Source organism: Coptis chinensis, chromosome 6 (genome assembly GCF_015680905.1).
Source record: "Coptis chinensis isolate HL-2020 chromosome 6, ASM1568090v1, whole genome shotgun sequence".
Taxonomy (NCBI): Eukaryota; Viridiplantae; Streptophyta; class Magnoliopsida; order Ranunculales; family Ranunculaceae; genus Coptis; species Coptis chinensis.
Window position 1 is genome coordinate 99,486,604 of NC_141461.1, and position 60,948 is coordinate 99,547,551.

General features: G+C 35.8%; 6 protein-coding genes and 2 pseudogenes across 11 annotated transcripts; 7 read left to right on the forward strand and 1 right to left on the reverse strand.

The window, feature by feature from the left end:
- The first annotated feature begins 13,133 nt into the window (after nucleotides 1-13,133).
- LOC147496081 (ribokinase-like) lies at nucleotides 13,134-14,057 on the forward strand. Its single transcript, XM_086569434.1, has 3 exons — nucleotides 13,134-13,546; nucleotides 13,670-13,868; nucleotides 13,954-14,057. Exons 1-3 carry the CDS (start codon nucleotides 13,406-13,408, stop codon nucleotides 14,043-14,045), a joined length of 432 nt encoding a protein of 143 aa, XP_086425560.1. The 5' UTR covers nucleotides 13,134-13,405; the 3' UTR covers nucleotides 14,046-14,057.
- Nucleotides 14,058-14,727: 670 nt separating this feature from the next.
- LOC147496082 (putative inactive purple acid phosphatase 29) lies at nucleotides 14,728-16,320 on the forward strand. Its single transcript, XM_086568166.1, has 3 exons — nucleotides 14,728-14,956; nucleotides 15,048-15,489; nucleotides 15,972-16,320. Exons 2-3 carry the CDS (start codon nucleotides 15,057-15,059, stop codon nucleotides 16,004-16,006), a joined length of 468 nt encoding a protein of 155 aa, XP_086424292.1. The 5' UTR covers nucleotides 14,728-14,956; nucleotides 15,048-15,056; the 3' UTR covers nucleotides 16,007-16,320.
- A 1,605-nt stretch (nucleotides 16,321-17,925) lies between these two features.
- Nucleotides 17,926-18,807, forward strand: LOC147496083 (midasin-like). Its single transcript, XM_086564860.1, has 4 exons — nucleotides 17,926-18,076; nucleotides 18,161-18,295; nucleotides 18,388-18,444; nucleotides 18,538-18,807. Exons 1-4 carry the CDS (start codon nucleotides 17,999-18,001, stop codon nucleotides 18,718-18,720), a joined length of 453 nt encoding a protein of 150 aa, XP_086420986.1. The 5' UTR covers nucleotides 17,926-17,998; the 3' UTR covers nucleotides 18,721-18,807.
- Nucleotides 18,767-24,956, forward strand: LOC147496084 (protein phosphatase 2C 57-like). The gene is made up of 13 exons (XM_086568525.1): nucleotides 18,767-19,081; nucleotides 19,180-19,416; nucleotides 20,780-20,928; nucleotides 21,287-21,415; nucleotides 21,589-21,691; nucleotides 21,808-21,918; nucleotides 22,787-22,866; nucleotides 23,002-23,055; nucleotides 23,167-23,283; nucleotides 23,435-23,489; nucleotides 23,634-23,666; nucleotides 23,761-23,807; nucleotides 24,703-24,956. The coding sequence occupies exons 1-13, from the start codon at nucleotides 18,767-18,769 to the stop codon at nucleotides 24,824-24,826; spliced, it is 1,554 nt and encodes a 517-aa protein (XP_086424651.1). The 3' UTR covers nucleotides 24,827-24,956.
- A 1,118-nt stretch (nucleotides 24,957-26,074) lies between these two features.
- LOC147496085 (putative disease resistance protein At5g43740) lies at nucleotides 26,075-31,564 on the forward strand. 4 transcript variants are annotated; one of them, XR_015197954.1, is made up of 5 exons: nucleotides 26,075-26,354; nucleotides 26,582-29,760; nucleotides 30,011-30,043; nucleotides 30,585-30,771; nucleotides 31,455-31,564. XR_015197954.1 is itself a non-coding variant. In XM_086564859.1 (2 exons), exon 2 carries the CDS (start codon nucleotides 26,584-26,586, stop codon nucleotides 27,553-27,555), a length of 972 nt encoding a protein of 323 aa, XP_086420985.1. In that variant the 5' UTR covers nucleotides 26,083-26,354; nucleotides 26,582-26,583; the 3' UTR covers nucleotides 27,556-28,945. The 4 variants fall into 4 exon arrangements, 1 of the variants encoding a protein (XP_086420985.1); XR_015197953.1 differs by having other exon boundaries at nucleotides 30,011-30,156; nucleotides 30,585-30,781; nucleotides 31,455-31,548; XR_015197955.1 differs by lacking the exons at nucleotides 26,075-26,354; nucleotides 26,582-29,760 and having other exon boundaries at nucleotides 29,784-30,156.
- Nucleotides 31,565-31,821: 257 nt separating this feature from the next.
- On the reverse strand, nucleotides 31,822-36,208 carry LOC147496086 (putative sugar phosphate/phosphate translocator At3g14410; annotated as a pseudogene).
- Nucleotides 36,209-36,397: 189 nt separating this feature from the next.
- LOC147496087 (ABC transporter C family member 1-like) lies at nucleotides 36,398-38,418 on the forward strand (annotated as a pseudogene). The gene is made up of 5 exons (XR_015199579.1): nucleotides 36,398-36,839; nucleotides 37,159-37,337; nucleotides 37,742-37,781; nucleotides 38,168-38,324; nucleotides 38,392-38,418. The product of XR_015199579.1 is annotated as an ABC transporter C family member 1-like (transcript).
- Nucleotides 38,283-55,874, forward strand: LOC147496088 (ABC transporter C family member 2-like). 2 transcript variants are annotated; one of them, XM_086564861.1, is made up of 24 exons: nucleotides 38,283-38,324; nucleotides 38,853-38,966; nucleotides 39,038-39,118; nucleotides 39,556-39,579; nucleotides 41,014-41,070; nucleotides 43,323-43,388; nucleotides 44,142-44,216; nucleotides 44,371-44,478; nucleotides 45,262-45,396; nucleotides 45,895-46,001; nucleotides 46,092-46,185; nucleotides 46,572-46,739; nucleotides 47,627-47,767; nucleotides 48,767-48,967; nucleotides 49,379-49,477; nucleotides 49,579-49,731; nucleotides 50,765-51,150; nucleotides 51,660-51,840; nucleotides 52,192-52,515; nucleotides 52,905-53,661; nucleotides 53,841-53,962; nucleotides 54,236-54,481; nucleotides 54,952-55,375; nucleotides 55,523-55,874. In XM_086564861.1, exons 3-24 carry the CDS (start codon nucleotides 39,080-39,082, stop codon nucleotides 55,618-55,620), a joined length of 4,005 nt encoding a protein of 1,334 aa, XP_086420987.1. In that variant the 5' UTR covers nucleotides 38,283-38,324; nucleotides 38,853-38,966; nucleotides 39,038-39,079; the 3' UTR covers nucleotides 55,621-55,874. The 2 variants fall into 2 exon arrangements, with proteins under 2 accessions (XP_086420987.1, XP_086420988.1); XM_086564862.1 differs by lacking the exons at nucleotides 38,283-38,324; nucleotides 39,556-39,579 and having other exon boundaries at nucleotides 38,854-38,966.
- The last annotated feature ends 5,074 nt before the right edge of the window (nucleotides 55,875-60,948 follow it).

Sequence of the window (60,948 nt, forward strand, 5' to 3'; positions counted from 1 at the left end):
AGTTATCTCAATCGACTATGTAAGGTCAAAAGATAACATTGCGGATCCGCTTATAAAAGATTTGTTTGTTTGTTGATATTAAAGGTTTGTTCATCTCAATTTGATTTTCTTATTTACTTAACAATAAGTATATTTTTGGAATAAGTTTCCTACAAACTTAAGATAGATTTTCCCCCTCACGGTGCTTGAAGGTTGATGAGAAACTATCTCCCAAGATAGAACGGATTTCCTTCTATAGAAAGCTAGCACTTCAATTCTATAGACTCAGCGAACACAACATAGTATTTGACTAAGAACAGGGGGAGAAGAGAAAGATTAGAACTCTGTGTGATCTGGTGTATCTTTCTCTCCAAATTTATCCACTATTTATAGGTGAGTGGTGCCTCTTTGAAACAACACAGTGACTCTTGGGAAAAAGTAAGCAACTCTTTGAAAAGTCACATGTTTCGAAAGGACACACCATTTCGGTATATAGCACTGTTTCGAACCAGTGCCTATTTCGAAAGGTTACACCTTTTTGGCATGATGCACTGTTTCGAACCAGTGCACATTTCAAAAGGTCGCACCTTTTCGGCATAATGCACTGTTTTGAACCAGTGCACCATTTCGAAAAGGTTTTTCTCACTTTACGTACTGTTTCAAGATAAACCCATTTCATCTCAAGTGGGGTAACTTGGGAGACAAATAACTCATCAACCTTCAAGCACCGTGAGGGGGAAAACCTGTCTTAAGGACATAGTGAATCTTCTATAGACTTTCCATTGGTTCATTAGTTAAAAAGACTTTCCATTGGTTAAAAAAAAAAAAAAAAAAAAAAAAAAAAATCTTTACTAGTTGCATGTTAACCGTAGTTTTTGAAAAAGAGTCACAGGCTCACAGCAAAAGGTTAAACAAGAGAGCAAGTTGAAAGATTATCAAGAGGAATGGGCTTAAATCCTTTGAGATAATCAACCAAGAGTCCTCATAATGGAAAAACCAACCTAGTTGACTGGAGATCCCAAGATCTAGGTTCAATGGACCAACTGAATTATGTTTGTGACTCAGTTAGCACTAGAGAGTAATATTATACTTTAACCCATTCCTATATAAGATAGTGCATATCTGCCGTGAGAACCATGATAAGTCAAGCTTTTAATGATTTACTATATCTTAGAAAGTTATGTTATCCAAGTGGAGTATTGCAAGATACTCTTTATAGAAATCACCTATGTGAGTGTGAAGTGGGGCCGCTTCTATGAGAATTTTAAGGCAAATGTCTCAAAACACTCTTTGAAACCAAGAAGTGTTCAAGGCCAAAATGAACACAAACGTGAGAACCAACAGTATTCGAGAAGGTACTGCGTGAAGATGATTGTCTAGGTTTATACAAACGGCTGACAGTTCAAGGACATTAATTGAAGTCTACTGATCATCCAATTAAATCCGATCGTCTTTCACTAAGGCAAGTTCAAGGCCTCACATGCTACTTGACCTGATGCGGTATCTTTTCATTTGTAAAAGAACAGAAATCCGATGTTTATGATAGACGAAAGCCAAATTTTCATTCATGTGGGGGATTGTTAGAAAAATGATTTGCTCAAATCCATTAAAATATGAATGAGTAGTTTGTCTCCCAAGTTACCCCACTTGAGATGAAATGGTTTTCTTTTGAAACAGTACGTAAAGTGAGAAAAACCTTTTCAAAATGGCGCACTGGTTCAAAACAGTGCATTATGCCAAAAAGGTGCGACCTTTCGAAATGTGCACTGGTTCGAAACAATGCGTCATGCCGAAAAGGTGTAACCTTTCAAAATAGGCACTGGTTCGAAACAGTGTTATATGCCGAAATGGTGTGTCCTTTCGAAACATGTGACTTTTCAAAGAGTTGCTTACTTTTTTTCAAGAGTCACTGTGTTGTTTCGAAGAGGCACCACTCACCTATAAATAGTGGATGAATTTGGAGAGAAAGACACACCAGATCACACAGAGTTCTGATCTTTCTCTTCTCCCCCTGTTCTTAGTCAAATATTATGTTGTGTTCGCTGAGTTTATAGAATTGAAGTGCTAGCTTTCTATAGAAAGAAATCCGTTCTATCTTGAGAGACAGTTTCCCATCAACCTTCAAGCACCGAGAGGGGGAAAACCTGTCTTAAGGACATAGTGAATCTTCACTAGGCTCGGATTTAATAATTGGTAAATTAAGTTCATTAGTTGAACTAAAAAGTTTGTTTGTTTGTTGATATCAAAGGTTTGTTCATATCAATTTGATTTTCTTATTTACTTAACAATAAGTATATTTTTGGAATAAGTTTCCTACAGAATTTAGTTTGTCTGATGGTAAGAAGTCAAAACTGGAAGCATCTGAAACAAAATAGATGATGCACCAGCTTTAATTTGTGTCTTAAACAAATAATGCAAAAAAAAAAGAGAAAGCAGAATTCAACTGTTAAGTTTACAGGTTAATTCAACAAAGGTTTACAAGCTCCATTGTTTGTATAGTCCGAAACTATACTAGGAATGAAACTTTAAACTTATACGTACACTCCTGACTTTGCAATACTATGCCCACACATGTATTCAAACAAAGTGTTGTTCATTATATTTTGGAATCAACCCATAGCACTATAACACCCGGCTATTTCTATTTATTATTTTTATAATACATGATTAATATTAGTAATAAGAACAAATAAAATAAAATAAAAAGGATAAAGATTAGAAAGAGATAGGGTAAAGAGAATAAACCCCATTCCCTATTTTCTGGGGGTTTTGAAAAAAAAAATGAGTTTACACGGAGAGTTTTAAGAGGGAGAGGGAGTTTTACACAAAGTGAAAAAAGAGAGAAAGGCGAAGATTATTGGGATTGCTTTCTGACGATTGTTGCGTGGCCTTTTTCGTCCTCAAGTTTATATTCATTCACGTCGCTCGTAAATACAACAGAGGTGAGTAGATATTTTCTGGATTTGATAAATTTCACATTGCTGTAGATTTCAAGATCTTGTGGAAAATTATTTTTACTTGATATTTAAACTGTCCACATATTGTTATTGATTTATTACTTGGTTTTGGTACTGTTGACTATTTAGTGTTAACTGTGTTTAAATAAAGGTTATCATCATAATTGAATTGAAGAATAGATTTGGTCTCAAGAAAACTCGGCAAGATTTATTGATAAAGTGCGAGTAATTAATTGATTAAGGGTTATTGTTATTTACTTGGTCGATCTATATATTATGCGATATTTCTTGATTTGAATTGATTGTGGATCGTTGGTTTATTGGTGATGTCGGGTTTAGAATCGGTTGTTTAACTGTCGGTTTGTATAGGTAAATTGTGTTGTTGGGTGAATTATGGTTGTTGAATGTTAATTTGGCTGTTTAATGGTATGGGTGCTGTTGAAGCTCCGAAGGGAGCATTAATGGCGTCGAGAGATCGATTTTTGAGGAGTGATGGAATTGAGTTTTGGTTATGTCAAAAGTTTGGGTTTTTTAGGGAGAGTAAAACGGAATGGTTTTAGTTTCTTTCAGTTGGGCTTGGGCCGAATTTGAATGGTGGGCTTGAGTTGTTTTTATAAACATTTGGGCTTAAGTAGTTTATGGTTTTGGGCCTTGAGTTGTTGGGCTGGTTTCTATTATTTTTGTGGGCCGGGTCATTTTTAATTTAAGTGGACCGGATTCTATTAATTTAGATGGGCTTTGGGTTAGAGTGTGTTTTTGGGCCAAATCTGTGCCTGGTTTGGAATCGAGTTTTCACCTAGTTAGGGTCAGATTCAAACTCTCGCCAAAACATGAAAAAGCGAGTTTTATGAGTCTTCTTTCTAACCCAATTGACCTTGTCACATTCCAAAGTCTGTGGTGGTAGATATGATGTCTGGAAGTTTGGTTGACAGAAAACAGTGCGTCAGAAATCAGTTTCTGCGCACTGTGTTCAAGTCCAGTTTTAATTTAGTTAGAGTTTGAACTAGATTTTTATGAAAACATAAGAAAGTAAGATTTGGAAGTCTGCTTTCTATTCCAATTGGCCTCATCGTAATCCGAGGCCTGTAGAATTAATTATGGTGTCTGGAAGTTTGACTGGCAGAAAACAATGTGTCAGAAATCAGTCTGTGTGCACTGTGTTCATGCCTAGTTTTAGAACATTTAGAATGAAATTGAGTTTTTTTGTAAAACATAAGAAAGTAAGTTCTGTGTGTCAGCATTTCAACGCAAAAAGCCTCGACGCATTTGGACACCTATGGAAAGCGTTGTGTCATTGAGAAGATAGTTTATCAGAAATCTAGTTTGCTAAAAATTAGGATTTTTACCCTTTTACCAACTTTGAACTATTTTTACTCTAAAATATAATGACTTTGGGACTTTGAGTTCTACATGAAAAAGTAAGTATATCTATCTTAGTTTTCAAATAATCAAGTGGGGTATCATTTGGATGGCTATAGGAAACGTTATTGTTTTGGCAAGTTAACTAGATAACCTACCATGTTTTCTTTTTAGGGGAGCTCTGGTTAATTTTTCTTATTGTAATGAGATAAATGATTTTACTTAAACATATGAGTGTCTTGAATCTTGATTACTTAATTTCATATTTGTATTATATTACAAGTACAATTGTTGCATATACACTAAATGTTAATATAGATTTATATTATCTCACGTGACATGTTACATTAAAGTTTGTGTTTAATATATATATATAATTGAGGAATGAAAGGGAAATGAAGTGTGCAACCTTAAAAAATGAATTTTTATTGTTCTTTGACTTTGACTATGTGGCTGATAAGAACTACGAAGGCTTGATTCCAATCTTGAAAGATTCGGATACGCAGGCAGCTTTGAGCAAAAGTGTTGCCACTATATTATATATTAGTTATTAGTTATTAGTTATTAGTTATTGTGATAACTATATGTGAACAATGTTAGTACTTAATTGTGTACGTGATTGTGGTTGTTTAAAATATATTCACGAAACATTTAACTAATGTGTTATTCCTGATTGAACATTTTGATATCTATGATTGATATAATTGATAATGAGGTGAGTTTATTAGTTATTGTGTTTGGAATCTTTAGTAATGAATTATTGTTTAAGACGATGTTTGTTTTGTAATGAAAATATTATAATAAATGAGAACTCCTGAGTGTTAAAATCCGGTATAATTAAAAGTGTCATGTGAAAATTTAATGTGTCGCCCACATCTTTAGATCTCTCTACGCCTCTTTGATGAAAAGAAATGTTTATGACTAATGATGTCATGTGAAAAGCCGCCTTAGCTTCTTTAGAGAGGAACTAAGGCATTCGCCTTGCGGGTGGGCTGTATTCCTTGAGTGTATGGGAATGTAGGTCTGAATTCCTTGAATGTGGCGGGAATGACCTAAGGTATTCATTGAATGTGTCATGAATGACCTGTTAGTGTTATAATGGATATTCCTTGAATGTGAAGGGAATGACCTAAGGTATTCATTGAATGTGCCATGAATGACCTGATATTTTGTTATGCCCAAATGTATGTGTATGGAAAGCCCAAAGATGGCTGTGACTCACAAGTTACGAGTTTATAAGATGAAAATATGTTTCCTGGATGCGATATCCCTGCTTGGGAGATATGTCTTATAGTGGTACTCGGTGTGAGTGAGGCACACGGATATGTGTGATTTGGCAAATGTGTGAAGTGCAAATCGTAGAGTAGGAACTAAAGGTTGGGCTGTGTCTTTTAATAAATGAGTCGACGAGATAATTAATAAGCAAAGTAAAATATTGATTTTACATGTGATGGAGTTATTGCATTTGGTGTATATGATTTCTTATGATAAATGTTTATGTGGTTTGTGTAAGTTGATACTCACGAGGGATGAATGTACTCCCTGGTTGATATTTTTTCCTCGTTCTCATAAGTAGATGAGTGATATTAAAGTAAAATATTGATTTTTACATGTGACTGAGTTACGCGTGCATATGAATATTTATGTATTATGATGTACATGATTTCTTACAAGGAAATATATATGTGGTTTGTGTAAGTTGATACTCACGAGGGATAAATGTATTCCCTAGTTGTGATATTTTTCCTCGTTCTCATAAGTAGACGAGTGGTTTTTAAGAAAAGTATTGGCTTTAAGTATAAGCGAGTTGTTGGATATGATTGGCGATATATTATTATATGATGCATATAATTTCTTACGAATGAATGTGAATATGGTTACCGTGATATGATAGATATGGTGGTGTGATATGAATATTAGTTAATATTGGTGATATAATGGATATGGTGGTGTGACATGAATGTTAATATTGGCGATATATTATGCCATATTATATATACCCATGATGGTTGCAGTGAGAGTGAAATAGATCGATGTATACTATAAATGATTACGTTTAGAAAATCTAACTTTGTTTTGTAGGAGGGTAGGACTTATTAACTTTTTATGCATAGACGTTGTCCTACCCTAAGACGACGTGCTGACTTAAAACTTCACCTACAAAATGAATTTAAACATATTTTTTTGTAGATATAATATACTCAATATTAAGATCATCTCTACAAAATTTCAGCTCATTTGGAAACCTCTAACATTGGCAAAAAAACGATTACAAAAATTCAACATTTCAAGACTGTTAGATTTTTAAAAAGAAATGACAACCATTTTTATCTATGTTAGATGTTTCCAAATGAGCTGAAATTTTGGGAATATAATCATTATAGTGAGTGCTTCATAACCACAAAAAATTAGATTTGAATTCATTTTGTAGGTGAAATTTTACTTATGTACTTATTTTAAAATTAACTTAAGTAGCTACTTTTTTTTTAGAGAATGACTGTATATATATATATATATATATATATATATATATATATATATATATATATATATATATATATATATATATATATATATATTGTAGAAATTATTATTATTTTTTAAATTAATGAACCAAAACACGGTCATTTCTAAAAAAAAAAAATTAACCAAATATAATGAACCAAAATTAATAAACCAAATACGGTCATTTCTATGTGTGTGTGTGTATCGTAGAAGTTTTTTTTAAAAAAAAATTATATATCGTAAAAAAAATTAAAAAAAACAATATATATATCGTGAGAAAATTTTTAATTTTTTTTTTTTTTTAGAAATGAACCAAACACGGGTCATTTCTTAAAAAATATATATATATATATATATATATATATATATATATATATATATATATATATATATATATATATATATATATATAAGTAGCTACTTAAGTTAACTTAAAATAAGTACGTAAGTAAAACTTTATCTAGAAAATGAATTATATATATATATATATATATATATATATATATATATATATATATATATATATATATATATACTTAAGTTAAGTTAAAATAAAATAAGTAAGTAAAACTTTATCTAGAAAAATGAATTCAACCATAATTTTTGTGATATGATTGTTTTCCCCCCACCTACGTGGCAAACGCCCATTAGTAGGGTCTCTATTTTATTCATTTAATCAACAGGGCTAAAGCCCAATTCGCAATATCATGGATCAATGTATGGGGCCCTTAACTCATGTGTCTAAGGCTGAACCTTAGCCACATGGCTTTGCCACTAATATACGTTGATTTATGTCCAGATTCATTTCTTATCAAAGAGATAGTTATCAGTTGACAGTTATACTCTATCACAATTACTTAAGATACAAGATTACTTGAGCTACAAGGACTCTCTACTCTACTTATATAAATACCACATTATTTTTCATAAGGAACTACGTGGAAACTTGATCCCTAGAGAATAGATCTTGGGTACGTAGGCAGCCATTATTTGGTTCAGTTTCATCTCCCCCAACATCAAAATCCTCTATTTCTTAGTGCGTTCGTCACCATTGCTCTCGTTGTGTTGAAGCAGTTTATTGCCGAAACAATGATATACTCAACATTAATATCATCTCTACAAAATTGCAGCTCATTTAGAAACCTCTAACATTGACAAACTTTTATTGCAAAAACTCGACATTTCTGAACCGTTAGATTTCTTTTTAAAGATGACAACAATTTTAATCTATGTTAGAGGTTTCCAACTGAGTTGAAATTTTGTGGAGATGATATTTATGGTGAGTGCTTCATAACCACCAAACATTAGATTTTAATTTATTTTCTAGGTGAAGTTTTACTTACGTACTTATTTTAAGTTAACTTAAGTAGCTACTTTTTAGAGAAGGACTATATATCGAGCAGGTTCCGTTTACCATACTTTTTATACCATAGTTTATACCACACTCCCTTACAAGATGAATTAAGTGCTAATAATTTGTGGATATGATCTACTAACCATAAATAACATCTCCACAAAATATCATCTCATTTGGAAATCTCTAACCTAGTTAAAAGTTGTTGTAAACTTTGAATTTTTTTTAATGGTTCAGATTTTTCGATTTTGTAAACATCTTTTGACATAGCTAAACATTATCAAATAAGGTGAAATTTTATAGAGGTGGTCTTCATGGTTAGTTGAACACCTACGAGCAGGTTTCGTTTACCACACTTTTTATACCATAATTTATACCATGTCTCTTAACTTTGCTTACAACGTGAATTATAACCTAATTTTTTATAGATGTGTTCAACTAACCATGAAGACCACCTCTATCAAATTTCACCTTATTTGATAATATATATATATATATATATATATATATCGTAGAAATGAACCAAATATATAGAAATTAATTTTTTTAATTTTTTTTTATAAATTTTTAATTTATTTTTTAATTTCTTATAATGGATTGGTTCATTTCTAAAAAAAAACTTGAGTTTTTATTTATTTATATATATATAATTTTTTTAGAAATGAACCAATCCATTATAAGAAATTTAAAAAAAAATTAAAAATTAAAAAAAATTAAAAAAAATTTATATATATATGACTATATATATATATATATATAGTCATCTAAAAAGTAGTTACTTAAGTTAATTTAAAATAAGTACGTAAGTAAAACTTCACCTAGAAAATGAATTCAACCCTAATTTTTTGTGGTTATGAAGCACTCACCATAAAAATCATCTCCACAAAATTTCATCTCATTTGAAAACTTCTAACATATATAAAAATTGTTGTCAAATTTAAAAAGAAATCTAACAGTCCAGAAATGTCGAGTTTTTGCAATAATTTTTTGCCAATGTTGGAGGTTTCCCAAATGAGCTGAAATTTTATGAAGATGGTCTTTATAGTGAGTATATCATATCTACAAAGCATTGGGGTTGAATTCATTTTCTATGTGAAGTTTTACCTACGTACTTATTTTAAGTTAACTTAGGTAGCTACTTTTTAGAGAATGACTATATACGGTCCACGTGGCCACTAAGAACACGTGATTCTGTTATTCGTTCTAACAACATTTCCCGCGCTCCTCTTTCTTCTTACACCACCATTATAAAATGTTGTCCACTCCAGAGAAAAATAATTCTTCAAGAAATTTTCTTTCACTTCACAGAGCTCCGAGACTAGTCATTTTTTTGCGATTCACATCAGTTCTAGGTATTATATACTAAGCTTTTCTTTGTTTTTGTTCATAGTAGTCTAGCTTAATTATTAGCTTGTTGAACAATTAGTATTTGAGTTGAGAATCGTTTTCAGATAAAAAAATGAGTTGAATGATAACCTAGCAAGATTCAGCTTAACTGAGTTTAGAAATTTATTATTCATCTTCTTCTTTAATAATTTTGAGTTGTTGTATCTTGAAATTACTCAATAACTAGTTTAGTTGATTGAAAAAAATGCATTCATCAAAATTTATATAAGTTTGTGTTTAGTTTATCATAATATTATTGTCGAATTTAGATTTAGATGCGTGTTGTTGTTCTTGCCTAATTTCCACTGCAAATGTTGTTGAATCTTCGCAGTTGAAACAAACTTTTTTTGAAAATAATGTTTAGAAATTTGTCGTGTTATTCATGTTTCAGCTGGGACTAAAAAATGTCAAACCCAAGCTTAACTCCATTAAGAGGTTCTGGTTCAGAAATTATTGAAATGTCGACGCCTAGAAGTCCCACTCCCACTGCTGCTACACCGCTAGCAAATTAGACATCATAAGGTAATTAGCATATATTAAGATATATTAAGTAGATGTGTTTTATTTATGTTTCCAATATATTTTATTCTTTTTTAGATGTAGATTATGGAAAGGAAGCAATTGTACGGTGGGTATGGTTTTTGGCTGGGTTGATAAGTTGTATGTTCTTTTCTTCAAACATCTTTCTCACGGTATGGGACTTGGTGATCAAGTGGGTATTCTCTAAAGAATCCGTGGGCTTCAACTACTCAAATTTAGAAACTGCATTGTTTGTATGTATTTATGCACTTTGTGGGGCTGGATCAAAATGGGCGATTGATGTCTATTTTAGGAAGTGGAGTATGGGTAAGAAGATGGAGAGTTATAAGGAGCTATTCTTAATGGCCAAACATATATTGGATTATGGACTAAACTTTGGTGTAGCAATCCTCTACACCCAAGTATCCAAAAGTTCTAAAAGGAGGATGGCATGCTAGAATTGTTGGGATGGCGATTGGAACTCTTTCGATGCTGGCAACACTAATAGGATCAAGTCTAGTGCAGAGTATTGTCGAAGGTTTTGGATTCATTGCGACTGCTATGACGGCAATATCTGTCTTGCGGCTGCTATGACCGCAACATCTGTGTTGTTTGCATTTGAAGAAAGATTTAAGCCAATGTGAATTTCTGTCGAAGCATTTGTTATTATTGTTGTTGTTCTCCCCTATATTGCTTTATGTTGAGAAGAATTGCACAGCAATCCCAACCCGTTAATGTGGCTCATCAGCACTAATGATATGAAAATCTTTTATTTCCTTTGCTACTAAGGACAACCCCCCAAAAAATAATAATAATAATAATTTTCCACTTCAAAAAAAAACTAAAAACAAAAAAAACTAAACTAAACTAAACTTGAAAGGATTTCAACAATGATCTCTTTTGGGAATGAGGCATTTTAATATGACACTCTCTTTCAAAGAAAAAAATCTTTTGGCTACACCAGAGTTTCTTCTTTTTCGTATCATAAAAAAACAAAGCCCCCCCCCCCACACACACACACAAAAACAATAAAAAAAAATAAAGACTTTTTCTTCATCTTTAAAAAACAAAAAACAAAGAAAAAAAGATTTCGGATGATACTCTTGGTTTAACATACGCTTGCTGTGAATGTGGGATTTTTTTCTATAATTTCGAGTATGCACAAAAACATCTAAGGAATGATCATCCTGTCTTATGGGATATTTATGTTGTTAATTCTTTGTGTGTGCACCCAAGTGGGCTATGTTCATGAGTTTCTCATGATTGTAAGGCTAAGAGCTAAGTATTGTGAAGGTATGTAACTCTTTGAAGTTTAATTAATAGGTAGGGGTCTACCTTAACCCCATAATCTTTTCAAAAAAAAAAAACAAAAAACAAAAAAACAAAAAACAAAAAACCAAAATAATTAATAAAACGGGACCTTAAAAGTAAAGGAAGTTGTGTGCTTTAGATATCTACACTTAATTTTAATATCAATTAGTTAAAGATTTTATTAGTTACGTACTCCGATAGAAAGTTCAACTGATCTCCCAACTAAAATTTTAAGCAACAAAAATATTTTTGTTCTTTTTTTCTATAATAGAAAGGTAATTATGGAGCACGCCATAAAGTTCAAAACTATGTTACTCGATCAATGTATTATTGCAAAATTTATTAATGAAATATGTGAATGAGTATTGTTTTTTGGGTTTATTACTGTTTTTTTTATTTTTGTGACGAAGAAGAATTAGTTAGTCAAATTAAATGTACGTGGCTTTGCTTATTCTGGCAACCCTGGGAATTCTCACATTAACTGATTTTCGTGGGTATTACATTCTCATAGTCTGTTTAGTAAAAATAGCGGCGTGAATTAGAATTTTCGTCAGAATAGGACTACCATGTTCGGCGGTACTCGGTGTCACACCAAAAATTTGATTGAAACGTTCTTTTGAAGAAACTGAATGTAAACACAGTAATGTAATTTACCCATGTCTGTGGGACACCAATTTCAGCCCATTTCAAATGATGTTGAGTTATTTCACCACTTTGCCAGATTACGAGAAAGATGTTTATTCTTATCTTGTATTTTTGCTATAAATCCTCCGACTAAGCTTTGATGCCATGCAAAAGTTAAACCTAGAGGTTTTTTTACTTCTTTTGGTTTTTAGCTTCTGATTTGGTTATAACTGATGACTGTGGTATGTCTTTCCAATTGGATAGAACTAACCCACATGGCCCAGCACAGAAAAAACCTCCGAAGTCAATTCTGATTGGTGTATTGTAGTAAAATAATGTGTTAAATTCTCTCTCTTCTCTCTCCTCTCTCCTCACCAGCCAATCACAGCTGACTTCTGAAGTCTTTTTCTGTGCTGGGCCATGTGTGACAGTCGCGCCCTTTCCAATTAGTTCCCTTATGTAGATTCAAAAATTCTATGATTGCTAGCCATGTTTTGACATCTTGTCATCATATCATAAACATATCCACAGCTGATAGTCTATCTTTGATCTTATTATGGTTAAGTTTATCACTACTTGACCGGAAGAACATTTATTTTTTTATCAGAACCAGAAGAACATCTCTTTTATTCTTACGAAGTTTTTAGTGAATATAGGAAAAATTTCATGAATTCAGGCCCAACAGTTCTAATTTGTCTGCTACATAAGTGCATATGGTTGAATTCAAGCAAGTGGGTCTATTACATTATTATCTTCAAGAATATGACATGTTTGTTTATTTGTATTACAGCTAAACCTTCTGTCAGCTATGTGGCATGAGAATTTGGTTCCGCTTATTGGATACTGTTCTGAAAGTGATCAACAGATACTTGTCTACCCCTTCATGTCGAATGGATCTCTTCAAGATCGCCTCTATGGTACCTTTCAATCTAAATTCCTGAAAAGCTAGACACTGATTTGCCTAAGAACTAAAGTAATCAAAAGGTCGTAGAATCTTTGACAGTAACTTGATTATTAATTTCTACTTTCTGCATTGTCACCACGTTTTATTTACAGGTGAAGCTGCGAAAAGAAAAGTTCTTGACTGGCCAACTAGACTCTCCACTGCACTTGGTGCTGCATTTTTTCACTTTCTATTATTTTCTCGTTTTCTGACCACTGCGTAATCTTAAACAAAACAATGAAGGAACTCATTTTAAGAATGAATATATATAATGGTAAATGCTCAGTTGGTGTTTGCGTGTTTTGTGAAGAAGGTTATACTTCTATTAAAAGAAGCAGTTCTTCCGTTTATCTTCATGAACCGAGGGCAAGTCGTCATAAGTGCACAGATTTCTGATTTAGTACTTAATCGTGTGTACCTGCAGGCTGCACGGGATGCAGGTGTTCAAGTAATTATGGATGCTGGGGAATGGAGGGCGAAATCCCAGTACAATTACTTTGTTTTGTCGATATACTTAGCCCAAATGAAACTGAACGGGAACATTTGACCAGAATGCCAACACGAAGCTTCAGTGAAATAAGTCAAGCTGTGTTAAAGTGCCATGAAATGGTCAGTTTTCTATATGAACATCTAAACTTTTGTACATTCTCTACATTCTCCCGGTGATCCACACTTCAGATCAATAAATTGTTTTATTCTAACTACTTCTCATTTGAACATCTTTATTCTTAGGGTGTCAAGCAGGTCCTGGTGAAACTCGGTGAGAAAGGGCCAGCCTTATTCATAGAAGGCGGAGAGGAAGCAATCAGGCAACCCATCATTGCTGCCGCAGAAGTTATTGATACAACTGGTGCTGGTGATACTTTTACTGCTGCTTTTGCTGTTGCACTAGTAGAGGGCAAGTCCAAAGAGGAATGCATGAGATTTGCTGGTATTGCACTGCTTTTCTGTTCTGTTTCATTCTTTTGTTTTGATCTTATTCGTGTTTTCACAAAATTACTGTGCTGTTATTGCAGCTGCTGCAGCATCTCTTTGTGTTCAAGTTAAGGGAGCAATTCCAAGCATGCCTGAAAGAAAAACAGTACTAGATGCTCTCCAGTCTCTTTGAGAGCAATTCCTAAGAGAAATAATGTGCTTGGTTTCTCTAGGCAGCTTCCCCTACATTCTAACAATCTTTGAGCAATCTACCTTTCTCAAAGCATTAATATGTTACACTGCATTTGTTGAAAGACTTTTTCCTTCAAACCACCCACTTTCATCATGTATATCAGGCTTTGGTGCACCCTGGGGAATGTTCTCTTCAATATTTCTTGTCTTTTCATATTTCGTATCAAACGTGTAATGATTCTCATGCTTATTATAAAAGGTCTAGACAATTTTTTTGATCAAAATTTATAACTGAAGAAACTCTGACATAGTAGTACACATCATTACAATCAACTTTTATATTTTGGTGAATGTGTCAATGACTACTGGTCATTCTTGGGAATTAGGTGAATCAGTGGTATTGGGATCAATTACCAGTGGGGAAATGGGGGATATAGGGGTTTAGGGAAATAAAGTTGTAAGTATAGGAAAATTAATTGGGTTAACTAGTATTAACACCCCACCCCTACCCCACCCCACCCACACGCACACACACTAGAGATGATGACCCAATTAAAATTTCTCCCCACCAGATGGGAAATTAGAGTCCCCCAAACACACGGTAAACTTAACTTTCAGGTCAAGCAACTGAAAATGACACAAATTAATCATAGGAGACATGCATACAAATAATTGGAACGGTATTAGTAGTGGACTTTCTCTCCAGTATATCGTGTTCAATGGGAACCCTGGCAAAAGTTTAATTGTTTAAAGCAATTTCCCTGTTGACTCATGAAGAAATTTCCCTGTTGATTCGTGTCCAAAGGTTTAAATCAAGTTCACTGTTCACTCTTAAAGCAAAGCTGTCTACTGCAGTAAGCAGGCGCCGCCTAGCTTGGTGAAGTCAGTGGGAGTTGTTGTCAACTTGCCTAGGTTTTTCCATACGCGCCAGCACAGTAACCCAGATCTAAAAAATGGTTTTAGGAATCTGGACTGAATCATTTTATTTTTATGTTTTCTACAGAAATCGTACATGACGAAACCAGAAGCTCAAACAGGATCTGCACCAGGGCTTGTTTACTTCCACATCCCACTGCCAGAATTTGCTAGCTTTGACTCAACAAACTTCACTGGTGTGAAACAAGAGGGCATTAGTTTGCCTTCAATCAACTCGGGCTTCTTTACAACCATGTTAGAAGCAGGGGATACAAAGGCTGTTTTCATTGGCCATGATCACGTTAATGACATCTGTGGCAAGATACCATCTTTGCTATGCTGGGGGTTCGGGTACCATGCTTATGGTCAGGCTGGGTGGGATAGAAGGGCTAGAGTAGTCCTTGCGACACTGGAAAAGACAGAGACAAAGGGTTGGGGAACAGTGAAGTCCATCAGAACGTGGAAGCGCCTTGATGACGAACACCTCACGACAATCGATCCTCAAGTCCTTTGGACCAAGAGCTCTGCTGGTAAGCTTCTCTCTATCATTTTTCTTTCAGTTGACCATCTAAAAGACTAAAAAGAATTGTAACAGCTAAATTCTGCTCCACTTGTCAGAATAAAGTGATAAACGGAACTAATTCTAGTTGTCCAACATGTAAATGTCATGATCATGTAGTTAAAACTGAAAAAGCTCCTTAGGCATAGGTTTGAGAGGTAATGCTATGGTACTGAGGCATATTATTATGTGAGAGATGACCATAGAGGAGAATTGTGGAAGGTGCAGAAAAGCATGTTAATAAGTTGCATCAATGCACTTTAGAACATTATTGTTGAACAAAGGAAACACTTGCATTACGTCAAGTCATTTTAGCAAGATGCTAGAGGCTGTCTACAACTCCCAGCTTCATGTACACACAGTAGCCGGCCTCATAAGCATATTATTATATGTACCTGGATTACGAATTTCATGTACAATCAACCTTACATCTGAATATTTTACATTGAACAGGGAGGCGTAGACGGAGCATTCCCAGTCACTTCTGAGTAGTCAACATGGAAGGAGTTCAAAATATCAGGCGCAAGAAGTACATTAGACACCAACAACCTGGTTGTGTGGAAGAATTAGCTCCTTTTTTGTATTAACATTTTGACTGTTTGCTGCTGCTTCATACATGGATTAGGTAGAATCCTATACCAGTGAACACGAAACTCATTTATTAGTGGTGATATTCTGTTACACATACTAGGAAATTGATATCAAAAGAGCTTAATTTCCATCGGAATATATGTGCAACAATTGTATTGACATTGTATCCTCAATGTTTCTCTCTTTATATTTGGATAAATTGTTCTCAAAATTCAGCTTCGTTCCCAGCAGGGAAATTATAATCAGTCTTGATAAGTTCTTTCAAGCATTACTACTCTGATGGCAGCGTAACCAAGTATAAGGTAGCTCCAGTGCCACCTAATTAAGTGTCAGGCACGTAATCGAACCAATTTGCTGTCTGCTTTTAGCCTTTGTGTTTTGTATCCACTAGACCAACAGTAAAATGGCAGACAAAGTCCAACCATTATAAAACAAATTGGAATTAGTAACTGCCAGCATGCAATACATAGGAAGAATAATAAAAAAGCAGTTGAACGAATCCACCACCGAACAAACATTGTTTCACACAGGGTTTGAAAGCAAGCTTTGATTCTTTGATTCTTTTCAAAGCTTGCTTGCCAAAACTCTCTCTTCACACTTGACACTTGACACAAAAAAAAAAAAAATGCACACTTTAACCCTTCTCTTCATATTTTTATTCATCTTAAGTCTCTCCAATGTTAAATTACCAACCAGCGGCGATGATCTCTGCCCATCGGGTTTAGAAAAGGCCCACGACCAATCTTGTCCGGTGAATTGTTTTACAACTGACCCGGTTTGTGGAATCGATGGGGTGACATATTGGTGTGGATGTCCTGAGCAGTAGTTGCCTCTGTATCTTTCTCTTCTCCATCCCTCTTCCCAATGTTGATTGATCCCCTGCTATGAGGCTTGCTCTATTATTATTATTACTAAAACTTTTCATCCCCAAGGTCCGTGATAAAAATGATGTAAGGATTATGGAAGCTCTGTTACTACTTGGGCTTCATCATCCCGGGTTTATCTCTTTTTCCACTGATTCTTTTTTTCTCATCGCTAAAATATATGGACCGGACCGCATCCTTTATTTTCGGTCCTTTTTTTCTTTCCAAATTTGCCCCGTTTAAGATAACAAAACGGTCTATACCAAACACATCAAGTAAGGACACCAGCGTAGTTTTAAAGATATAAGGTTTGCGTTTTTCTTTTTTCTTTTTCTTTTCCCTTTCTCTAATCATTTTTTACAAACATGGCGATGGCGACCTGAACCTTAACAATGATCTCTTAGTTTTTCAAGTCTACCAAGTCTGGTTTCGCTATTTTTTCTTCCCGCCACTGATGAGTTTCCTAGATCTTCTTCAACAACAACAACTAGTCCAACAAGCCAAAATGGAAGTGTAGTCCACTTCCAGAACGAAATTGAGGTAATCGTATGAAACCACTTGAAAGCGATCCTGCAGAAGATGAAATCCTTGAATATTATGTCAGTCCTCGGAAGGTTAATAATTATGTTATGATTATAATCATTTATTTCTAAATGGAATTGTTCTAATTACGAAGAAATGAATAATTTTACTTACTGATTAATTATCTTTGGCTTTGATTGCATCTACCGTCCCAACAAGTTTATGCTGATGAGGAAGAAGCAAGAAAACGGATGATTATGGCTTTTACTAGGCAAGGTTTCTATGGTTGATGTACTACTAATATGCCAAGTGCTGTAGACCAACTTGGGAACGTTTTTCCTTTAGCTTTTGCATCAGCTTGCTTTCTTAGGCTTTGTCTTATGGAATTCAACTAAACACATTGAGGTAGCTACTCAGTTACCGTTGTTCTAGAAAGCATCATGTAGAGTCTATCAATTGACGACAAAGATCATGGTTTAGCCGTGTTCTTCTTGTCATATTTATATGTTTTTGGAAAATGTAAATCGTGGATTTCTGGGACATAGTTTGTCTGGCCACGAACGTAAAATCATTTATGTTGAGGTGGGATACTTGTGGCTCATTTTGCGACAAAGAACTACTTATATTTGCTATTTTGTCCCTAATGAGTAGGTTTTTGTTGTCCAGGCTGTAGATATATTTGCAGCTTCCTCGGCTTCTTGTGTAAATCGGTTGATCATAATGAAAGAAATTGCGAAAATCTGGGGAGTATCGGCCTTAGAAATAGAAACTTTACATCCCCGTCATAAGCCTTCAGTTCAGGTCTATACTCTATATCGTGATTATCTGTTTTTGAGTTTATTGCTTCATCTTTCTGCTTCATTACTTTAGGTTTTACCTCTTTAAATCTGTAGGAGTTGCCATCTGGATTTCAGATTGGTCGAATTACCCTGAATTGGAGTAGAAATGTGGTATGTGTTATATTTAAGCTTTGAATTTGAACATGATTCCTTGGATTATTCTTATTCTTTTTCTGTTTGAATATCTTTATATGTTTCCCTCAGGTACATAACCAAACAAGACCTTTTGTAGATATTCCTAGTTCATTACATATTCTTGAGAAGATTGCATGTTCTGTTAAGCACAATGAGCCTGTTCTTTTGGTTGGTGAAACTGGTACTGGGAAGACTACCCTTGTACAGAATTTGGCGAGAAGGCTTGGTCAACCACTTACTGTCTTGGTATAATCTCTCTCGACTCACTTCAGTAGCTTTGAGATGCCTTCTTCATTACATGACGTGTCGAACATCAATCTATAGTGTTACTGATGCTACCGGGAAGCTTGTGTTTCAGGAAGGTGTACTGGTTAAGGCTGTTCAGAGTGGATGCTGGATAGTCTTGGATGAGCTCAATCTCGCACCATCAGATGTTTTGGAAGCACTAAACCGCTTGTTGGACGACAACAGAGAGCTCTTTGTACCTGAGCTGCAGGAGACAATCAAGGCTCATCCAGATTTTATGCTTTTTGCCACCCAAAATCCCCCTACATTCTACGCGGGACGTAAAATTCTTTCCCGAGCTTTCCGCAATCGTTTTGTGGAGATCCATGTCGATGAAATTCCAGAAGATGAGTTATGCACAATTTTGGAAAAGAGATGTAAAATTCCGGCGAAATATGCAAAAAAAAATGGTTGATGTAATGAAAGATTTACAGTTGCATAGGCAGAGCAGCTTTTGCTGGAAAACATGGTTTTATAACTCCGCGGGACTTATTTCGATGGGCTAATCGTTTCCAGGAACTTGGAATATCAAAAGAAGATCTGGCAAAAGATGGTTATTTTCTCTTAGCTGAAAGGTTAAGAGATGATAACGAAAAGGCAGTTGTTCGAGATATTTTGGAGAAACACTTGAATCCACTTGTCGAGGCTGATCTGTACAAGCAGGTCTGTTTCTTACTCAATTCTGGCTGGTTAGTTAGCTGTCCAGTGTTCATTTTCTTAGGCTATATAATGATCTGTCTAATCAAGTATAACTCGATGACTGCTAAAAGCCTAAAATTCTACCGCATAAATGCTGTTTTTAGAACCTCATGGTGATATGATCTATCTATTTCTAATTGGTTTTGTTATACTAAAACAATTATCCTCTTGCCTTTCTTGTTTGTATTGATCCAATTGATTGCATTTAATCTGTTCCTATGGGTTTCATTAGGGTCTACTGGTATCCAAGGAAACTAATTGGAAGTTGTTGATCGGTTTGATTTGTTTGTTTTAGATTTTTTAAACTTTGGAGCATCCAACTCAAGACCAATTGGTGACAAGGATTACATCTTTTTGTTATCAATTAGTAAGAAGTGGAATGTTTGTTTATTTTGGGGAAACAAGATAATAATATAATTTTTTTTATAGCAATGGCTGAGATTTTTAAAAATGTCTCAATTTGTTGTGTATAGTAGTATTTTTGAATCTATAAGAGCATCCTTAGAACAAAAAATTACTGATTTTATGTCAATCCAAATGTCTCAGCCTCTCAGGCGATAGAAGGTACAACATAAAGAAAAATGATAAGGTTATGTTTGGTGTTCAATTTTCAGTCAAGCTTTTGACAAGAAACACACTAGACATGCCTATAGTAGGAAGACTGTCGGTGGCTTCCACAGTTCTATAGCAAGAGTTAATTTTATGAATGATGTCGACTTGCCATACTGAAGTCCAATTGGGAGAAGGCTGGATGAAAATCTCCCTTAATATGGATATAAGGTCCCATCAAGATTTAATAGACAAGGGTTGAAGCCCATCTGACCAGGGGATTTAAAGGGATCCATAGAGAAAAATGCATCTTAATTCTCATTCTCAACTATGGTAAGTTTCTTTGTGACAATCAAGTTGCTGTCTCAGTAATAGTGGAACACTGGTAGGGGTGTCTTAAGTGGAGTGTAGTGAAAAAGTTGGTAGGGATCTGTTTGATTTTCAATCAGAATCTGTGTTGGATTCTAATTGGAAAACATATTATGACGGGGTATAAAAGTCCTTGTGATCAGGAGTGTTAATAGATGGGTATGAATTGGCATTCGATGTTTCTATTTTCTTAGTCGGGTATGAGTTCACACTTGAGATTTCTATTGTGGTGCTAGCAAGCCTAGCAGGTTTTTAACCTGGGTCTGTTGCCACAAGTCTCAAAAACTTTACCAACCAAATGTTGGTCTAAATGTCTAATCGTATTCGATCCCTGATTTATTGTAGTGGTGGCCTATGCTCAAGAATATTAGTAACATGAGGTACCAAATTTGTAGCTGTGTGTCTGTAGGCGAAACTCAAGAATATTTTTCGGTTACAAGGTGCAAGGGAAGAAAAGGAAGACGATGTTGTTGTTCGATCGGATGGTGATATTGGTGGCTTCTCTTTTGCTGCTGTTTTTGATGGCCATACTGGTTTTTCATCTGTCGAGTTTCTCAGGTTACATAGATTCTTTCTTAAGCTGTATATGCTTTTGAGATTATAGATAACATATTAGTGAAACTGCATAATTCTGTTTGTTAAGCAATCTTGGGAAGAAAAAAGTTGATTGGAAAAAGAAATACTAATTATTTGTTTTAAGCCTATTTATGATTTTTGTGATTTTAGCGAGATTTTACCAGTAAATATAAGCCAAATTAATTTATAAGCAGTTTCTTGATAGAATGATAGTCCCATGTTGAATTGTGGGATTTTAATTTATATCCCTCTGCTTCTTCTTTTTTCATGAAGGAAAGATCAAAATCATATAAGCCGCTTTAGATTTTATTTGCATCTTCTGATTCTATATATGCATTAGGGAGGAGCTGTATAAAGAATGTGTTGCAACATTACAAGATGGGATGTTGCTAAGTAGCAAAGATTCAAGTGTAGTAAAGAAGGCATTGGAGGAGGCTTGTATAAATGCCGATACGAAGTTATTGAACTGGTATGAGCATTAGTTCTCGATAGTTGCCAATGTTTTTTAAAAGACCAATTCGAGAGCATTGCTATTTATTTTCCCAAGCACGGCCTTAATCACACCAGGGTACGCACACTTATTTGCCAAATATATGTTATTGTGTTAAATTTATTGTTATTTGGTCTCTCTTTTTTGCTAAGGCTTGAAGAGACAGGGAAGCAAACTGAATCTGGTTCTACAGCAACAGCTATATTTCTTAGAAATGTTATGCTAATTGTTTCTCATGTTGGTGACTCAAGTGTGGTACAAATCTTACTTTCTCAATACTTAACAGACATATATGACTTCCTTAAAAACTGATGAAGTTTAAAAAGTACCTTCAATAAATTCCTTCATGCTTAATTGACTCGATAATGTAGGTTCTCTCCCATTCTGGCAAAGCAGAAGTACTGACCAACCCTCATCGCCCTTATGGAAACAACAAGGTTTCTCTTCAAGAGATCAGGAGAATCAGAGAAGCAGGTGGATGGGTGTGTTTTTACATTCCTATTTCATTTTACCTTTTATATGTATATGTTTCCATTGGTGATTCTGACGCCTCCATAAATGTGATTAGACATCTCAATTGACTCCCATACTTTGAAGCACCTTATTTATTTTTGATGCTTAATTGCTTAAGGCACCTATCCGCTTGAAATCTACTTAGATGATGAATGATGCTCATTTTCATAGAGCTTATTGTATCACACTATCATGTACTTTCAAGTCGGAAATACATATTACTAAAAAAAAGATGGGTTATTCAAGCGTCTACTTTGCAGATCTTATTCATATATTGGGGAATTATCTGCTTAATTAAAATAAGATCAATACAAGTAATGCACTATATACAGAGGACACATCCAGTCAGTGGCATGCACCAAATGATATTTCGTGTCTCTTACCCTTTCTAATATTTTAAGGGGATCCTTCTTACACTTCCCATAAAAAAAATTCTGATGCTGTAGGGCAATGGAAGCTCTCTCATCCTGTATTGGAGTTCAAACCAGACATTTTACTTCCCTATGATGTTCTTTCGGTAGAAAGCTAATAGTGAATCACTACATGTAACAAAGGATATAAACAGAATGAGTAACCGTTTCATAATTCAAACTTTCTACTCTGAAAACAGTAATATGCTTTGAAGTTTTACCTGAATGAGTTGTTCTCTTTGTAGAAAGAACTTCACTAAACATCCTGTTCAGTTTGAATAGTTCATGGTTTGACAGCAATAGCTACTAGCTTATGCTTTTTAATTTCAGCTGATTAGATTCATTAATAGTCTGAGATTTGTTATCTGTTGTTCAGTGATTTATCCCAATTATCACTCCTTGTAATGGTACTTATCTACTGAAATAGATTGTGAATGGAAGAGTATGTGGAGATATCTCTGTTTCCCGTGCTTTCGGTGACTTGCGGTTCAAGACAAAGAAGAATGAGTTCGTGTCTTGTACTTTCCTTTCTTCCCTTTTCATCTTAGTGATTACACATGATTTTTTTAAGTTTTTGGATTATCTTTGATCGTTAAATTTTTTTGAATTCTGATGGGCCTCATGTGTTCTCTTTCTAAAAAGAATGCTGGTGCAAGGAGTTGAGGTGGGAAGATGGACCTCAAAATTTGTTTCTCGGTATTGTTAATAACTGAGGCTACGTTTTAATTTAATTGTTTACAGTTACATACATAACTTCCTGATTAGAATTTTCTCCATTGATTGTTAATTCATTTTGTATTGTAATAGAGTTCAGTTCAAAGGAGATCTTGTTACAGCATCTCCAGACATTTATCAAGTAGCTCTTGCATCTGATGCTGAATTTTTATTGTTAGCATCTGATGGCCTATGGGATTATGTGAACAGGTTAGCTGGGTGGCTTCATTCTTATTTTATCTTTTCGGCATAGTAACCCAACCTAAAACATAATGGATTCCTCGTCTATCATTTGTTAATGGTTCGAAGCTCCAACTAACAAATACTAACCAACTTTTTCTTTCCTGTTTTGATGTTTCAGCTTGGATGCAGTAACATTTGTCAGGAATCAACTTCGAGAACATGGAAATGTTCAGGTACATTCTAAAATAGTGGTCCAATTGGATCCAGATATGCATAATACATGCTCCAAATCTCAAATTCTTATATCAGATTCAAGATCCTGCTGAATCTTACTCAATTTCCATTCTTCTGGTTATTTTCCTTTCTTCTGTTTTCAGCGTGCTTGTGAAGCTCTGGCACATGCAGCTCTGGTACTTTTTATCCCTGATGATTAGTTGTCTTTTGTACATATCAAGTGATATTTCTACTTAGACGGTTTCACTACAACATCATAAAACTCTGCAGGATCAACGGTCACAAGATAATGTTAGCATCATCATAGCCGATTTGGGGTATGTCCTCATTTCTCAATTGCATTTATAGAATTTCACTCGCTTGTTATGGTCACCTTATTTATAATTCGTTTTACAACGAATTAAGGCATCCTTTTCTGAAATGGAGAAGTAACAGAGAAGGACAGGATTTACATTATTTTACTGAGTAATTAAACCGAGGTCACCACAACTCAATTGTTGTTCTTGTGGAACATATTCAACTGTGATAGCTTAAGAGGTAAATAACCCTCTCAGGTTTGTAAACCTAGCTGCCTGCAACTGCAACACGGGACATGGCAAAATGTTTCCCGGTTTGCAGAAGTATCCTCCCCCTCGTCTTCACCTACTGGTTTGAGTTCAGCGGTACCCATGCACTCATGCAGGGTCAACTTTTAATGAGATCTAATGCAATGCTAGGCTGGAGCCAGTAAAGAAAGTAAAGGATACCCGTATTTGTTGTAATCAGTATCAATGGCTATAGGTTTACTAATGGTGAAGTTCTTTGCCATGTTTACCTGAGGGGCTTTGCTAGTTCCCTTTTAACTCTTAGAGATAGATTACGACTGACAAGAAGTGAGCTACTTCAGGTGAGATTCCAGCACTGATTCACAAACCAATCACTGTCGACAAGTAGGTGGCATGCTACTTTAACCTTGAACTTGAACTTAAGTTGGGCAAAATAATGCTGTTTCCTTACAAGCCATAGGTTAATTCTGTTTTCTGCTGCTTTAATAGTAAGGTATGTGTCCTTCTTGACATATCATATCAAATTTGACCTATAAGATTTGGAATCAACATGTGATACATATATGCTATGTTTTATTTGTTTGATATGCTCTTTTATTATCCTTTCTGTCATTGTGTTTGATATGCTCTTTTGCTTCCTTAAATCTGCAAATACTGGTGCATATAGGAGGACAGACTGGGAGAATTTGGTACCTCAGCAACAAAATTTTGTATGGGAACTAAGCCAAGCTTTTGCAACTATTTCTATTGTTTCACTAGGAATATGGGTGACATATTTTCTTTCTTTATAAGTTTCAACAGTTATCAGCAATCTGTGTATATATATGAGTATCACATTCATAACTTGTAAATACATGTGGGCCTCAAAACTTATTGTCGTTGAAGATGATACGCCAAAAATAAACTCAACGATTAGTTATACATCTCTTTCTCATATTCTTGTGAGACCACAAACGGTTGTTCATCAACTATGTTTCTCAAACTCTTCATTACACCTTGTTCTTTATGCTAGTTGTTAAATCATTTTGTTGAAGAAAGGATTAAGAACCGCTGATACGTTAGCTTAAAGTTTCAAAAGTGGAGCATGTATGTTAATAACATGCAAATTATATTCACAAAATTCAGTGCTCAATATAAGCCTAGGGATCTAGCTTTTTGAAAGGTGCCTGCGCCCTTACAGAGAGCCTATTAGTAGAAAATTATCAATCCTTTTCTGTGGTGATAAACTCTGTATTAGAACAAGGGTACAACAGTACAACCAATCTCTGCAGCTGTGTGACTTCTTAATGAATTTTTTCATTAATCAGATAAGATACGAGTGATGTTGCATTTTCAATTTGTTCTCTCTTATACGGTTATTATACCTATGCGCTTGATACCTAATGGCTAACAGAACAACAGAAGCACAAAAAACTCGATTTTCTGGGCAAAGTTGTGAGGCAAAAGGAATCAAAGAGTGTATAAATTGGTTCCTTCCACAAGATTTGGCATCCCCTGGGAATAAATTGTTCAACATGATCAGAAAACAAAGTTCTCTTAACTATTTTAACTAACAAAATGCAAATAACAATCATAGCTAAGTCAAATATTTTGCAAAATGGAAGAAACCGAAAAAATAGTCAACCTGTGGAGTAGCTTATATTCTCCTGGTAAAGAAGTAGCAGAAAGGGAAGTGTGTTTAGCTTTAGCTTTAGTTAGTGGTAAGGGAATATGGGACAAAGCTTTACTTAGTGGTAGTAAACCTTTTTTGACGTGGAAGCACATCATGCTGCGTGCAAGCTAAGCAAACTACTCTCTTTTCTCTAGTGTGAAGAAACAGAGTTGGCTTCTTTATTTTTTTACTACTTAGTTTACCATTAAACCGATGTTAATTCCGGACCAGACTTTGTACAATATTTACACCATTCATAATGAATTCGCACTAATCACATTTGTAATGAAATTTGCATTTTTTATGTCGGCAAAAACAGAAAATCGGATGATCAAAAATTCAAATGAAGTTACGTAGGAAGCAAGTCAACAACAGAAGTGGTCTTACCAAAGTATCAAACATAGCATTCAATAATGGAAGACCCACCAGTCCCACCACCACGCGCAAAGGAAGAAGACTTGAAAGAAAAGTAGAGACCTGATAATACACTATGTAAGATAAGATATTTGTGGTTCACACATTCTCTCTTTATTGACTGTAGGAAGAAACAGAGTTGTTGGTTTTTTTCATTTCATCACAAACAGTAGAGAGAGTTTTCCATAACTTCTTTGTCGATCTCGGACTAGTGCTCAGCTTAACATCACTCGATCAATTATATTATATATAAGGTCAGTTTCTTACAAATTTTCTTCTTCATTGTTAGTTGCTATTATACACTTGATTATTACTCTTGTTTTTTAATTGTCATTCATTGTTAAAGGTTAACAACATAACCATGTTTTGCAAACTTAAACTCTTGATCCATCACTTATTTGAAATCTGAGCTAACCAATTCTACTGATAAAATCCAATGATGACTATCTCTTAACAAGTAATTAATGCGTTGTAATGACAGGAATGGAGATCCTTGTAGCAGCTATTGGAACCATATTGAGTTGTGGGTGTAACAGCATGAACGCGTCACTGGAAGAGAAGTGTAAGTATATTAAAAGTTCGAAAGAAGAAGTTCAGTCGTTGAGAGACAGAAAACAAGAATTGATTGCCCAAGTAAACGATGTAAAAGCGAAACTGTTGATTGCGGAGGGGGAAGGAAAGGCGCGCACAAGTATTGTAGAAAACTGGTTGAATACAGCCAATGGTGTTATATCCGAGGTAGATGTGGTGCAAACCCAAGCCCAAGTACCGAACAGTTGCCTAAGTGGAGTTTTACCTAATTGTTCTTCAAGAGCGAAATTGGGAAAACAAATGCTCAAGTTGATTGACGAGATGACTAATCTCTTAAATGCTGGTCGGTTCTCAGATGAGGGCATTAGCGTTTTTGTTCAAGAGATAGGAATGGAGATGGCAACAACAAGACTGATTGGTAAAACTACTGCTGAGAAGAACTTGGAGATGGTTTGGGAATGTTTACTAGGTGATGAATTTCAGAAAATTGGTGTCTATGGGATGGGTGGCGTGGGCAAAACCACTTTAATGAAGAACATCAATAATCGACTCTTGCAACAACAAAGCCGCTTCGAAAGGGTTCTGTGGGTCACTGTATCCAAAGATGTTAATGCTCAAAAACTTCAAAGCGAGATTGCAAAGAAAGTCACATTGGATCTTTCTGCTGAACAAGATGAAGCTACACGGTCATCAATGTTGCTAAATGCATTGCGTAGAAAGGGAAAGTTTGTGCTTATCCTAGACGACATGTGGGAGGCATTTGATTTACTAGATCTTGGAGTTCCCGAACCTACAACATACAATGGGTGCAAGATAGTATTAACTACTAGATCATTGGAAGTGTGCAGAGGGATGTTGTGCCAGAAAGATGTCAAAGTTGAACAGCTTTCTCTAAGGGCTAAACATGGGAACTGTGTTCGGTAAATGTCGGTGAAGAGCTTGTTCCCGACGTGGAAGAGATTGCAAAAGAAGTTGTTGCAGAGTGTTGTGGTTTGCCGCTTGCAATCATCACAATTGGGCGAGCTATGAGAAGCAAAGATGTTGGTGATATTGATGAGTGGCGAGTTGCATTATCAGATCTGCGAGAATCTACAAGTTTGAACATGGCCATGGAGGAGAAAGTCATTCAGCGTCTGAAATTCAGTTACGATCAACTAAAGGAAAACCACCAGAAGTGTTTCTTATATTGTGCATTGTATCCTGAAGATTATATAATCGACACTAGTAAGTTGATTGAGTATTGGGTTATGGAAGGGTTAGTCGAGGGATCGAGCAAAGAAGATGAAATGCGTCGTGGCCGTGTTATACTGAATAAACTAAAGGGTTGTTGCATGCTAGAAGAAGTTTCTTTAAAAGGTAGTCTTCATTTTAAAGTTGATAGGGACCTTGTTAAAATGCATGATTTGATTAGGGATATGGCTCTTTACATCACGAAAACAAAACCTAAATTCATGGTCAGAACTGGGCTTTCATCAACAAAAGTACCGCATGAAGATGATTGGTCGGAAGATCTTGAGAGGGTTTCGTTTATGGAAAGTGGAATAGAAAATATTTTAATTATTCAAATGCCCAAAACTCTTGACATTGATCTTTGCTTTCGGAAAGAACTATTCATCTAGATCAAAAAGCTTTTGTGCCCGATTTTTTTATGAATTCACGACTGAAACAGGTTGTGCCCTGATTTTTTATGGACATGATTAGTCGGACGGTTCTCGATTTATCCGGGACTCTTATTGAGTGAATTGCAGATTCACTTTCTCGATTTGGTGAATCTTCGTGGTTTACTCTTAATTGAATGTTGGAAATTAGTTAGAGTGCCTTCTCTATCAAAAGCTTCATCCATCGAGAGTGTTGAAGCTCACAAGTTCTGCCATAGAAGAACTGCCTCATGGGATGGAAATGTTGGTCAACCTCAGAAGCCTTAATCTCAGTGACAATAGTAAATTGAAAGAAATGATCCCTCCAGGATTGATATCCAAGTTGTCCTTACTTGAAGAGTTGTCCTTGGTGAGAATAGAACCGAAATATGTGTATGCGCGAGAAAGAGTGGGAGATTTCGTGCAGGAACTCTCAAGCCTGACACACTTGGAGAATCTTACAATCAAATTTCACGAGCTGTCGGACTTTATTTCCTACGGTGAATTTACAAACTTTGAAAAGTTAAAAAAGTATTTTATTGATATGGAAATAGAAACAGGTTATTACGAAAGTCAGCCCCAGGAGAGAAGTCTATGTTTGTCCAACTCAAAGGGTATTCCTTGCAATGCCCTCCGACTTCCGAAAAGCATTCAATATCTTAAAGTTGAACATTTCAATGAAATCTCAAGGTTATCAGAGTTGCCCTTCCAACACGGAGCTTTTCCTTGTTTGAAGAGGTTAGATATCAGGAATTGTGATAATATCAAAGTTTTATGCTCGTCTAGGTTGCTTCAACAGCTTCATAACCTTGAAGAGATCACCGTGGGGGATTGTGAACAATTGGAGGAGCTAGTGGTAGCGGATGGAGATGAGAGTGGTGCCATTCCAGTACTCCCGAGGTTACATAATCTGAACTTAATAGGATTACCAAAACTGAAGAGCAATTGGAGTCAGCTATTCATGTACAGCAACTCTTGGCAGGATGTTTATATTGACAGTGTCAAACTGGACCGCCTGTTTTCAACTAGGTTATTACAACACTTTCAATACCTGGAAGAGATCTGCGTAGTGAATTGTGCAGAATTGGAGGAACTAATTGTAGAAGAAGAAGAACCATCTGAAATTGATGATACTGTCGCACTCCCAAGGTTGAAGGCATTGAATTTCTTGAATCTACGGAAACTGAATAGCATTTGGAAGGGCGTGATGGTTTGTGACTCTCTTCAGGCAGTTCAAGTAGAAAATTGTCCTGAATTGAAAAGGCTCCCTCTGTTCAACCGAGAACATCAGTCAGCCCCACCTTCTCTCAAATCAATCTATGGAAGCAGAAAATGGTGGGATTCACTCGAGTGGGGAGATTACCCACGTCCTGAACATCTCTTTCGAAGGGTGGGTTGAAATGATCTTTTTCTCGAAAATCTTCGCTTCTTGGCTTGGTTTTCCTTTCTGCTTCGATAACCTGCTTCTACACTGAAAACCCTTTCGATCAAGGTATGTGTCATGTTCATCCGTAGTTTCAAGCTTTTCAACAGAAACTTTTTTTCTTTTTAGGATTTTGTTTGATTTGTTGCCGTTTTTAAAGATTTTCAAATAATTTGATAGATAATAGGTCATGCTGATGTTGTTGTTTAATTTATCAACCGATAAATTCAAATTGATTTAGTGGAGAATCAGAAATTCTAGTCTTGTTTTGGTTTCAATTGATTGAAATATTGAATTTGTTTGTTTTCGTTTTTTGCAGGGATTGTCACAAATAGTATTGGAACTTCTTTTGGTAAGGGTAAAACTCAGCGGTGGGAGTCTAATGTGTCAACAATGTCAGCGTAACCGACAACACCCGTGCTGTCGTCTTTTGTTCCAATTGCACAAAAACGTCACCAACAACTGGTATTTAGAACTGTAAATAATTAATGATATCTATTAACTAGAAATCTATTTTTAATATACAGTAGTTGAAATTTTCGTAATTGGATGTGTTGTTTTGATGAATTGATAACAATTGTGCTCTCGATCGTTACTCTTTTCAGTTTCAGTTGTAACTCCCTAAATGTAATTTGTTAGGACCTAGAAGATCAAGAGTTTTGAAATGGGAATTTCGACAGTTCAAAAAGTGTATATAAAGATTGTCACTTTTTCTGAATTTTATTGCTAAATAATAATTTTGTGTACAACTATATAATGAGTTTATTTGAAAATTCTGGTTTCTGTATGGAATATAACAGGTGGTATGGCATTTGCCTTTTTGTTTCGATCTGTTACTTTTTACTTTCTTGTATTTTTTTTTTGTAGAATACCAACATAATATTTGTGTACAGTCTGCGAGGAACCCAATCCAAATGACAAACTTCAGCAGCTCCTCTACTTGCTACACGGAGTGTTTCCTCTCCTCCGACAAGTTGTTTCGGAGCAGGATTCTGAGATAGAAGTGAAAGCCAAATCACAGGGTTGAGCATGCGGAAATGAACATCAGAATCAAAAGAATTAAACTTGATGAAGATGGAGGTCAGTATTGGTATGCTCAAATACCCTCATGTTTGTATTGGCTTCTTCTTTTTCTTTTTTTTAGAAGTTTTTTTTGTTACTTCCAAATATTGTAGTTGCAACTGAAATTGCTTTTATTTTTATCTTTACTTTTTGTTTTTCGATTTGTTTGTGGTTGTGGGAGGGGGATCATGTCTTTTTACTTGTTCCCTTCTTTGCATGTGACCATACAACTTTTTTTTATGGTGATATAACTCGAAGTCATTTACATCTTAGTTGGAGATAGATTAGATGTATTGTTGTGGTTTGATCAGTAGCAAGTCCTGTATACATGTGTTTTGTTGTTCACTTACCAAAGGGGAAAAAAAACATGAAGTTCGGGCCATTTTGTAATAAGCAGATTCATTTTATTAGACAGAAGATCAATACAAGAAACCGGTAGGAAGGACATCTATATATTCTAGTACTCATTATACAACTAATGCATCTTATGTTCCTCACTAGTAGCGCTTTTTAAAGATTTTAAATAATTTGTTGTTCAATTTATCCACGTGATAAATTGAATTTGTGTTGATTTTTTCGTGGAGATTCAGAAATTTAGTCTTGTTTTGGTTTCAATTGATTGGAATTTTGAATTTGGTTGTTTTGTTTTTTTCAGTTGATTTGGATTTTATTTGCATCTTCTGATTCTATATATGCATTAGGGAGGAGCTGTATAAAGAATGTGTTGCAACATTACAAGATGGGATGTTGCTAAGTAGCAAAGATTCAAGTGTAGTAAAGAAGGCATTGAGGAGGCTTTTATAAATGCCGATCTGTGGGTTATTGAACTGGTATGAGCATTAGTTTCGATAGTTGCCAATGTTTTTAAAAGACCAATTCGAAAGCATTGCCATTTTTTCTCCAAGCACGGCCTTAATCACACCAGGGTACGCACACTTATTTGCAAAATATATGTTATTGTGTTAAATTTATTGTTATTTGGTCTCTTTTTGCTAAGGCTTGAAGAGACAGGGAAGCAAACTGAATCTGGTTCTACAGCAACAGCTATATTTCTTAGAAATGATATGGTTACTTACCAATTCCATAACCAAATAGGTTTATAACAGTTAGCTTTGTGTCCAGCAAACAGAAGGGCTGACAGTAGGACAACCGCAATCCTTGACAACTCCCGCGACACGAATAAATCAATGCACTTGTGTGTGAGATGACAAGGAACACCGATAGATTCAGTGTGGGGAATTGAGGGCGGGTCAGCACAAGGAGGTTGAAAACTCCATGGCCCATTAAAAGCATTCATCTTTGGCAGCTCTAGAAATATCCATGGGATGAAGAGAGGCATAGAGCACTGCAGAAAACAATATTTTGTCATGGAGGCAGCTTTTCACGTAAGGAGCTGGAAATCAAACTTATGAAAGAAAGTTCTACACATACCTGCACGGACTGACATAGTACATTACAGATATAGGATTTAGTTTGAGACCCTTCCTTTTCACAAATATCTCCATGAAAATTAGCCTCAACGCTTCTCCAACAACACCTCCCATTTGGTAAACCACTCCCCGATCCAGTTAACATTTACTTCTCCATATGAAGCAACAAGAACGCCAAAACTGATCAACGACATTATGAAAAACATTCTGCAGCTCATAAGTTCCAAAAGTCCTGCTGCTACTCAAGAATAAAGACCGCTACAGGCACTGCACATTTGAAAGCTTACATTATGAACATTTGCCCCAAGAAATGGCTGTATACAGGTAAGAAGAACACTTCAGACTGTGTGAAGGTTGGGATACTTCAATCTCTAGCCATGTAACAATTACCCCAGCTGACGCAGGGGCACTTGGACATACTTACATGGACAGATTTGACTCGCGTACATACTTACATTAAAAAGGTAATAACATAGGCACATAGCTATACAGGGGTAGTTGAGTTTGGAGAAAACATACTGATAGCTTTTCAACATTTGTGCGAATGCAACAGAAATATACATATATGCAGTGCTCCCCAGCCACAGCGTCATCACAAACATTGCACCAATTGGGATAACTGAAGTAGTGTATCTGAACACCAAAATTAGAATTCAATTCATGAAACTACCCTTTCATATCAATTATCAGATAATAAAAATCTTATTCTATATAATCGGTCCATTATATGCAATTAATCCCCGACCGATTTCCCGTGCTTATTATCTTAAACTACATTCTAATAATGAAGAAGGATTTGTTTGATGCTTACATATCTAAAGTCATTCCCTCTTCAACCTTCATAATCTGCAAACGCACAATCAAGTTAAGCAGAATCCTATAAACAAAACTAGTATGTTCAACAATATATAAAAAATGTACCTTGAAAACTTTAGATGATGATTAATTTGTAATTCTGAACCTATACTAGACCTAATGATTAATTTGTAATTCTAGAGATGATGATTGAAATTCAAATTACTATTCATGACCTGCAAATCCGGTAAAAATAATTTTGAAATGCGATATATAATTTCTCGAAGAACTTGGAATAATCTCTGCAATATATAGTCCGACCCCTTTCAACCAAAAAATAGAGCCCCTCTTTGAACAATTGCATCACTACTCTATGTGACATTAGTAAAACCTAATCATATCTAGAACACCTAAGATAATTAGAAAATAAGAAATGTAGATGCACAAAATTGTTGAAATTATTCATAAAAATCTGGACATTAGTACATAACAACACTAATGGGTCTAAGTTGCACTAGGGCATTCAATTTTGATTATTTTCATTTTTGTGTGACAAATAATAATTTCAAATAAGAGTTGTGAATAATTAGTTAAAAAAAATGAGTTTTGTTTTTATGCTTGGCTGGGTTGGGATTGGCTCATCCTCACTCAATTTCCTGGCTCCGCCACTGCCCACTGCATGCATCCACGTAACAAAAATGTCAATCAAATTAATCATACATATAAATATGTATATGAAATAGATTTGTATCAGCTGTGACTGACCTTATTAAAGAAAATCTGACCCCTGGATAGAAAGATGTATAAAAAGAATGTAAATGTAAGTGAGAGCTCCTTCTCTGATTGTTTTGCCAGATATTTCAACGACTGTAAAGCCCAGCTCGAAGTTTTGGTCCATGGTGAAGCCCACGGGTTGAAATTTTTTGAGTGATGAGCTGATGAAAAATGTTGAAAATTTCAGCTGACAAAACTGGGCATAGCAGAGGAAGTGAGCAGAGTATAAAATTGCTGTATGGTCATTGGCACTAAATAAAATCACGACAATTGCAAAAGTGCCAATCACAAATCATAACTCTTGTGGGTGAGGTTCAAGTGAGAAGCCTTATTGGCTTTAGGTTCCTGAAATCTTACTGAAAGCCTGCACGATAGGGTTGGAATCAGATTCAATACATAGCTAGCATATTTGCTCCACCTAGTAACAAAATGTTTGTCTGTGGCGGGATGTCACTAATTATGTACCAAGATGGACATATGTGTATGGATGCCCATATACTATCACATAGACAAGTCACACTCAAATCAAATGCATCTATAATTCCATATTTTTAAATTATTTTTTTCAAAGTGAGGTATTCAAAAGAAAGTAACTAAAATTTATTATAGTTAAAAATCCAAACCCCTTCCTCAAGAAACTTGAAAAGTCCACTGAAAAACCAAAGAAATCATATATATATATATATATCATTAACCAGTATAATAATCCAAGTAGTTGGAAATTCGCAGCCAGCATTGATCACAAATCCATTATCACAAACAGTACCATAACATACTTTTGGAAAAGCAAGTTGGGTGTCACAGTATAAATGGAGCTATGAAAATAACTAAAATTGATTATCTATCTAATAAAATGGGAAGTGTGGGGTTCAAAAAGTCTTATCTAAAGATAGGTAATCATTTTCACTAAAAATATGACTTAAGATATCTAAGTGTTTGGAGGATTTGTCTGATTTTGTTAAATCACAATCAATAACATGGGATCGACCCAAAATCAATAATTGTGGCTGAGAGCTTATCAGCTGTTGAGCCTCCGAATTTGATATGGTATTGCACAATTAGTCAATTAGGTATGACTGCCCGATAATGCTATTGGACTTATGTATAATAGGCAATTAGGGCGCTTGCTTTATCTTTTAAGGCAATGAGTTGTTTGTTGTTGGAGTTGTCGAGATAAGCGGCCATGGCGTCGGTCTCGTAATTGGTGAGGCATACCTTAGTAGGTAAAAATCGTGAAAAAATAATTATCTTCAAAAATCAAAGGTATTTGTTATTGACGGACCCGATTTGTATTGGGCCCGGATCTTCATTAAAAAACAATTATTACAAAGTGTGCCATTGGTTTCAAAAAATATAAAAAAAATTATTACAATTATGTCATTTAATCAAAAAATTGAATTGAAACCCCAAACTTAAATGACCCCTTCGTCGTTTGAATTTAAATCACAAACAAACAGCGCTTTATTTGGGACTTAGTCAACGACCGTGGGGTTGTTTTAAGTCCCAAAAACTTGGTTTAATTTAAGACGTAGTCAAGCGACCATGCATGCCAATCGAAGAGCTCGAAAAACAGAACTTTTAAATTTTTTTGAAAGTTCAAATCTCAAACGACATGCCCACACCGTGCGGGGTGAGTCCCAAGCGATGTGGCCGTAATCGTTTTGGGGAACTTAAAAAAAAAATAACAAATTTGGATTTAGAAAAATCCCAAACGATATGGCCACGTTTGAACTAAGTCTCCGGCGATGTGGCAATGCGTTTAATTTTTTTTGAAAAAATATAAAGTTATGTTTTTGGTCCAAACGGTGTGGCGAGTCGTTTGAGATTTGGACTTTGAAAATATAAAGTTACGTTTTTGGGCTTTTGAGCGGTTGTGGAATATCGTTTAGACTAAGTCCTAAACCGTGTGGCGAAATCGTTTGGGGACTTAATCCAAACGACTTAGCGGTGTCGTTTAAGTTTGGGTTTTCGAATCTTTTTTTTTTTGGACCAATGGCAAAACTATAATAATTGTTTTTTAGATTTTTGAAACCAATAAAGACACTAATAATAATTTTTTAGGACTTGATATACTATCTCTACACTATATGATAGCGGGTTTGTAGGAACCACACTTCTCAACAGAACAGTATATTTCTAATCTCTCAATTTTAAGATTTTAGAACCACCTCCCTACGTTTATTTAAATTACATCTCTCATATTTATTAATAATTACAATTGGCTCCTGATCTCTATTAAAATTGAACCACCTGCTTCTTCAATAATTGTAGGATAGTCTTCTTAATTTAAAAAGCTAAAAATTTATGTATAGGAATTGTATATCTTCTCCATTTTTAGAAAATTGTTTCTCTTTTCTTAGTGAGGATTAACAAAAATTGTTTCTCTTTAGTTTTTTTAACAATTTTCATTTTAGTTATTTACAACTTGGCGAACTGATGCTTACCACAGTACACATGCTAGTAGTACTCAAATCAAAACACCACAAAAATAGAAAAACAAAAAAACAAAATCGTAACTCGTGAGTGATGACTCCCCAAAGAATTTGTCTTACTAATGCGATGTTTCCCACAACTCAAGGAAGACGTCACTATTGACCTTTTAATCAAACTCTTTTTTCCTCGAGATTCTCTTTAAATATACATACATATGTCCGACACACTGACACAACATGTTCTCAACATTATTACACACACGAACATACATATACTCATTTTTCCACAACAAAAGGAAAAAACAGAAGAAGAAAAGAGATGGGCGGGTTTAAGCCATTGGTATGGTATTGCAAACCAGTGGAAAACGGGGCATGGACACAAGTAGTGAAGAATGCATTTGGTGCATATACACCATGTGGTGTAGACACTTTGGTTATATGTATATCTCATTTGGTGCTGTTGGGATTGTGTTTTTATCGGATATGGAGGATTAAGAAGGATTTTAAAGTGAAGAGGTTTCATTTGAAGTCGAATATTTATAATTATGTGTTGGGGTTGCTTGCTTTTTATTCTACTGTTGAACCTTTGTTTAGGTTGGTCATGAAATATTCAATCTTGAATCTTGATGGTCAGACCACTCTTGCCCCCTTTGAGGTACACTTTTTCATATGTATGCGTGTATATTTCATATTTTTATGTATGTATTGTTTGCGATGCCATGTTATTATTTGATGTAGAACACTTTGAATGAATCCAGTAATAGGCTACATGTATGAGACGAACATGTGTACGAAAGTGTATAACGCTTAAGACAGTGAATTTGAGTATATGGGAATGTATAGAATTTGTCATTTTTTACTGGCTTCATTGAGTATATGGGAATGCATTGCTCTTACCTTTTGGTTTGCTTTTAAGTGAGTGAGAAAAGAATGTTAGGAGCTGAGGGTAAAATGTGATGGTGTTTGTTTTACAGATTGTTTCTCTGCTTATCGAAGCTATTGCTTGGTGTTCTATGCTGGTCATGCTTGTTGTAGAAACAAAAGTCTACATCCATGAGTTCCGATGGTATGTGCGGTTTGGAGTCATTTATGTTCTTGTTGGGGAAGCGGTTATATTCAATCTCATTATCTCAGTGCAAGACTACTTTAATAGGTTAGTACTCTAATTCTCGAACTAAAGCTAACTGTCTTCATCCATTTCGGAGATGTAGTATGTGTCCTTGCCATGTTCTATTATTGCACCACTGCAATAAAATAGATGCTTTTTTGAGTATCTTTCATTGCATCAAGAATGTTGTCTTTCCTACTCATTTTTCGTATCAATGCATGGGTCAATGAACAACAACAGCTATATACAAACATCGTGCCTTAATAGTTGTTGTTGGTTGGAGACTTGAAAACCAGAATCCATTATTTTATATGTAAAGTTATTTTTTGGTACTGGATGATTAGAGTTTTGATTAAAAGCCTTTTTCAATTATGTGTATCTATATGCCTGTCTGGCTGATTACGAATGCGGAGGGTGGTATGTAATCATACTTGTATTTCTCCTTGCAGATTTACACTCTATTTGTACGTCAGTGAAGTTTTGTGCCAGGTTTGTGTCTTTGACTCCGGATGCTTCTGATATTCGGTTTGATAATAAAAGCGAGCTCGACCAATTGACAATTACCTTAGTTAGATTCTTCACTTCACATTACTTTTGTACAATATTGTGACTTGATCTTGGACTCAAGTCAAGGCAGGCCTGGGATCAATTCGAAGAAGGCTGATACTTACCTTAGATGTTGTAAAATGTTAATGTAATTGGTCAGTTAAGTAATTTTGAATGGAAGTGATCTCAGCTAAGTTGAGCTTTGCATGTCATTCTTAAGTAAGTTTGGTGGTCTGTTAGTCGACATAGCTGTCATACCATGACATCCTTTTTTGTCAGTAGAAAATAGAAAGAGGAAAAACAATGAAAGATGCTAATTACTTGTGCAGGTTTTATTTGGAATTCTCTTGCTCTTTTTATGTTCCTAGTGTGGAGCCTTACTCGGGATACACTCCAATAAGGGATGAGTTCATTGGCGATGCAGAGTATGAAGTGCTTCCTGCAGGAGAACAGATTTGTCGGAGAGGCATGCAAACATACTTTCCAGTAAGTAAATGATAGCTTGATCTTATTTCACTTACATTAAATCATTTAATGTTTGTACTGATTGAAGGCGGAGACCGTAGTTTACATTTTATAAGGTGCAGATAATTTTACTCAATAAAGATAATGGTTGTGCACAAAATTGTCTACAGAGTTAAATACATGAACTAGGTTTCTGCATAGTAAAAAAAGGAACTTGCTACCCGAGCACTCTTGGCAAATGCATTGGTGTTGTGAATAATGAAAAATCACTTGACACTTGTCATTCAGGAGACATCAAAATCGAATATTTTCTTTAATGATTGTTGCTACCCGTTCTATCAGATTTTTATAAGCCTAAAGCGTCCCATTTGCTACTTTTGTTGGTTCATATTAGATGGGCGATTAATTGGTTTCAACACCTTTGTTTGCTCCTGGGATTGTTACTCCTACACTGTTCTTAGCTGAGTCTTATGAGTACCTTAAACTGATAGAAGATGAACTTTGGTTGCTTCACCTTAGCTGATGTTGTACTGGGGTTTTCTCTGGTAGGGATATACTTGGATGGATGACTCCTATCATGCAACAAGGGTATAAACATCCCATCACCGAGAAGGATGTCTGGAAACTAGATACCTGGGATCAGACTGAGACCCTCAATAACAAGTATGCATGTTGTAGTTGTGCTTTATATAATTATTTATGGGTTCCATCCTGTTAACAATCTGTGTTCATAGGTTCCAGAGGTGCTGGGTTGACGAATCTCGAAAGCAGAAGCCATGGCTGCTAAGAGCTCTTCATCGCAGTGTTGGAGGAAGGTGTGGACTGAATCAATGTTTATACTTTATATTGTTTGCTTAGTTACTTGTTCCCAGTTCCCACCCATAACTTTCCATGTCGCTAGATTTTTCAGCCAAATCACCATAAAATATTTGCCCGTTCTTATCTGAATGAACGTCTGTGTTTTCATCCAAAAGTATGTATACTAGTTATAATGTAAAAGGTATATTGTACATGGGATGTCTTTTCATCTAGTGTCCTCCCTTGGGTAGTATGGATAAGGCAATTTAATTGAATTTGTAGCTTTTTAAAACTTTGGGCAAGTTGTTAGAGAACTTCTCTGCATTGAAATTTTTGTGAAAGTGATCCAGATTTCTGAAAGATAAGCTCTTGCATTTGGTTGTAATAATTTTCCTTATATACCATAATATTTGATAGCATTATATCAAATTACCCACTTTTTTTTTCTTTCCAGATTCTGGTGGGGAGGCGCTTTAAGGTACTGACTTCATCTTCCCAATAGAATTTTGGTATCTTACATACTATTGTCACAAGATCAATGGTAGAACTCAAATCACTTTCATAAGAGTTCTTCACAAACTTTGCACGCGGTATTATCTTCAAGCTTAGATACAAGTGTCTCTATTCAAGATTTTTAACAAATCTAATTTGGATTTGGAAAGTCTTTTATATCTTTAGATAATTCATGCAAACTAGTCTGAGGTATTTAAGTATTTTACATTTGTACCAACAGTCACCGTAACAAAGACCACCGACCATACCACCTAATCATGGACAACAACCTGTCCATGTCACCTTCACAGTTGAATCAATATATTGTAACGGCCCTACTACCATGTACCCATATGTTGATACTATCCCCACTTTGCCACCAAAAGTCCAAGGTCTTGAGCCAACCCATTCGTGGGTGTGGGTTTTTCTCAAAAGGCCTCGACACTAGTAAGTGGTAGTTGATCTAATATATCCAGGATCCAAGATGGTTTATCAATTAGTGTGGGACTACACCCAATCCAGAGTATCACAATCCCACCACCTTAGGAGGCAAGCCGTCCTCGACTCTGAAACGGACCTTTTTGTGGCAAAGTGGGAACAACATTGACATGTGGTAGGGTCATTATACATATCTTATGAAGAAGAAAATCCATACTGCCACCACCATCTCACGAAATGGTTTTGCAGATTTGAAATATTTTTCTAGCTCCTGAGAAACCTATTTTGGTTTTCCAGTATAGATTTGGCAAAAATTGTTTGACGGGTGAAATAACTACTACCTTATAGAATGAGGATTCAAAATTATACCAGCTAGATATAATAATGGGAGTTATCTTTTAAGTAAATGATGAAATTGCAACCCGAAAAAAAAAAATGATGAAATTGCAACTATATATAATCTTAAGTAATAGCAATGGTGTCATAACTTGGGATGATGAAAAAAATAGTCTTCTGAAACTTTCGTTTTAACTAGAGTGGAAACAATAGCACAATCCCAATAGTGTTGATCTTGTACATCGGTCGGAGTTTGTGGGTTTGAAATTATAACTTTATACTTTCAATTGACGACTTTCTTTTGTTCTTGTATATTTAGATACTTAAAGAGTTAAAGTCCAACATGCCTTCTTTAGGCTCCATGATTTCGTTTAATATTGAAGTAATTGAGATTGTTGCTGCGTCACACTTTACGTAGGCTATGTGGATTACACCTGTTGCGTTATCTTAGAATGCCAAATCGACTGATCCTCTGGACTGGAATGTCAATTTCTTTCAGTTTTTGTACTTACTTTCTCCTTCATCATAAGGCATCTCAATGTCTCAACTTTTTAGAGGGTCTTTTCTTTTTTGGTGCGTTTATAGTCTGTTTAGTTCCTTGGCTATTGTTTTTATCTGATGTGTTCTTTCTTTAATCAATTTGTAGATTGGCAATGATCTGTCTCAGTTTGTGGGGCCAGTGATTTTGAATTACCTTTTACAGGTTGGTTATCTTCTTCTGACAGCTTAGTTGGCATACTAATTTAGTAATCTCGACATAAAAAGATCGTGCTGCAGAACTTTTAATTCTTTTACATTCCTGAAAATCATATTTTGTTAATCAGTTCAGTTGTATATTAACTTTTATTAGTTTTAGACATGGTTTTGACTTTCTCATACATAAACTTAACTTATGTCTGTGGGTGTGGATGTGGCCGTGTGGGGGGTTTTTTTTTTTTATTATTATTATTATTTTAAATATCTATTAGTATTATTATTTTTGTTAACTTGTTAACAACAAGCAATACATCATGCCCACAGAACTACCTCAGATTTTGGTAAAAATTATAATAAAGCATTTTAGATTGTAAATAGGCATTATTGGTTTTTCTCTCGGTGTAAGTAGGTGTTTATGACATCAATTAATATGTTTTTTTTTTTTTTTTTTTTTTTTTTTTTTTTTTTTTTTTTTTTTTTTCTATTAATAAAAAAATGTCTTTTCTTCTAACCACCCCCACCCCTCTAATTAACTACTTATTGGTACTGTTAAGGATGGTTAACATATGGCATGATTTTCTTGTACAAGATATGTTAAAATATTTGCATATCCATTGGTTGCATGCAAGTGAAAAATGAAGAATAAGCCATTGCATAATTCCATGTAATTTAGTAAAATGCATATGTTAATATTTATGTGATATACATTATTTTTTCCTTCATAAATTGTGTATCAAAAAAGCTATGACTTGTTTGCAAGGAATGTAATTGTTGGCTCCTCTCTTATCTTTTTAGATGATTGAAGTATCATATCTCCCACGTCGTAGTTGCATTCTTGATGTACTTTTGTAAATAGATTAGTATGGTAACCAAAACAAGTTTGAATTAGGAGTCATGGATTTTCTTGGTACCTCTATGGATGCCGATTGCTACCTTTTCACCTTCTCTAGCACTGCACAGTCATGGCACCACCTTGACTATCACCACCTGCTCTCTTTCTCCTCCTCTCTCTATAAAGCTTGTGTAGCTCTATGAAGTGTAGGCCCAAAGCAAAGCAACCTGCGGTTGCTTTGGGCCACCAAACCAAAACAAAAGGTAGGGGCCACACTATTATGACACAAAACAGTAAACTTTCTAATAAAAATAAATAGTAAGGATAGTTGCCACTTATTTAGGACAAAAATAAAACCATATTTAAGGGAAAAATAAAAAACGATTTCAATTAATCCCTTAATCCCGAAAACCCAACTCCTTACTAAACTCTTTTGGTGCGTGCTCCACTTTTACAAACAATTAAAACAAACAAAAAACACTAAACGAACTCACATCGTTCTTATTAAAAGCCCAAACTTTTATCTAAAAAAAAAAACTCGTCTGTCAAAGAACAAAATCACTCACAAAATCACGTCACTCACTCTCTTTTGGAATATATTGAATAACACAAGTAAAAAAAAATGATAATATTAACGCATATAGGGCCACATTCTATCATCTCGCTTTAGGCCACAAAAATGTCAGGGCCGGCACTATGATGAACCCAAAGTTTCTTCAATCCACCTCTTTCCAATTAAAAAGTTGAGCTGAAGTTTCAGCATTGTAAGACAGCTGATGGTCATTACAGGCATTGCTTCAAACCAATAAAGGATTATATTCTAGTTTACATAAAGCCTTTGCATATTATTTGATAAACTAAAGTTCAGGACATTCTCTTTAAGAAGTTGAAGAGGCACATGATCATTTTTCGCTAAATGAAATGTAGAATATTGGGCTTTATGGTAATGTAAAATTTGAATGAATTTTACTAGTTTCAGCTCACTAAGAAAAGATCAGCATCTCATAGATTCCGTTTCTATTTAAATATCATTATTCTTTATCTTATATCAATACTTCTTGACCTGACCTGTTATACTCTTCTGAAAGGTGCTGATTTAAGCTTCTCTTGACAACTTAAATTTGATGCAAATATTGTCTCCTTTTTTAGGCGCTTTACTTTTAACAACAAAAACTAAGAAATATGATAACTTTTTAATAACACCATAATATCCTTATTTGTCTGTCAGCTGAATTGTATGCTTTTCGTTTGAGCTTTCTGTCAGTGTTATGAATTTATCTCTCAGCTTACTCATGCTTTTTATTGATTTATAATTTTATATTTAACATATGTTAGAGTGGTTTGTTAGACATAGCTTGACAAATTTGTTTCCTGTTTTGACCATTAAAAGCTCCTTATATACCTTTTGTCTCTGTTGCCTTCAACAGTCTATGCAACAAGGGGATCCCGCTTGGATTGGTTACATCTATGCCTTCTCAATTTTCGCTGGAGTGGTATGACTCTAATGTGAAAGTATTTTCCGTTCTTCTTTGTTCACTTTTCCCCTGCTTAGTGAATCAAGTTAAGTGTAGTGATTGTCCTGTCTTGAAGATTACATGCTCTATCTTTTGTTCTTATTGTGTTGGAAAAGGTAATGTGCATTTTTCATGGCACCGCGATAAATTCATAGGTTCTCTGCTAGGTCAAACTATAAAGGTTCTTTAGGTAATAAAGGTCGGTCAAAGTTTCCATATTAAGGAGCTTTTGATGTTGATTTTCACCATGACACATAACACATGGGACATGCACTTCAAATTCTGCCTTTGCACGTGATCAGGCCGAGCTGATTCTATCTTGCTCCTCCAAAAAACACAATTATCGTGTTTGGTTCAATACCCTAATTCTTAGGCTGATACTCTAAAACTAATCAATTGGCAACCAATGCCCTATAGAACCGTTGAATGTTCCCCATGAAGAGATGCATTTGTCTTACGGTGGTGGAATCATTATGAGCCACCAAATGAAATACAAGAAAATTTCGTCACATTTTACGAAATAGTATGGTATTGCGAAGTTCTGCCATGTTACACACCGGGGGGTGTGGGATGAAGTGGTTAGGGGAGTAAAACGTTCATGCTCTGTTTCAAAAAAGATCAAGTCTGTATGAGTATTTTCACAATCTGTACTTTGTTCTATAATGACGCAAGAATCACAATAATATGTCGATTAATTAAGTTAAATTGTTTATTAACTCGAGCTCCGTCCAGGCACTGGGGGTGTTAATGGAGGGACAATACTTCCAAAATGTCATGCGTGTGGGTTACCGTCTAAGAGCTACCTTGGTACGTTTCTCTGTCTCTTGTTGTGCTTTATACTTGATAATAACAAAGTTTGGCACTTTTTGGTTGTTGCGATAAGGTTAAATTTTGATGTTAGCTATTGCAAAGAAACCCTAAAAGTATCCAGCCATATGGTTGGGATGTTATTGAATTTTAGGTTGCTGCTGTGTTTCGTAAATCCTTGAAACTTACGCACGAAGGGCGGAATAAATTTGCTTCTGGAAAAATAACAAATTTGATGACCACGGATGCTGAAGCACTTCAGGCATGATTTCTAGATATCTATATCCTTTTGTATATAAGCTTAATGCTAATTAACCCAAAGTGATGTATCTGTTTACACAAATATTCTGCTTCCAGATTTCATATAGATGTCATTTTTGCACAAGTTATGTCCTATGTATTCATGCGTGGATTTTTTTTATAAGTCTGGAAATATATACGTTGATATAGTCTGGTTGTGTTTCTCTTTAAAAGTGACAATATGCGTTTTCAGTTACTGGTCAACCTTGGGAGTATTTTTTTTTCTTGTGTTTCTAGTCCGACTTTACATAGTCCTATCTTTAAGTCCCTTCCAAGAAAGGTGTGCCCTTCCTAGCATGTGACTACTACATCTTTGGATTTTTTTTTCTTCTATCTCTATGTTACATGGACATGCCGTTGAAAATAATCCATATCAGATACATATCCATGTGTCCGTGTCGGACATGTCACGGACTCATAAATTGTATGTAATTTACCTCCATTTTTTATATCTCGCCAAAAACTCTACTGGTTAATATACTGAACTATTCTGTACCATTTTTATAAACTGTAAACATCATATGAGCATTTTAGAAGAAAATGAAGCCTCACCATGCGGTCTTAGTAGATACTAAATAGAGATATCTAATAACAACTAAGAGACCCAAATTTCAGAAAGCGTCGTATACTTAAGTTATTTTACCCCTGATTTAATGAAGCTAGTTAGACGTAGAGAAAATCGAACTGTCCATCTCACTCTTTTTTCTAGAGTTGAATTCTAAGCTAATCTGTGTTCTGTATACAGCAAATCTGCCAGCAGCTTCATGGCTTATGGTCTGCTCCTTTTCGTATTGTGATTGCTATGGTTCTTCTCTTCAACGAACTTGGTGTTGCATCACTTGTAGGCTCATTGTTGCTAGTCTTTATGTTTCCTATACAGGTATGTAGATCCCCTTCAACATTTTTCAACTTTTGTGTTTAGCCTACTTGCTTCCTATTTGTTCAGTAAACTGTGCGTGCATCAGCTATTTCATCAACTGTATGAGTTTGTTCTGGTCCAATATGACCTCATAATGTACTTGATTGCCAAAAGTGTGATCAGTTTATGTCCTTTGTTTTCAAAAAACTCATTTTACATTTGATTTTCATCATTTAGTATCTGAAAAGTTTGAAATGAGCATATTTAGTATCCACAATCGAGCTAGAATTTTCTGAAAGGAATAAACTCAATTTATCAAAAACTACTATAGATATTTGCTGGTGTGCTATTCATTGCTGCATTAGCTTTTATAAATGAGAAAACACAGCTTTGCAATGCGCTTCATGTACTTTCGCAGACCCTGATACAAGATTTTTCGTCCATGGCTCCATTCTTCCATGTCTGAACTTATGTTCTACAATCTACACTAACTTTATATCAATTTTTTTGAGGCAACAGACAATTGTGATTGACAAGATGCAAAAATGGTCCAAAGAGGGTCTGCAACGTACAGACAAACGAATTGGCCTGATGAATGAGATCCTGGCTGCCATGGATACTGTCAAGTATGTAGCGTTTTGACAATGTTCTCTGCTATTCTTTTATAATTCAAGATGACTGAATATGATCGTGCCTTATATACTGCATTGGTGCAGATGTTATGCATGGGAGCAGAGCTTTCAATCGAAAGTTCAAGATGTTCGAAATGATGAGCTCTCTTGGTTTAGAAAAGCCCAGTTACTGGGAGCGGTAGGTTTGACATAATCTTGGATTCTTTCTTTTCACTCCTTTCCACTTCAGGGTTACCCAGAATTGTTATTAAGTATAGAGTGCCCTTGTTTGAAATCCATTCTTGATAAACACTTTTCAATACCAGCACGATATTCTGTGATACCAGCAATCAATTTCTCACTACCATTCCCTCTTTTACAGTGTTTGCCTAACATCTCACTCATTGTCCTGCATTTGTTTATTTCAACTATGGGAGTGGCCAACTAAACCAGATATTGCCTAGCTAATACTAAGTCCAGATAAACCTGAGCTACAAAATGTTTTTTCCTTTTCTGTTTTTCTCTCAAGTTCATATCTTGTTTTCTGATAAGATTCTCGCCTTAAGCTTTTTGTCTTGTGTGCAGCTCAATAGTTTCATCCTGAACAGCATACCAGTTGTGGTTACGGTTATTTCATTTGGGATGTTCACTTTGCTTGGTGGGGACTTGACACCTGCTAGGGCGTTTACATCCCTTGCTCTGTTTGCTGTGCTACGGTTTCCTCTGTTTATGCTTCCTAATCTGATAACTCAGGTGCCACTTTTTCTTCTGTCATGTTGAGCTTTCTTAGACGTTGTTGTGACAGTTATGCTATTATTGAAATTGGTTGTTAGTATTGATTATTCAGAAAGAGGTTCCCTGGCTTCTAAAGTGCAAACACTTATGATATGACTTAGGAGACTCAATGCTTTATTTTCTTTATACATGTTACTTTAGAATTATCACTAAAAAGAGAAATTTAGGATTTAATTTTAAAGGAGTATATTAACTGTGAATTGTATAATAATACGGTTTAATTAAAGCAAATTTTGTGTCCCTACATGGTGAACCTTTATATAAGAGTGCCTGTTACCTATGCTGCCAGATATCGGCTGGGTGGAGACGTGTTTTAGTGTTGGGGTTTTCAGGTATTCTTGAAGCCAAAACTCGTAGAGGGCAGTAGGTTTATATCTGCACTGATACATTCTTTCAATATGTCTTTGGGAAAACTTTTGATATTTTGGTGGGGAGCTGCATATGTATTTTTACGTCAGTGGTTACTCATATAAGTTGTATATGTAACTTCTACTACGAATAAGTCCTTCAAGTGATGCTGTCTCAACCAAAATTTACAACAGAAAAGGAAGTACAAATCACTTAACATTGGGACCAGTTATGAATATAGCTATCTATTTGTTTGTTTTTCTTTATGAAATTTTAATTGATGATTCTATTTTGTTTTTCCTTATGGAATTTTATTTGATGATTCTAGTTAGTTTCATAAAATGAATAGTTCATTTAATCGTAACCAGGCTTTTGTGTGGTTTATATGGTTAAAAAGCTTATTTAGCATATGGTGAACAAACTTCCTTAATATGCACAAGAAGGCTCTCAAAGTACTTTGTATCTAACTCAATTTGTTTAAATATTGAATTTTCCAGGTAGTAAATGCAAATGTATCGTTGAAACGACTTGAGGAGCTATTCTTGACTGAAGAGAGATTGCTTTTGCCAAATCCACCTCTAGACCCCACAAGTCCAGCCATATCCATAAAGAATGGATACTTCTCTTGGGATTCAAAGGTCGGTCTAATATTCCTTTTTTTTAGTAATCTTTCTATGTGAGTGTAAATTGTGTAGTAGCATTATGGCCATCAATTCATCATTGCCTCAGTTTATCTACTTGTTTGGAGAAGTTGATACTATTTTCCCTTGGGTAATTGATGAATATTTTTGGTAATTGTGGTATTAGATCCTATATTTCCTTTTTTTGGGTGTTCAAGTACTAATAACCGATTTAAATTCTTGATTCCCCCCACCCATAAAAATCCCGCTTTGCCCTGCCATTTTGTAGTTGCAATCTCATATTCTTTATTTTGATGAATCTAAAACAGTGATTAGCTGGATTGAATGAAAATTGTAAAGCAAATAAAATAATTTTTCCTTCAATTTAGATATTACAGTTTATCTTTCATTTTTTAATTTTAACAAAATCTCAAAAGGAGACCCTTTGTTTACTGTTGAGATTGTTAGTCCCATATTGGGAGTCTAAAGCCTAGCCGGGGCGCTCCACTCATTTCAAGTTGGTTTTAAGTGGATGCTCCAATGTTTTAGATGGTATCAGAGAAGGCTATTCCAGTATGTGACCCAAAGGGCTGTGTACTCAAGTCACTCCATGATGATAGGCCAGTTGAGATTAGTAATCCCAAGGAGGGAGTTTAAAGCCTAGCGGTTAATGTTTTAAGTTTCTACTGCCACTCCACTAGTTGCCTAACGGTTTGGAGTTGTTTGCTCTTAAGTTTAAGATTTACTATTGTCAAAGCATCCAATGAAATATGTTTTTTTGGTGTTTTTTGGATGAAGGGTAATTCACATTTTTTTTTTTACCTTATTCGACGAGATATAGTTTTAGCTTTAAAGACAACATATATTTTATTAGAACAAAGAAAGTGATCATTTGGTTGGTTTGGCGAACCTATGAGTAAATTTAGAACTTGATGATGTACTTGTACTTTGACTAAAAGCCTTCTTACTTGCATTTACTAGTCATGCATAATGTTTTCATCAAACTTTACCTTTCAGGCAGAGCAACCAACACTGTCAAAAATCAACTTGGACATACCGGTTGGTAGCCTGGTGGCAGTTGTTGGTAGTACCGGAGAAGGAAAAACATCATTGATATCAGCAATGTTAGGGGAACTGCCTCCAATGAGAGATACAACTACGGTTATTCGTGGAACTGTAGCATATGTTCCACAAGTTTCATGGATTTTTAATGCAACTGTAAGTCACAACATTCACATTTATGTGTTTCTGTTCGGTTTTGATGGTGGCTATTGTTGGGTTGTGAGATAGATGTCATCATTTAGTTCATCTAGCAGGATCACATTCTAAAACTAGCCTATGTATCATGGACACGACATGAGCTGAAGCTGGGATTAGCACAATACTTTTCTGTTACAGTCAAGCATCAATTCAAAAACGGATTGATGTGATCCATGTACAGAGAACAAACTTTATGCCAATAATCATGCTTATATAAGCAATGATATATTTGATATGAGCAATGATATATTTGGTGCTTGGTGCATATGGTGGATCAATGGTGTTAGACAAACTTGTAGTTTAAAGTGGATAGGTTAATAAGTTTGATAATATTCCAGAAAGTAAAATCTTCTCAATTAATTCATTCAGGTACGTGACAACATATTATTCGGATCCACTTTCGAAGCATCACGATATGAGAAGACAATAGAAGTGACTGCATTGCCGCATGACCTGGAATTACTTCCTGTAAGTCTATAAAGTCATGTCTTGTATACTTGTATACTTTTTTGATAGCCCTATATTGTTTACTTGTTTGGTACCATTTTTTATTGACACTCCTTTATTAGGGTGGTGATCTCACAGAAATTGGAGAAAGAGGAGTAAATATTAGTGGTGGGCAGAAGCAAAGAGTTTCTATGGCTAGGGCTGTATACTCTAACTCAGATGTATACATATTTGATGACCCTCTAAGTGCCCTAGATGCTCACGTTGGTCGACAGGTAATCCATACAGTATATGTTTTTTCCCCCTCATTATGGCTTATCTATTTGAAGACTTGAAGTTCACTAGGCTTTTGCTCAATAATTGCAAAATACAGCAGTAGGCACCGTTCATGGTTAAATTTGTTAAGGAGGTTGCATTGACTTCACGGTAAGGTTGGTGACCTATATTAAGCTCAGGATAGTCAATACTCCATTGGACGGGGGATAATGATGGGACAACAACCAAGCCTGCCCTACACGAGTAGCGCGGAGCAAGGCTAGGAAAGTTTGCTACCCCAACGGATCCACATAGTCAGGCTCCAACTAAGATCAGTTCCTAGCTATGTTACATGGACACACCATATTTCAAAAAAAATCTGTGTCGGATACATATCCACGTGTCCGTATCAGACACTCACGGACACATATTTTGTGTGATATACCTTAGTTTTTGATATTTCGCCGTGTCAGACACTCCGTATCCGTGTTGGATATGGACACACGTGTCCATGTCCATGTAACTTAGGTTCCTAGACCCGTCCTAAAGTGGTGGGGAACCCATGATACACCCTTCGGTAGCATCATGAGGTGGCCCTGGTATTGCACCAAAGAAGTTCCTAGCATATGACCGAATGCGATTGGGAAGAGCAGGAAGTTTCTCCACTTTATATAGGTTGAAATAAGATTTCCACGATAAACCAAAGGGAACATTGATTGGGAAGAGCAGGAAGTTTCTCCACTTTATATAGGTTGAAATAAGATTTCCACGATAAACCAAAGGGAACATTGAAAATTCTGCTCCAGAGACTATGGAAACTTGGAATTGGTCATGATTGTGACACTAAGGTTTAAGCTACTTCAGTCTATTCTGGAGCAATAGTTGACCTTTTGGCGACATTCTTAAGAAGCAATGGAATTGCTGCAAAATGTATTTACTCGTGTACTTATGATTGTTAATAACACGGGATGTTGGATTTTAAAGTAAAAATCGTTTATCCTTGTGTTGCTGCATATGTACACTGCTCTGATCTGCAATCAATTCCATTTCCAGGTATTTGATGGATGCATTAAGGAAGAACTGCAGGGAAAAACCAGGGTGCTTGTTACAAACCAGCTTCATTTCCTTCCAGAGGTGGATAGGATTCTTTTGGTTCATGAAGGTATGATCAAAGAGGAGGGAACCTTTGAGGAACTCACTAACAATGGAATTTTGTTTAAAAAACTAATGGAAAATGCGGGCAAAATGGAGGAGCATGTGGAAGAAAAGGTAGAAGGTGAGGACAATGATCAGAAGACCTTGAGCCGTGTTGCCAATGGGGAAGTCAATGGTGTGCCAAATGATTCAAGTGCAAAAAAGAAAAGTAAAGAAAGCAAATCTGTTCTCGTGAAGCAGGAGGAACGTGAAACGGGAGTTGTTAGTTTGAATGTCCTGATGAGGTATATAGTGAACTACTAAGATGTTTTCATGTAATGATAGAATAATGGTTTTTGTAAATAGAAACTGAGAAGCTTTTCAAGTGCATTTCTGATATCCTAAAGTACCATCAGTGTGCCCAAGAGCTATTTTTGATGGTATTGTTTTTTTCCCAAGTCGCATTGACACGGGTAAGTGTATCATATCCAACACGGATATGAAGCGTCCAACACGGTTAAATACCAAATATTGAGGTACATCACATGCAATATGTGTGTCGTGTCCGACACGGATACATAGACATGTATCCCACACGGACTATTGTCAGAATATGGTGTGTCCATGTATGTTTATGTAAGAGAAAATTTTAATAAATATGCCTGACATATACAATCCCCAGTATTTCTCTGTATTCTGTTTTCAAACCATGCTTTTTTGGTGCAAATCTCTGTTCATTGTCGGCATAGTTGTGAACATGGTTTCACTGTACTATGAACTGATATGTATATGTGGACATTTATTTCTTTTGCAGGTATAAAAATGCAATGGGGGGTTTGTGGGTGGTTTTTATACTCTTCGCTTGCTATATCATTACTGAAGTTCTTCGAGTTTCTAGTAGCACATGGTTAAGTGTTTGGACTGATCAAAGCACTCCAAAGAGCCATGGGGCTGGTTTCTACAACCTGGTTTATGCACTCCTATCATTTGGCATGGTACGTGATCATTACCATTTGAACTGGATTTAGTTCGATATTTGTAGAATAATCATTGCTTTGCAATTTTCTTTTTTGCTGTTGTTATGGTTTAATAGAGCCGGAAAGAGGTAATAATTTGTTCCCATGTTTTTTTAGGAAATTTGGCGACCTAGAATGCAGTATATCATGTGTTGGTCTGTTGGAATTAGTTAAATTCCAATTCTACCCCGATATTTCTCAATATTATCTCTATTTTCTCTTAAATTTTTGTTGTCATGAATAGTAAGAAGCAAAGCAATGAAAGAGAAGTTCTAAAAACATTCTCATGTTTCTTGGAAGTGTTTAACTCAAAATCTTATGCGGGTTCAGGTACTAGTGACATTGACGAACTCATATTGGTTGATCACTTCAAGTCTTTATGCTTCCAAAAGGCTACATGATGGTATGCTTCACTCTATCTTAAGAGCTCCTATGGTGTTCTTCCAGACTAATCCACTCGGACGGATTATCAATAGATTTGCAAAGGATCTGGGTGATATTGATCGAAACGTTGCTGTGTTTGTAAATATGTTCTTAAGCCAAGTGTCACAACTTCTTTCGACTTTTGTGCTGATAGGCATTGTGAGCACCATATCTCTGTGGGCCATAATGCCACTTCTGATCTTGTTTTATGCTGCCTACCTCTACTATCAGGTGCGTATCACTTTCTTTGACTTTTAGTGGTGCTCTAGTTTCTTCTACTGTAGTTTCAATGACATAAATACATAATGTTAGTTCATATTTACTTTAAATTTGATTTTGTTGAACTGAGTAATATTTAAGGGACCGATTCTGTGTTAAAATGGTAACTGAGAGTCTGAGACAGTTAATTGCCCAAAACCCCTCTCATGGAACATGTAAGATCTAGATATTCGTATGCATGTTTGTAGGTCCAACTATCTGTATCATGGTTGCTTGTTCATTGCCAACTTTTGCTGTTCGATACAGTACCTCAAATTTGTTGAACAACATTAATCATGTGGTTGACATTTTACTTGTAAATAGGAACTTATTAAGATTACATCACTATTTGTGTTTTGCAGAGCACAGCTCGTGAGATTAAACGCTTGGACTCCATAACCAGATCTCCTGTTTATGCACAATTTGGGGAAGCTTTAAATGGTTTATCGAGCATTCGTGCATACAAAGCCTATGACCGGATGGCTAAAATTAATGGGGACTCTATGGACAATAATGTTCGATACACCCTTGTGAACATGAGTGCGAATCGTTGGCTTGCGATCCGTTTGGAAACATTGGGAGGCCTCATGATTTGGTTAACGGCAACTTTTGCTGTCATGCAAAATCAGCGAGCAGATGACCAAGTGGCTTTTGCGTCAACTATGGGTCTACTTCTTAGTTATGCATTAAATATCACAAATTTGTTGACTTCTGTCCTCAGACTGGCAAGTTTGGCTGAGAATAGTTTGAATGCTGTTGAGCGGGTCGGCACATATATAGAATTGCCATCTGAGGCTCCAGGTGTTATAGAAAGCAACCGACCCCCACATGGATGGCCTTCATCAGGACTTATCCAGTTTGAGAATGTTGTTCTACGGTATAGACCTGAACTTCCACCCGTTCTTCATGGCTTGTCCTTCACAGTATCTCCAAGTGAGAAAGTGGGAATTGTTGGGAGAACTGGGGCAGGGAAGTCTAGCATGCTCAATGCTTTATTTCGGATTGTGGAACTGGAAAGAGGAAAAATCTGGATTGATGGTTGCGATATTGCAAAGTTAGGTCTGACAGATTTACGTAAAGTTCTTGGAATAATACCACAATCACCAGTTCTTTTCTCAGGTATGCTATTCCCTTGCTTAAATTTGTTTGGTTTGCTATATGTTTTCTTTTTCCCACATGTTATCCAATCATGAAAGTTTAAAATCAGATAATGGGCATTACTTGGTTGACAAATAATGTCCAATATTAAAGTCTATTGGCCAAGCAATTTCAAATTTGATTGCTTTTCTGTTGTTTAGGTACTGTACGCTTTAATCTTGATCCTTTCAATGAGCACAATGACGCTGACCTTTGGGAGGCGTTAGAGAGGGCACATCTAAAAGATGTCATCAGGAGGAATTCTTTAGGTCTCGATGCCGAGGTACTGGTCTAATTTAAATCGTTGGTTCACAGAATAAGTGTATAAAAGAAGATTATATTATCTAGTTACATTCCAGCTCTAGTTTGTGGATCATTTAGGTTCGAAGGGCACCATGGTTGTGGGGTTTGCTTATGTGGATATATATTTTTATAAAGGCGGATTGAACAAACAAGATACCCTCATATGGATGATATAAGCCAATTGTTTTCTAATTCTCGGAGAAAACAATCATGTGTTACTAACTAAAGACCACTATTGTTTTGCTGTGTCAAGGTCTCTGAGGCAGGAGAGAATTTCAGTGTTGGACAAAGACAGTTACTAAGTCTTTCTCGTGCATTGCTTCGGAGATCAAAGATTCTTGTTCTTGATGAAGCAACGGCATCTGTTGATGTGAGAACCGATGCTCTTATCCAGAAAACTATTAGGAAAGAATTTAAGTCATGCACCATGCTCATTATTGCTCATCGACTAAATACCATCATCGATTGTGACCGGGTTCTTCTGCTTGATGCTGGTCAGGTATGATGTCATGGCTTTAACTCTTTAAGTCTTTAACCTTGCCTGCCCATCCAATAATTGTTTCCTTCTTGCCATTAATCCAGAGGAATATACTTGTATGTGAATATGTGATGCATTTGGCTTGAAACCCGTTTAGTAAATGTCCTAGGCAAAAGCCGTCTGAGGCTCTGAGCATTGTTTCCAACTCATCTACCACATTTTACTATAAATGCAAAGGAATATGCCATGTCATATTACAAGGAATCAAGGATAAGCTGAGAGAGTTGTGGATGCGGTTTTCCTTGCCTGTGTACTGAATAAACTGTATGGTTGTGGATAATTAAATAAAAATCTCACTTTTCTGAATCAGCAGACAGATAAATGTATAGAGTTAGGTTTATACTACAGGTTGTATTTATGTTTCTTGCGAGTTTAGTTTGTATTACAGGCTTCTACCAGATTATGTGAAAACCCTTGACCTTGTTCTTCAGGTTTTGGAATTTGACGCACCTGGGCATCTCTTGCTAAATGAAAAGAGTGCATTCTCTAAGATGGTTCAAAGCACTGGATCAGCAAATGCTCAGCACTTGCGAAGCTTATTACTTAGAGAAGAAGAAAACAGGTTGGGTAGAGAAGATGCCATGCAGCAAGATGGGCAGAGGAGATGGCTGGCTTCTTCACGATGGGCAGCCGCTGCCCAGTTTGCACTTGGCGTTGGCCTCACTTCTTCCCAAAATGACCTGCAAAAGTTAGAGATTGAAGATGAGAACAACATCCTAAAGAAGACAAAGGATGCAGTCGTTACCCTGCAAGGTGTGTTGGAAGGGAAGCATGACAAAGTTATAGAAGACACATTAACTCAGTACCAGATTCCCAGAGATAGATGGTGGTCAGCTCTGTACAGAGTGGTTGAAGGTGTGTATACTTTTCGCCTCTCCCTTCAAAATATGCAATCCATTATGACCGTGTCTTTATGGTCACTTTTTAGGTTATATTTTTTTGCACCTCGAACTCAAAATAAGATGAAGTTATCTAAGCTGGAGCTGTTCGTACTTTTTTCAGGTCTATCGATGATGAGTAGATTGGGTCGCAGCAGGTTTCAGCAGCTTGATTATGGCTTGGAAAACAGATCAATCAATTGGGATGATGACGATATGTAGAAGATATCAAGCCTTTCCAAAAGTTACATCAACTCCCTGTGCCAACACACCTTTCAATGGGTATGAAAGTGAATGTTCCAATAGGATTATTGGAATTGCTGGAAGATGGTGTTTTCTTTTGGTGGTTGAAACCGCCAAACTTTGTATGTAATTTACTGTTGTTTGATATTACTGCTTCTTGTACAGAACGGTATATTCCGCAATAATAACTATCAGTTACCAAAAAAAACACACCTTTCAAAACACCAAAGAAAGAGGTGAAACATAAAAACAAATATTGCTGCCCCACTCTGATTCGTCTCTGCTCATATGCAGCAAAAATATTTTGTACAAAAGAAACACTAGTTAAGTAATTTTGAAAATACAAGTGTGTGGAATGAGAAACAACAATCATTGTGCCGATCAAACATTCGGGACGGTATAATATTATTTTTGTTGTAATCAATTGTAACTTCAAATGATGCTTTGGAAAATATTAACTGGTGTCGAGTGTGCATAACCATTTCATCAATAACGACGTATCGTATTATGTGCGTATGACTATATGAGTAGTACTTGTTTTGCTCTCTCCACGCCATTTTTTTCTCAACAAGTCGACTTCTTGCCCCCACACGGGGGAATAAAAATTAGATCAGGAATCAAAATCCACAATATTTAATGAGGGGGCTTGAAAAAAAGGGGTTAAGTGGCCAAGTGGTAAGGGTTGAATAGCGTAGGTTAAATGGAACGAGATCTGAATTTCTTGTTAACACCCAACCCAAACAGCAAGCCAACCCGATTCTTCTTTCTCACAATTTTATTTTCCTTTTTATTATTTCCCTCTGTTGCATGGGTACGCACTAATTTTCTCTGTATCGAGTACCTGTGTCCTGCGGACACTGGTACAGACACCCGGACACAATCAAAACAGACCCTAATTCTCAGATCTCACCGTATCCAAATCTGTGTCCTGCGGACACTGGTACAGACACCCGGACACAATCAAAACAGACCCTAATTCTCAGATCTCACCGTGTCCAAATCGTCGTACCCGTACCCATGCAACACAGACTTTTGTGTATTTCCGTCTGGCGGTTCTGCCTTCAAATTGGTGTTAATAATCGGTATTGACCTATCAAAATGAACCTTTCAAGGTGGTTGTAATAAATCCTTCCCAATTCAAACTATATAATATAAAGCCGATCCACACCTTTCATCTCTCCATCAACCCAACTGATCCTACGGACAACAGAAATCAGAAAAACAAAAAACGAAATTCCTGAAAAACCAAAATTTTAGGAATTTTGAAAACAAAAAACACGAAATCAGACATAAACACGAAATGTTTACCTTCTTCTCCAATTAGTTCATCGTTGTGAAAAACAAAATCTCCTCCAATTTCACCGATCTCTCTCCAAAATCTATAAAGGAGAAAGCGAAAACAAATCTATAAAGAGATTCATTTGAAGAAGAAATTAGGTATAACTATTCTCTCAACTTAATCTTATTTGGTATTAATGGTTCTTGACTGATTATGTATTTATGTGTAGTGATGATTAACCTTTATGTATTCTCCACAAATTCGTATTAATGGTTCTTGGCTGACAGTTCACAAATTCGTTATTAATCTTATTTGGTATTAATGGTTCTTGACTGACAAAGTTCACAAATTTCTTCTTCACGAATTTATGTGTGGCTGATTATGATTATGTATTCTTTTCCTTGCAATGAGATAAGCTAGTGTGTAGTGATGATTAACCTTTATGTTTCTTATGTCATCTCATGGAACATTCTTCATGACTTTAAACAAATTCTACCCCAACTACACAAGCGGTTGCTCCACCTACCTCTGCACCGATCCGGCACCGTAAAATTTCCTCTTCCGTGAGTTGCCATGTGGTTCTAACTTATTATTGTACACTTAGTTTGTTGATCTCAAGTACTATACTCTTACGGTTTAAGTAATTGAATTTACATTCGGGGCCCCGATAAGCACTTGATCCGATTAATACGAGGAACGGCGAGTAAAATTTTTTTCTTTTAATAATTTGTTTCTAATTTTGATAATTTTTTTTTTTGTGTACTTTCATGTTAAACACAATCTTTCATGTGATACATGAAGTTTTTGTCAGTTCACTTGATGAATCGGACTTTATGATGTCAACTCGACAATCAAATTACTGATGTCAATGAGACAAATTACTACCGAGCGAGTAAAATGTTGGTTGTTAAAACTTATATGTGATGGTCATTGGCTCGACTATGCAAGTAAATGTTTTGATCTTGATATGAAAAATGCATCTACTTTGACTTGACCGTATATTGAGCAAGTATTGCCTTTGAATTATTATGGAAGTCTTCCTTTTGTAGGACAAGCTTTAGTTAGTCTGGCGATGTTGTGTAAAATTTAGAAACCACAACCTCTACTTACTCATTAGTGAGTATTATCTAGATCTCTAAATTGTTGAATGAAAGGGAACTATTAATTGGTGACAACCCGACTTGTACTCATACAATCCAATAAATATGTCACCAATTGGATTAATATTATTTAAAAGCCGGTAAAGTTACATCATATATGATTAGAAACCACAACCTCTACTTACTCATTAGTAATACATCGGATATGATTAAACTTTACGGCTTTTAAATAATATTAATCCAATTGGTTTTGAACTCTATCGAGTTTTGAACTCTGTCGAGTTGAGTTTTGAACTCTTTTCGAGTTTTCGAGTTTTGAACTCTTTCAATGAGTTTGTTCTTTTTAGCGATTTCTTCTTCAATTTTTTTTTTCTTTAGAGGTTCATAGATGTAAGGTCGTGAATCGGACATTTGGTATGGCGAGGAGTGTGAGCGGATAAAATGTTATAAACCTAGAAGCACTACTCTAATTCAGTTTTTTTCTTTTTGTCCTAGAACTTTGACCGTTAAGCTTAGTTATTTCTTTTTATTTCTACCATCCTTTCTTTCATCATCGAATATCCAATTTCTATTTTTTAGGACGAGAAAAATTTGCAACATATTTAATATTGTTGAGAATTGAGTAGCGAGGGACAACTAAGTTGGTAGATACAAAGGCCCATTGATTAAGATGCGATTAATCGAACTCGTTGAAAAACTTTAGTCTACCAATCTCCTTTATTGTCGGTGTTGAGTTTTGACCTCTTTTCGAGTTTCGGTGAACTCTGTCGAGTTCGGTGAACTCTATCGAGTTTTGAACTCTTTTCAGAGTTTTGAACTTCTGTCGAGTTGAGTTTTGAACTCTGTCGAGGAGTTTGAACTCTTTCGAGTTCGAGTTCAGAGTTTTGAACTTCTGTTAGAGTTCGGTGAACTCTTTTTAGAGTTTTGAACTTTGTCGAGTTCGTGAACTCTTTTCGTTAAGAGTTTTGAACTCTTTTCGAGTTTTTGAACTCTGTAAGAGTTCGATGAACTCTATCGAGTTTTGAACTCTTTCGAGTTTTGAACTCTGTCAAAGTTGAGTTTTGAACTTCTGTCGGGAGTTGATGAACTCTTTCGTTGAGTTCGAGAGTTGAGTTTTGAACTCTCTTCGAGTTTTGAACTATGTTAGAGTTCGGTGAACTCTTTTCGAGTTTTGAACTGTCGAGTTGATGAACTCTTTCGAGTTAAGAGTTTTGAACTCTTTCGAGTTTTGAACTCTGTCGGAGTTCGATGAACTCTATCGAGTTTTGAACTCTTTTCGAGTTTTGAACTCTGTTTCGAGTTTTGAACTCTGTCGAGTTTGAACTCTTTCGAGTTCGAGTTGAGTTTTGAACTCTTTTCGAGTTGAGTTTTGAACTCTGTCGAGTTTTGAACTCTGTTAGAGTTCGGTGAACTCTTTCAGAGTTTTGAACTCTGTCAGAGTTCGGTGAACTCTTTCAGAGTTAAGAGTTTTGAACTCTGTAAGAGTTCGGTGAACTATGTAAGAGTTTTGAACTCTTTCAGAGTTCGGTGAACTCTGTCAGAGTTTTGAACTCTGTTAGAGTTCGGTGAACTCTGTCAGAGTTTTGAACTTAGATATAGATTGGCATGCACACCGCCTTATTTAGTTCTTTGTTTTTCCGTTGGTATTGCAACAATTTGAATTAGTTGAATGTCTTATTTTAACTCCTATTTATTTTGTAGCAATGCCTCGAACAAAAGAATCTGAATGTGAAGAATGCACAAAAAGTGTTTTCCGCGGGTGCTAAGAAGTTGTTAGGTGGGGGAGTAGTAGTTAGGATTCGCGATGAGGAGCTGAGAAAAAAGAGAGGAAGGAGAACAACCACTTGGCATCGGTTAAGTAGAGGGGATCGGAAGCGGATGATCCCGTAATGTTGTAAGTGGTGTAGAGTTAGGAAATCAAAAGAAAGAAAGGGGCGTTCTTAGTGATGTAGATGTAGATGTAGATGTAGATGTAGATTTAGATTTAGATTTAGATTTAGATTTAGATGTAGATGTAGATGTAGATGTAGATGATGATGGCGATGGCGATGGCGATGGCGATGGCGATGGCGATGGCGTAAATATGGATCGTGGGAAGAGTGTAGTTCTAAGTCATCTTTGATAGTGAAGAAGAGGGTGTTGATGATGCGAAAAGAAGAAGGCGGCGAGGAGGAGGAGAGGGCGGAGGAGGAGGAGGAGGAGGATGGCGAGGAAGTCCATGTACACAGTACCTCCGTGAATATTGTGAGAAAGTCTAACAATGACTTGGAGTTCAAGAGAGGTGTTTATGGAGGTGGCCCTTGTGTGTCACATCTGTTGTATGACTATCGATTACTGCATTGGCTCGCGATGTTTGGGAGGGCGGGTAATATTATCATTGAGTGTCTATTAGTATTTAAATTTTGTATTCTGAAACTTGTGCATACATTAATACTAAGTTTTTGTTGTTTTAAAGCGGGCGAGGGGTGTTGAAGTGCCATGGGCACCTAAACAAGTTGGTACAATGGGATATCCTCGGAGAGTGTTCAAAGCTGTTCTACTTTTCACGTGGAGCTTCAAAGAACCGGCTTATGTGCTCTGTCTTAGGTGTATCTGAGGCATCGGGATCTGTGTTGGTCTGCGTTTGTGGAGAGGTGGCATCCGAGACCAACACGTTTCATATGCCGTGGGGAGATGACAATCCGTTGGGCGATGTTTCCCAACTCTTAGGAGTTCGATCGAGGCAAAAGCGTTGGTAGGGGACACTGATTTGACCTTGGAACAGAACAAAAAGACTCCTCCACAAAGATCTTGGCATACCCATGGATAAGATAGATCTTGAGAGATGAAATCAATAAGTTCACTTCAAAGTTAGGATGGATTTCTTGATGAAGCGATTTCTTTGGGAAGGTAACGAGATGAAGATTTCACGTGATGAAAATGGGGTTG

Bases quoted from the DNA above. Each gene is read 5' to 3' on its own strand.
- LOC147496082 (XM_086568166.1), top strand. From the start codon at position 15,057: ATGACGAAACCAGAAGCTCAAACAGGATCTGCACCAGGGCTTGTTTAC. The intron at 15,490-15,971 runs GTAAGCTTCTCT...TACATTGAACAG, and splicing joins TTGGACCAAGAGCTCTGCTG to GGAGGCGTAGACGGAGCATT.
- LOC147496084 (XM_086568525.1), top strand. From the start codon at position 18,767: ATGACGTGTCGAACATCAATCTATAGTGTTACTGATGCTACCGGGAAG. The intron at 20,929-21,286 runs GTTACATAGATT...TATATGCATTAG, and splicing joins TCATCTGTCGAGTTTCTCAG to GGAGGAGCTGTATAAAGAAT. The intron at 23,284-23,434 runs GTTAGCTGGGTG...TTGATGTTTCAG, and splicing joins CTATGGGATTATGTGAACAG to CTTGGATGCAGTAACATTTG.
- LOC147496081 (XM_086569434.1), top strand. From the start codon at position 13,406: ATGGAGGGCGAAATCCCAGTACAATTACTTTGTTTTGTCGATATACTT. The intron at 13,547-13,669 runs GTCAGTTTTCTA...CTTTATTCTTAG, and splicing joins TGTTAAAGTGCCATGAAATG to GGTGTCAAGCAGGTCCTGGT. The intron at 13,869-13,953 runs GTATTGCACTGC...CTGTTATTGCAG, and splicing joins GGAATGCATGAGATTTGCTG to CTGCTGCAGCATCTCTTTGT.
- LOC147496088 (XM_086564861.1), top strand. From the start codon at position 39,080: ATGGCTGCTAAGAGCTCTTCATCGCAGTGTTGGAGGAAG. The intron at 44,217-44,370 runs GTACGTTTCTCT...ATTGAATTTTAG, and splicing joins ACCGTCTAAGAGCTACCTTG to GTTGCTGCTGTGTTTCGTAA. The intron at 47,768-48,766 runs GTCGGTCTAATA...TTTACCTTTCAG, and splicing joins ACTTCTCTTGGGATTCAAAG to GCAGAGCAACCAACACTGTC.
- LOC147496083 (XM_086564860.1), top strand. From the start codon at position 17,999: ATGTTTTTGGAAAATGTAAATCGTGGATTTCTGGGACATAGTTTGTCT. The intron at 18,296-18,387 runs GTCTATACTCTA...TTAAATCTGTAG, and splicing joins GTCATAAGCCTTCAGTTCAG to GAGTTGCCATCTGGATTTCA. The intron at 18,445-18,537 runs GTATGTGTTATA...TGTTTCCCTCAG, and splicing joins TGAATTGGAGTAGAAATGTG to GTACATAACCAAACAAGACC.
- LOC147496085 (XM_086564859.1), top strand. From the start codon at position 26,584: ATGGAGATCCTTGTAGCAGCTATTGGAACCATATTGAGTTGTGGGTGT.